Genomic DNA, 72089 nt, shown 5'->3' with positions numbered 1-72089 from the left:
TCTATGGAAACGACAGGATTTTCTTTTGGGATACGACAATCTCATTTCCGATCCACTAATCCTTCTTTACTGCATCCCTCACTCCCACACATTGACGAACTCACACGGAAATTGCGTCGCTATGAAATACTATGTGTTCTAAGACATTTCTTTCTAAATCGAGTAACGTTTCTATGGAAACGACAGGATTTTCTTTTGGGATACGACAATCTCATTTCCGATCCACTAATCCTTCTTTAGTGCATCCCTCACTCCCACACATTGACGAATTCACACGGAAATTGCGTCGCTATGAAATACGAGTACTATGTCTTCTAAGACATTTCCTTCTTAATCGAGTAACGTTTCTATGGAAACGACAGGATTTTCTTTTGGGATACGACAACCTCATTTCAGATCCACTAATCCTTATTTACTGCATCCCTCACTCCCACACATTGACGAATTCACACGGAAATTGCGTCGCTATGAAATACGAGTACTATGTGTTCTAAGACATTTCCTTGTAAATCGAGTAACGTTTCTATGGAAACGACAGGATTTTCTTTTGGGATACGACAATCTCAATTCAGATCCACTAATCCTTCTTTACTGCATCCATCACTCCCACACATTGACGAATTCACACGGAAATTGCGTCGCTATGAAATACTATGTGTTCTAAGACATTTCCCTCTGAATCGAGTAACGTTTCTATGGAAACGACAGGATTTTCTTTTGGGATACGACAATCTCATTTCCGATCCACTAATCCTTCTTTACTGCATCCCTCACTCCCACACATTGACGAATTCACACGGAAATTGCGTCGCTATGAAATTAGAGTACTATTTCTTCTAAGACATTTCCTTCTAAATCGAGTAACGTTTCTATGGAAACGACAGGATTTTCTTTTGGGATACGACAATCTCATCTCCGATCCACTAATCCTACTTTACTGCATCCCTCACTCCCACACATTGACGAATTCACACGGAAATTGCGTCGCTATGAAATACGAGTACTATGTGTTCTAAGACATTTCCTTCTAAATCGAGTAACGTTTCTATGGAAACGACAGGATTTTCTATTGGGATACGACAATTACATTTCCGACCCACTAATCCATCTTTACCCGCATCCTTCACTCCCAAACATTGACGAATTCACACGGAAATTACGTCGCTATAATATACTATGTGTTCTAAGACATTTCTTTCTAAATCGAGTAACGTTTCTATGGAAACGACAGGATTTTCTTTTGGGATACGACAATCTCATTTCCGATCCACTAATCCTTCTTTACTGCATCCCTCACTCCCACACATTGACGAATTCACACGGAAATTGCGTCGCTATGAAATACTATGTGTTCTAAGACATTTCCCTCTAAATCGAGTAACGTTTCTATGGAAACGACAGGATTTTCTTTTGGGATACGACAATCTCATTTCAGATCCACTAATCCATCTTTACTGCATCCCTCACTCCCACACATTGACGAATTCACACGGAAATTGCGTCTCTATGAAATACGAGTACTATGTGTTCTAAGACATTTCCTTGTAAATCGAGTAACGTTTCTATGGAAACGACAGGATTTTCTTTTGGGATACGACAATCTCAATTCAGATCCACTAATCCTTCTTTACTGCATCCATCACTCCCACACATTGACGAATTCACACGGAAATTGCGTCGCTATGAAATTTTATGTGTTCTAAGACATTTCCCACTAAATCGAGTAACGTTTCTATGGAAACGACAGGATTTTCTTTTGGGATACGACAATCTCATTTCCGATCCACTAATCCTTCTTTACTGCATCCCTCACTCCCACACATTGACGAATTCACACAGAAATTGCGTCGCTATGAAATGCGACCACTATGTCTTCTAAGACATGTCCTTCTAAATCGAGCAACGTTTCTATGGAAACGACAGGATTTTCTTTTGGGATACGACAATCTCATTTCCGATCCACTAATCCTTCTTTACTGCATCCCACACTCCCACACATTGACGAATTCACACGGAAATTGCGTCGCTATGAAATACGAGTACTATGTCTTCTAAGACATTTCCTTCTAAATCGAGTAACGTTTCTATGGAAACGACATGATTTTCTTGTGGGATACGACAATCTCATTTCAGAACCACTAATCCTTCTTTACTGCATCCCTCACTCCCACACATTGACGAATTCACACGGAAATTGCGTCGCTATGAAATACTATGTGTTCTAAGACATTTCCCTCTAAATCGAGTAACGTTTCTATGGAAACGACAGGATTTTCTTTTGGGATACGACAATCTCATTTCCGATCCACTAATCCTTCTTTACTGCATCCCTCACTCCCACACATTGACGAATTCACACGGAAATTGCGTCGCTATGAAATACGAGTACTATGTGTTTTAAGACATTTCCTTCTAAATCGAGTAACGTTTCTATGGAAACGACAGGATTTTCTTTTGGGATACGACAATTACATTTCCGATCCACTAATCCATCTTTACCCGCATCCCTCACTCCCAAACATTGACGAATTCACACAGAAATTGCGTCGCTATGAAATACTATGTGTTCTAAGACATTTCTTTCTAAATCGAGTAACGTTTCTATGGAAACGACAGGATTTTCTTTTGGGATACGACAATCTCATTTCCGATCCACTAATCCTTCTTTACTGCATCCCTCACTCCCACACATTGACGAATTCACACGGAAATTGCGTCGCTATGAAATACGAGTACTATGTCTTCTAAGACATTTCCTTCTAAATCGAGTAACGTTTCTATGGAAACGACAGGATTTTCTTTTGCGATACGACAATCTCATTTCCGATCCACTAATCCTTCTTTACTGCATCCCTCACTCCCACACATTGACGAATTCACACGGAAATTGCGTCGCTATGAAATACGAGTACTATGTGTTCTAAGACATTTCCTTCTAAATCGAGTAACGTTTCTATGGAAACGACAGGATTTTCTTTTGGGATACGACAATTACATTTCCGATCCACTAATCCATCTTTACGCGCATCCCTCACTCCCAAACATTGACGAATTCACACGGAAATTGCGTCGCTATGACATACTATGTGTTCTAAGACATTTCTCTCTAAATCGAGTAGCGTTTCTATGGAAACGACAGGATTTTCTTTTGGGATACGACAATCTCATTTCCGATCCACTAATCCTTCTTTACTGCATCCCTCACTCCCACACATTGACGAATTCACACGGAAATTGCGTCGCTATGAAATACGAGTACTATGTCTTCTAAGACATTTCCTTCTAAATCGAGTAACGTTTCTATGGAAACGACAGGATTTTCTTGTGGGATACGACAATCTCATTTCAGATCCACTAATCCTTCTTTACTGCATCCCTCACTCCCACACATTGACGAATTCACACGGAAATTGCGTCGCTATGAAATACTATGTGTTCTAAGACATTTCCCTCTAAATCGAGTAACGTTTCTATGGAAACGACAGGATTTTCTTTTGGGATACGACAACCTCATTTCAGATCCACTAATCCTTCTTTACTGCATCCCTCACTCCCACACATTGACGAATTCACACGGAAATTGCGTCGCTATGAAATACGAGTACTATGTGTTCTAAGACATTTCCTTGTAAATCGAGTAACGTTTCTATGGAAACGACAGGATTTTCTTTTGGGATACGACAATCTCAATTCAGATCCACTAATCCTTCTTTACTGCATCCATCACTCCCACACATTGACGAATTCACACGGAAATTGCGTCGCTATGAAATACTATGTGTTCTAAGACATTTCCCTCTAAATCGAGTAACGTTTCTATGGAAACGACAGGATTTTCTTTTGGGATACGACAATCTCATTTCAGATCTACTAATCCTTCTTTACTGCATCCCTCACTCCCACACATTGACGAATTCACACGGAAATTGCGTCTCTATGAAATACGAGTACTACGTGTTCTAAGACATTTCCTTGTAAATCGAGTAACGTTTCTATGGAAACGACAGGATTTTCTTTTGGGATACGACAATCTCAATTCAGATCCACTAATCCTTCTTTACTGCATCCATCACTCCCACACATTGACGAATTCACACGGAAATTGCGTCGCTATGAAATACTATGTGTTCTAAGACATTTCCCTCTAAATCGAGTAACGTTTCTATGGAAACGACAGGATTTTCTTTTGGGATACGACAATCTCATTTCCGATCCACTAATCCTTCTTTACTGCATCCCTCACTCCCACACATTGACGAATTCACACGGAAATTGCGTCGCTATGAAATAAGAGTACTATGTCTTCTAAGACATTTCCTTCTAAATCGAGTAACGTTTCTATGGAAACGACAGGATTTTCTTTTGGGATACGACAATCTCATTTCCGATCCACTAATCCTACTTTACTGCATCCCTCACTCCCAAACATTGACGAATTCACACGGAAATTGCGTCGCTATGAAATACGAGTACTATGTGTTCTAAGACATTTCCTTCTAAATCGAGTAACGTTTCTATGGAAACGACAGGATTTTCTTTTGGGATACGACAATTACATTTCCGACCCACTAATCCATCTTTACCCGCATCCCTCACTCCCAAACATTGACGAATTCACACGGAAATTGCGTCGCTATGATATACTATGTGTTCTAAGACATTTCTTTCTAAATCGAGTAACGTTTCTATGGAAACGACAGGATTTTCTTTTGGGATACGACAATCTCATTTCCGATCCACTAATCCTTCTTTACTGCATCCCTCACTCCCACACATTGACGAATTCACACGGAAATTGCGTCGCTATGATATACGAGTACTATGTCTTCTAAGACATTTCCTTCTAAATCGAGTAACGTTTCTATGGAAACGACAGGATTTTCTTGTGGGATACGACAATCTCATTTCAGATCCACTAATCCTTCTTTACTGCATCCCTCACTCCCACACATTGACGAATTCACACGGAAATTGCGTCGCTATGAAATACTATGTGTTCTAAGACATTTCCCTCTAAATCGAGTAACGTTTCTATGGAAACGACAGGATTTTCTTTTGGGATACGACAATCTCATTTCAGATCCACTAATCCTTCTTTACTGCATCCCTCACTCCCACACATTGACGAATTCACACGGAAATTGCGTCTCTATGAAATACGAGTACTATGTGTTCTAAGACATTTCCTTGTAAATCGAGTAACGTTTCTATGGAAACGACAGGATTTTCTTTTGGGATACGACAATCTCTATTCAGATCCACTAATCCTTCTTTACTGCATCCCTCACTCCCACACATTGACGAATTCACACGGAAATTGCGTCGCTATGAAATACTATGTGTTCTAAGACATTTCCCACTAAATCGAGTAACGTTTCTATGGAAACGACAGGATTTTCTTTTGGGATAAGACAATCTCATTTCCGATCCACTAATCCTTCTTTACTGCATCCCTCACTCCCACACATTGACGAATTCACACGGAAATTGCGTCGCTATGAAATGCGACCACTATGTCTTCTAAGACATTTCCTTCTAAATCGAGCAACGTGTCTATGGAAACGACAGGATTTTCTTTTGGGATACGACAATCTCATTTCCGATCCACTAATCCTTCTTTACTGCATCCCACACTCCCACACATTGACGAATTCACACGGAAATTGCGTCGCTATGAAATACGAGTACTATGTCTTCTAAGACATTTCCTTCTAAATCGAGTAACGTTTCTATGGAAACGACAGGATTTTCTTGTGGGATACGACAATCTCATTTCAGAACCACTAATCCTTCTTTACTGCATCCCTCACTCCCACACATTGACGAATTCACACGGAAATTGCGTCGCTATGAAATACTATGTGTTCTAAGACATTTCTCTCTAAATCGAGTAGCGTTTCTATGGAAACGACAGGATTTTCTTTTGGGATACGAAAATCTCATTTCAGATCCACTAATCCTTCTTTCCTGCATCCCTCACTCCCACACATTGACGAATTCACACGGAAATTGCGTCGCTATGAAATACGAGTACTATGTCTTCTAAGACATTTCCTTCTAAATCGAGTAACGTTTCTATGGAAACGACAGGATTTTCTTTTGGGATACGACAATCCCATTTCCGATCCACTAATCCATCTTTACCCGTATCCCTCACTCCCAAACATTGACGAATTCACACGGAAATTGCGTCGCTATGAAATACGAGTACTATGTCTTCTAAGACATTTCCTTCTAAATCGAGTAACGTTTCTATGGAAACGACAGGATTTTCTTTTGGGATACGACAATCTCATTTCAGATCCACTAATCCTTCTTTACTGCATCCCTCACTCCCACACATTGACGAATTCACACGGAAATTGCGTCGCTATGAAATACTATGTGTTCTAAGTCATTTCCTTCTAAATCGAGTAACGTTTCCATGGAAACGACAGGATTTTCTTTTGGGATACGACAATCTCATTTCCGATCCACTAATCCTTCTTTACTGCATCCCTCACTCCCACACATTGACGAATTCACACGGAAATTGCGTCGCTATGAAATACGAGTACTATGTGTTCTAAGACATTTCCTTCTAAATCGAGTAACGTTTCTATGGAAACGACAGGATTTTCTTTTGGGATACGACAATCTCAATTCAGATCCACTAATCCTTCTTTACTGCATCCCTCACTCCCACACATTGACGAATTCACACGGAAATTGCGTCGCTATGAAATAAGAGTACTATGTCTTCTAAGACATTTCCTTCTAAATCGAGTAACGTTTCTATGGAAACGACAGGATTTTCTTTTGGGATACGACAATCTCATTTCCGATCCACTAATCCTACTTTACTGCATCCCTCACTCCCAAACATTGACGAATTCACACGGAAATTGCGTCGCTATGAAATACGAGTACTATGTGTTCTAAGACATTTCCTTCTAAATCGAGTAACGTTTCTATGGAAACGACAGGATTTTCTTTTGGGATACGACAATTACATTTCCGACCCACTAATCCATCTTTACCCGCATCCCTCACTCCCAAACATTGACGAATTCACACGGAAATTGCGTCGCTATGATATACTATGTGTTCTAAGACATTTCCCTCTAAATCGAGTAACTTTTCTATGGAAACGACAGGATTTTCTTGTGGGATACGACAATCTCATTTCAGATCAACTAATCCTTCTTTACTGCATCCCTCACTCCCACACATTGACGAATTCACACGGAAATTGCGTCGCTATGAAATACGAGTACTATGTCTTCTAAGACATTTCCTTCTAAATCGAGTAACATTTCTATGGAAACGACAGGATTTTCTTTTGGGATACGACAATCTCATTTCAGATCCACTAATCCTTCTTTACTGCATCCCTCACTTCCACACATTGACGAATTCACACGGAAATTGCGTCGCTATGAAATACGAGTACTATGTCTTCTAAGACATTTCCTTCTAAATCGAGTGACGTTTCTATGGAAACGACAGGATTTTCTTTTGGGATACGACAATCTCATTTCCGATCCACTAATCCTTCTTTACTGCATCCCTCACTCCCACACATTGACGAATTCACACGGAAATTGCGTCGCTATGAAATACGAGTACTATGTCTTCTAAGACATTTCCTTCTAAATCGAGTAACGTTTCTATGGAAACGACAGGATTTTCTTTTGGGATACGACAATCTCATTTCAGATCCACTAATCCTTCTTTACTGCATCCCTCACTCCCAAACATTGACGAATTCACACGGAAATTCGGTCGCTATGAAATACGAGTACTATGTGTTCTAAGACATTTCCTTCTAAATCGAGTAACGTTTCTATGGAAACGACAGGATTTTCTTTTGGGATACAACAGTCACATTTCCGATCCACTAATCCATCTTTACCCGCATCCCTCACTCCCAAACATTGACGAATTCACACGGAAATTGCGTCGCTATGAAATACTATGTGTTCTAAGACATTTCTTTCTAAATCGAGTAACGTTTCTATGGAAACGACAGAATTTTCTTTTGGGATACGACAATCTCATTTCCGATCCACTAATCCTTCTTTACTGCATCCCTCACTCCCACACATTGACGAATTCACACGAAAATTGCGTCGCTATGAAATACGAGTACTATGTGTTCTAAGACATTTCCTTGTAAATCGAGTAACGTTTCTATGGAAACGACAGGATTTTCTTTTGGGATACGACAATCTCATTTCCGATCCACTAATCCTTCTTTACTGCATCCCTCACTCCCAAACATTGACGAATTCACACGGAAATTCCGTCGCTATGAAATACGAGTACTATGTGTTCTAAGACATTTCCTTCTAAATCGAGTAACGTTTCTATGGAAACGACAGGATTTTCTTTTGGGATACGACAATCTCATTTCAGATCCACTAATCCTTCTTTACTGCATCCCTCACTCCCACACATTGACGAATTCACACGGAAATTGCGTCGCTATGAAATACTATGTGTTCTAAGACATTTCCCTCTAAATCGAGTAACGTTTCTATGGAAACGACAGGATTTTCTTTTGGGATACGACAATCTCATTTCCGATCCACTAATCCCTCTTTACTGCATCCCTCACTTCCACACATTGACGAATTCACACGGAAATTGCGTCGCTATGAAATACGAGTACTATGTGTTCTAAGACAATTCCTTCTAAATCGAGTAACGTTTCTATGGAAACGACAGGATTTTCTTTTGGGATACGACAATTACATTTCCGATCCACTAATCCATCTTTACCCGCATCCCTCACTCCCAAACATTGACGAATTAACACGGAAATTGCGTCGCTATGAAATACTATGTGTTCTAAGACATTTCTTTCTAAATCGAGTAACGTTTCTATGGAAACGACAGGATTTTCTTTTGGGATACGACAATCTCATTTCCGATCCACTAATCCTACTTTACTGCATCCCTCACTCCCACACATTGACGAATTCACACGGGAATTGCGTCGCTATGAAATACGAGTACTATGTCTTCTAAGACATTTCCTTCTAAATCGAGTAACGTTTCTATGGAAACGACAGGATTTTCTTGTGGGATACGACAATCTCATTTCAGATCAACTAATCCTTCTTTACTGCATCCCTCACTCCCACACATTGACGAATTCACACGGAAATTGTGTCGCTATGAAATACTATGTGTTCTAAGACATTTCCCTCTAAATCGAGTAACGTTTCTATGGAAACGACAGGTATTTCTTTTGGGATACGACAATCTCATTTCAGATCCACTAATCCTTCTTTACTGCATCCCTCACTCCCACACATTGACGAATTCACACAGAAATAGCGTCGCTATGATATACGAGTACTATGTCTTCTAAGACATTTCCTTCTAAATCGAGTAATGTTTCTATGGAAACGACAGGAATTTCTTTTGGGATACGACAATCTCATTTCAGATCCACTAATCCTTCTTTACTGCATCCCTCACTCCCACACATTGACGAATTCACACGGAAATTGCGTCGCTATGAAATACTATGTGTTCTAAGACATTTCCCTCTAAATCGAGTAACGTTTCTATGGAAACGACAGGATTTTCTTTTGGGATACGACAATCTCATTTCAGATCCACTAATCCTTCTTTACTGCATCCCTCACTCCCACACATTGACGAATTCACACAGAAATTGCGTCGCTATGATATACGAGTACTATGTCTTCTAAGACATTTCCTTCTAAATCGAGTAATGTTTCTATGGAAACGACAGGATTTTCTTTTGGGATACGACAATCTCATTTCAGATCCACTAATCCTTCTTTACTGCATCCCTCACTCCCACACATTGACGAATTCACACGGAAATTGCGTCGCTATGAAATACTATGTGTTCTAAGACATTTCCTTCTAAATCGAGTAACGTTTCTATGGAAACGACAGGATTTTCTTTTGGCATACGACAATCTCATTTCCGATCCACTAATCCTTCTTTACTGCATCCCTCACTCCCACACATTGACGAATTCACACGGAAATTGCGTCGCTATGAAATACGAGTACTATGTCTTCTAAGACATTTCCTTCTAAATCGAGTAACGTTTCTATGGAAACGACAGGATTTTCTTTTGGGATACGACAATCTCATTTCAGATCCACTAATCCTTCTTTACTGCATCCCTCACTCCCACACATTGACGAATTCTCACGGAAATTGCGTCGCTATGAAATACGAGTACTATGTCTTCTAAGACATTTCCTTCTAAATCGAGTAACGTTTCTATGGAAACGACAGGATTTTCTTTTGGGATACGACAATCCAATTTCAGATCCACTAATCCTTCTTTACTGCATCCCTCACTCCCAAACATTGACGAATTCACACGGAAATTCGGTCGCTATGAAATACGAGTACTATGTGTTCTAAGACATTTCCTTCTAAATCGAGTAACGTTTCTATGGAAACGACAGGATTTTCTTTTGGGATACAACAGTCACATTTCCGATCCACTAATCCATCTTTACCCGCATCCCTCACTCCCAAACATTGACGAATTCACACGGAAATTGCGTCGCTATGAAATACTATGTGTTCTAAGACATTTCTTTCTAAATCGAGTAACGTTTCTTTGGAAACGACAGAATTTTCTTTTGGGATACGACAATCTCATTTCCGATCCACTAATCCTTCTTTACTGCATCCCTCACTCCCACACATTGACGAATTCACACGGAAATTGCGTCGCTATGAAATACGAGTACTATGTGTTCTAAGACATTTCCTTCTAAATCGAGTAACGTTTCTATGGAAACGACAGGATTTTCTTGTGGGATACGACAATCACATTTCCGATCCACTAATCCTTCTTTACTGCATCCCTCACTCCCACACATTGACAAATTCACACGGAAATTTCGTCGCTATGAAATACGAGTACTATGTCTTCTAAGACATTTCCTTCTAAATCGAGTAACGTTTCTATGGAAACGACAGGATTTTCTTGTAGGATACGACAATCACATTTCCGATCCACAAAGTCTTCTCTACTGCATCCCTCACTCCCACACATTGACGAATTCACACGGAAATTGCCTCGCTATGAAATACGAGTACTATGAGTTCTAAGACATTTCCTTCTAAATCGAGTAACGTTTCTATGGAAACGACTGGATTTTCTTTTGGGATACGACAATTACATTTCCGATCCACTAATCCATCTTTACCCGCATCCCTCACTCCCAAACATTGACGAATTCACACGGAAATTGCGTCGCTATGAAATACTATGTGTTCTAAGACATTTCTTTCTAAATCGAGTAACGTTTCTATGGAAACGACAGGATTTTCTTTTGGGATACGACAATCTCATTTCCGATCCACTAATCCTTCTTTACTGCATCCCTCACTCCCACACATTGACGAATTCACACGGAAATTGCGTCGCTATGAAATACGAGTACTATGTCTTCTAAGACATTTCCTTCTAAATCGAGTAACGTTTCTGTGGAAACGACAGGATTTTCTTTTGGGATACGACAATTACATTTCCGATCCACTAATCCATCTTTACCCGCATCCCTCACTCCCAAACATTGACGAATTCACACGGAAATTGCGTCGCAGTGAAATACTATGTGTTATAAGACATTTCTTTCTAAATCGAGTAACGTTTCTATCGAAACGACAGGATTTTCTTTTGGGATACGACAATCTCATTTCCGATCCACTAATCCTTCTTTACTGCATCCCTCACTCCCACACATTGACGAATTCACACGGAAATTGCGTCGCTGTGAAATACGAGTACTATGTCTTCTAAGACATTTCCTTCAAAATCGAGTAACGTTTCTATGGAAACGACAGGATTTTCTTTTGGGATACGACAATTACATTTCCGATCCACTAATCCATCTTTACCCGCATCCCTCACTCCCAAACATTGACGAATTCACACGGAAATTGCGTCGCTATGAAATACTATGTGTTCTAAGACATTTCTTTCTAAATCGAGTAACGTTTCTATGGAAACGACAGGATTTTCTTTTGGGATACGACAATCTCATTTCCGATCCACTAATCCTTCTTTACTGCATCCCTCACTCCCACACATTGACGAATTCACACGGAAATTGCGTCGCTATGAAATACGAGTACTATGTCTTCTAAGACATTTCCTTCTAAATCGAGTAACGTTTCTATGGAAACGACAGGATTTTCTTGTGGGATACGACAATCTCATTTCCGATCCACCAATCCTTCTTTACTGCATCCCTCACTCCCACACATTGACGAATTCACACGGAAATTGCGTCGCTATGAAATACTATGTGTTCTGAGACATTTCCCACTAAATCGAGTAACGTTTCTATGGAAACGACAGGATTTTCTTTTGGGATACGACAACCTCATTTCAGATCCTCTAATCCTTCTTTACTGCATCCCTCACTCCCACACATTGACGAATTCACACGGAAATTGCGTCGCTATGAAATACGAGTACTATGTCTTCTAAGACATTTCCTTCTAAATCGAGTAACGTTTCTATCGAAACGACAGGATTTTCTTTTGGGATACGACAATCTCATTTCAGATCCACTAATCCTTCTTTACTGCATCCCTCACTCCCACACATTGACGAATTCACACGGAAATTGCGTCGCTATGAAATACTATGTGTTCTAAGACATTTCCCTCTAAATCGAGTAACGTTTCTATGGAAACGACAGGATTTTCTTTTGGGATACGACATTCTCATTTCTGATCCACTAATCCTTCTTTACTGCATCCCTCACTCCCACACATTGACGAATTCACACGGAAATTGCGTCGCTATGAAATACGAGTACTGTGTGTTCTAAGACATTTCCTTCTAAATCGAGTAACGTTTCTATGGAAACGACAGGATTTTCTTTTGGGATACGACAATCTCATTTCCGATCCACTCATCCTTCTTTACTGCATCCCTCACTCCCACACATTGAAGAATTCACACGGAAATTGCGTCGCTATGAAATACGAGTACTATGTGTTCTAAGACATTTCCTTCTAAATCGAGTAACGTATCTATGGAAACGACAGGATTTTCTTTTGGGATACGACAATCACATTTCCGATCCACTAATCCTTTTTTACTGCATCCCTCACTCCCAAACATTGACGAATTCACACGGAAATTGCTTCGCTATGAAATACGAGTACTTTGTGTTCTAAGACATTTCCTTCTAAATCGAGTAACGTTTCTATGGAAACGACAGGATTTTCTTTTGGGATACGACAATCTCATTTCCGATACACTAATCCTTCTTTACTGCATCCCTCACTCCCAAACATTGACGAATTAACATGGAAATTCCGTCGCTATGAAATACGAGTACTATGTGTTCTAAGACATTTCCTTCTAAATCGAGTAACGTATCTATGGAAACGACAGGATTTTCTTTTGGGATACGACAATCACATTTCCTATCCACTAATCCTTCTTTACTGCATCCCTCACTCCCACACATTGACGAATTCACACGGAAATTGCGTCGCTATGAAATACTATGTGTTCTAAGACATTTCTTTCTAAATCGAGTAACGTTTCTATGGAAACGACAGGATTTTCTTTTGGGATACGACAATCTCATTTCCGATCCACTAATCCTTCTTTACTGCATCCCTCACTCCCACACATTGACGAATTCACACGGAAATTGCGTCGCTATGAAATACGAGTACTATGTCTTCTAAGACATTTCCTTCTAAATCGAGTAACGTTTCTATGGAAACGACAGGATTTTCTTTTGTGGATACGACAATCTCATTTCCGATATACTCATCCTTCTTTACTGCATCCCTCACTCCCACACATTGAAGAATTCACACGGAAATTCCGGCGCTATGAAATACGAGTACTATGTGTTCTAAGACATTTCCTTGTAAAACGAGTAATGTTTCCATGGAAACGACAGGATTTTCTTTTGGGATACGACAATCACATTTCCGATCCACTAATCCTTCTTTACTGCATCCCTCACTCCCACACAATGACGAATTCACACGGAAATTGCGTCGCTATGAAATACTATGTGTTCTAAGACATTTCCCTCTAAATCGAGTAACGTTTCTATGGAAACGACAGGATTTTCTTTTGGGATACGACAATCACATTTCCGATCCACTAATCCTTCTTTACTGCATCCCTCACTCCCACACATTGAAGAATTCACACGGAAATTGCGTCTCTATGAAATACGAGTACTATGTGTTCTAAGACATTTCCTTGTAAATCGAGTAACGTTTGTATGGAAACGACAGGATATTCTTTTGGGATACGACATTCTCATTTCTGATCCACTAATCCTTCTTTACTGCATCCCTCACTCCCACACATTGACGAATTCACACGGAAATTGCGTCGCTATGAAATACTATGTGTTCTAAGACATTTCCCTCTAAATCGAGTAACGTTTCTATGGAAACGACAGGATTTTCTTTTGGGATACGACATTCTCATTTCTGATCCACTAATCCTTCTTTACTGCATCCCTCACTCCCACACATTGACGAATTCACACGGAAATAGCGTCGCTATGAAATACGAGTACTATGTCTTCTAAGACATTTCCTTCTAAATCGAGTAACGTTTCTATGGAAACGACAGGATATTCTTTTGGGATACGACAATTACATTTCTGATCCACTAATCCTTCTTTATTGCATCCCTCACTAACACACATTGACGAATTCACACGGAAATTGCGTCGCTATGAAATACTATGTGTTCTGAGACATTTCCCTCTAAATCGAGTAACGTTTCTATGGAAACGACAGGATTTTCTTTTGGGATACGACAATCTCATTTCAGATCCTCTAATCCTTCTTTACTGCATCCCTCACTCCCACACATTGACGAATTCACACGGAAATTGCGTCGCTATGACATACGAGTACTATGTCTTCTAAGACATTTCCTTCTAAATCGAGTAACGTTTCTATCGAAACGACAGGATTTTCTTTTGGGATACGACAATCTCATTTCAGATCCACTAATCCTCCTTTACTGCATCCCTCACTCCCACACATTGACGAATTCACACGGAAATTGCGTCGCTATGAAATACTATGTGTTCTAAGACATTTCCCTCTAAATCGAGTAACGTTTCTATGGAAACGACAGGATTTTCTTTTGGGATACGACATTCTCATTTCTGATCCACTAATCCTTCTTTACTGCATCCCCTACTCCCACACATTGACGAATTCACACGGAAATAGCGTCGCTATGAAATACGAGTACTATGTGTTCTAAGACATTTCCTTCTAAATCGAGTAACGTTTCTATGGAAACGACAGGATTGTCTTTTGGGATACGACAATTACATTTCCGATCCACTAATCCATCTTTACCCGCATCCCTCACTCCCAAACATTGACGAATTCACACGGAAATTGCGTCGCTATGAAATACTATGTGTTCTAAGACATTTCCTTCTAAATCGAGTAACGTTTCTATGGAAACGACAGGATTTTCTTTTGGGATACGACAATCACATTTCCGATCCACTAATCCTTCTTTACTGCATCCCTCACTCCCAAACATTGACGAATTAACATGGAAATTCCGTCGCTATGAAATACGAGTACTATGTGTTCTAAGACATTTCCTTCTAAATCGAGTAACGTTTCCATGGAAACGACAGGATTTTCTTTTGGGATACGACAATCTCATTTCCGATAAACAAATCCTTTTTTACTGCTTCCCTCACTCCCACACATTGACGAATTCACACGGAAATTGCGTCGCTATGAAATACTATGTGTTCTAAGACATTTCTTTCTAAATCGAGTAACGTTTCTATGGAAACGACAGAATTTTCTTTTGGGATACGACAATCTCATTTCCGATCCACTAATCCTTCTTTACTGCATCCCTCACTCCCACACATTGACGAATTCACACGGAAATTGCGTCGCTATGAAATACGAGTACTACGTGTTCTAAGACATTTCCTTGTAAATCGAGTAACGTTTGTATGGAAACGACAGGATATTCTTTTGGGATACGACATTCTCATTTCTGATCCACTAATCCTTCTTTACTGCATCCCTCACTCCCACACATTGACGAATTCACACGGAAATTGCGTCGCTATGAAATACTATGTGTTCTAAGACATTTCCCTCTAAATCGAGTAACGTTTCTATGGAAACCACAGGATTTTCTTTTGGGATACGACATTCTCATTTCTGATCCACTAATCCTTCTTTACTGCATCCCTCACTCCCACACATTGACGAATTCACACGGAATTAGCGTCGCTATGAAATACGAGTACTATGTCTTCTAAGACATTTCCTTCTAAATCGAGTAACGTTTCTATGGAAACGACAGGATATTCTTTTGGGATACGACAATTACATTTCTGATCCACTAATCCTTCTTTATTGCATCCCTCACTAACACACATTGACGAATTCACACGGAAATTGCGTCGCTATGAAATACTATGTGTTCTGAGACATTTCCCTCTAAATCGAGTAACGTTTCTATGGAAACGACAGGATTTTCTTTTGGGATACGACAATCTCATTTCAGATCCTCTAATCCTTCTTTACTGCATCCCTCACTCCCACACATTGACGAATTCACACGGAAATTGCGTCGCTATGACATACGAGTACTATGTCTTCTAAGACATTTCCTTCTAAATCGAGGAACGTTTCTATCGAAACGACAGGATTTTCTTTTGGGATACGACAATCTCATTTCAGATCCACTAATCCTCCTTTACTGCATCCCTCACTCCCACACATTGACGAATTCACACGGAAATTGCGTCGCTATGAAATACTATGTGTTCTAAGACATTTCCCTCTAAATCGAGTAACGTTTCTATGGAAACGACAGGATTTTCTTTTGGGATACGACATTCTCATTTCTGATCCACTAATCCTTCTTTACTGCATCCCCTACTCCCACACATTGACGAATTCACACGGAAATAGCGTCGCTATGAAATACGAGTACTATGTGTTCTAAGACATTTCCTTCTAAATCGAGTAACGTTTCTATGGAAACGACAGGATTGTCTTTTGGGATACGACAATTACATTTCCGATCCACTAATCCATCTTTACCCGCATCCCTCACTCCCAAACATTGACGAATTCACACGGAAATTGCGTCGCTATGAAATACTATGTGTTCTAAGACATTTCCTTCTAAATCGAGTAACGTTTCTATAGAAACGACAGGATTTTCTTTTGGGATACGACAATCACATTTCCGATCCACTAATCCTTCTTTACTGCATCCCTCACTCCCAAACATTGACGAATTAACATGGAAATTCCGTCGCTATGAAATACGAGTACTATGTGTTCTAAGACATTTCCTTCTAAATCGAGTAACGTTTCCATGGAAACGACAGGATTTTCTTTTGGGATACGACAATCTCATTTCCGATCCACTAATCCTTTTTTACTGCTTCCCTCACTCCCACACATTGACGAATTCACACGGAAATTGCGTCGCTATGAAATACTATGTGTTCTAAGACATTTCTTTCTAAATCGAGTAACGTTTCTATGGAAACGACAGAATTTTCTTTTGGGATACGACAATCTCATTTCCGATCCACTAATCCTTCTTTACTGCATCCCTCACTCCCACACATTGACGAATTCACACGGAAATTGCGTCGCTATGAAATACGAGTACTACGTGTTCTAAGACATTTCCTTCTAAATCGAGTAACGTTTCTATGGAAACGACAGGAGTTTCTTTTGGGATACGACAATCCCATTTCCGATCCACTAATCCATCTTTACCCGCATCCCTCACTCCCAAACATTGACGAATTCACACGGAAATTGCGTCGCTATGAAATACTATGTGTTCTAAGACATTTCTTTCTAAATCGAGTAACGTTTCTATGGAAACGACAGGATTTTCTTTTGGGATACGACAATCTCATTTCCGATCCACTAATCCTTCTTTACTGCATCCCTCACTCCCACACATTGACGAATTCACACGGAAATTGCGTCGCTGTGAAATACGAGTACTATGTCTTCTAAGACATTTCCTTCAAAATCGAGTAACGTTTCTATGGAAACGACAGGATTTTCTTTTGGGATACGACAATTACATTTCCGATCCGCTAATCCATCTTTACCCGCATCCCTCACTTTCAAACATTGACGAATTCACACGGAAATAGCGTCGCTATGAAATACTATGTGTTCTAAGACATTTCTTTCTAAATCGAGTAACGTTTCTATGGAAACGACAGGATTTTCTTTTGGGATACGACAATCTCATTTCCGATCCACTAATCCTTCTTTACTGCATCCCTCACTCCCACACATTGACGAATTCACACGGAAATTGCGTCGCTATGAAATACGGGTACTATGTCTTCTAAGACATTTCCTACTAAATCGAGTAACGTTTCTATGGAAACGACAGGATTTTCTTGTGGGATACGACAATCTCATTTCCGATCCACCAATCCTTCTTTACTGCATCCCTCACTCCCACACATTGACGAATTCACACGGAAATTGCGTCGCTATGAAATACTATGTGTTCTGAGACATTTCCCTCTAAATCGAGTAACGTTTCTATGGAAACGACAGGATTTTCTTTTGGGATACGACAATCTCATTTCAGATCCTCTAATCCTTCTTTACTGCATCCCTCACTCCCCCACATTGACGAATTCACACGGAAATTGCGTCGCTATGAAATACGAGTACTATGTCTTCTAAGACATTTCCTTCTAAATCGAGTAACGTTTCTATCGAAACGACAGGATTTTCTTTTGGGATACGACAATCTCATTTCAGATCCACTAATCCTTCTTTACTGCATCCCTCACTCCCACACATTGACGAATTCACACGGAGATTGCGTCGCTATAAAATACTATGTGTTCTAAGACATTTCCCTCTAAATCGAGTAACGTTTCTATGGAAACGACAGGATTTTCTTTTGGGATACGACATTCTCATTTCTGATCCACTAATCCTTCTTTACTGCATCCCTCACTCCCACACATTGACGAATTCACACGGAAATAGCGTCGCTATGAAATACGAGTACTATGTCTTCTAAGACATTTCCTTCTAAATCGAGTAACGTTTCTATGGAAACGACAGGATTTTCTTTTGGGATACGACAATCTCATTTCCGATCCACTCATCCTTCTTTACTGCATCCCTCACTCCCACACATTGAAGAATTCACACGGAAATTGCGTCGCTATGAAATACGAGTACTATGTGTTCTAAGACATTTCCTTCTAAATCGAGTAACGTATCTATGGAAACGACAGGATTTTCTTTTGGGATACGACAATCACATTTCCGATCCACTAATCCTTCTTTACTGCATCCCTCACTCCCAAACATTGACGAATTCACACGGAAATTGCTTCGCTATGAAATACGAGTACTTTGTGTTCTAAGACATTTCCTTCTAAATCGAGTAACGTTTCTATCGAAACGACAGGATTTTCTTTTGGGATACGACAATCTCATTTCAGATCCACTAATCCTTCTTTACTGCATCCCTCACTCCCACACATTGACGAATTCACACGGAAATTGCGTCGCTATGAAATACTATGTGTTCTAAGACATTTCCCTCTAAATCGAGTAACGTTTCTATGGAAACGACAGGATTTTCTAATGGGATACGACATTCTCATTTCTGATCCACTAATCCTTCTTTACTGCATCCCCTACTCCCACACATTGACGAATTCACACGGAAATAGCGTCGCTATGAAATACGAGTACTATGTGTTCTAAGACATTTCCTTCTAAATCGAGTAACGTTTCTATGGAAACGACAGGATTGTCTTTTGGGATACGACAATTACATTTCCAATCCACTAATCCATCTTTACCCGCATCCCTCACTCCCAAACATTGACGAATTCACACGGAAATTGCGTCGCTATGAAATACTATGTGTTCTAAGACATTTCTTTCTAAATCGAGTAACGTTTATATGGAAACGACAGAATTTTCTTTTGGGATACGACAATCTCATTTCCGATCCACTAATCCTTCTTTACTGCATCCCTCACTCCCACACATTGACGAATTCACACGGAAATTGCGTCGCTATGAAATACGAGTACTACGTGTTCTAAGACATTTCCTTCTAAATCGAGTAACGTTTCTATGGAAACGACAGGATTTTCTTTTGGGATACGACAATCCCATTTCCGATTCCACTAATCCATCTTTACCCGCATCCCTCACTCCCAAACATTGACGAATTCACACGGAAATTGCGTCGCTATGAAATACTATGTGTTCTAAGACATTTCTTTCTAAATCGAGTAACGTTTCTATGGAAACGACAGGATTTTTTTTGGGATACGACAATCTCATTTCCGATCCACTAATCCTTCTTTACTGCATCCCTCACTCCCACACATTGACGAATTCACACGGAAATTGCGTCGCTGTGAAATACGAGTACTATGTCTTCTAAGACATTTCCCTCTAAATCGAGTAACGTTTCTATGGAAACGACAGGATTTTCTTTTGGGATACGACATTCTCATTTCTGATCCACTAATCCTTCTTTACTGCATCCCTCACTAACACACATTGACGAATTCACACGGAAATAGCGTCGCTATCAAATACGAGTACTATCTCTTCTAAGACATTTCCTTCTAAATCGAGTAACGTTTCTATGGAAACGACAGGATATTCTTTTGGGATACGACAATTACATTTCTGATCCACTAATCCTTCTTTATTGCATTCCTCACTCCCACACATTGACGAATTCACACGGAAATTGCGTCGCTATGAAATACTATGTGTTCTAAGACATTTCCTTCTTAATCGAGTAACGTTTCTATGGAAACGACAGGATTTTCTTTTGGGATACGACAATCTCATTTCCGATCCACTAATCCTTCTTTACTGCATCCCTCACTCCCACACATTGACGAATTCACACGGAAATTGCGTCGCTATGAAATACGAGTACTATGTCTTCTAAGACATTTCCTACTAAATCGAGTATTGTTTCTATGGAAACGACAGGATTTTCTTGTGGGATACGACAATCTCATTTCCGATCCACCAATCCTTCTTTACTGCATCCCTCACTCCCACACATTGACGAATTCACACGGAAATTGCGTCGCTATGAAATACTATGTGTTCTGAGACATTTCCCTCTAAATCGAGTAACGTTTCTATGGAAACGACAGGATTTTCTTTTGGGATACGACAATCTCATTTCAGATCCTCTAATCCTTCTTTACTGCATCCCTCACTCCCACACATTGACGAATTCACACGGAAATTGCGTCGCTATGAAATACGAGTACTATGCCTTCTAAGACATTTCCTTCTAAATCGAGTAACGTTTCTATCGAAACGACAGGATTTTCTTTTGGGATACGACAATCTCATTTCAGATCCACTAATCCTTCTTTACTGCATCCCTCACTCCCACACATTGACGAATTCACACGGAGATTGCGTCGCTATGAAATACTATGTGTTCTAAGACATTTCCCTCTAAATCGAGTAACGTTTCTATGGAAACGACAGGATTTTCTTTTGGGATACGACATTCTCATTTCTGATCCACTAATCCTTCTTTACTGCATCCCTCACTCCCACACAATGACGAATTCACACGGAAATAGCGTCGCTATGAAATACGAGTACTATGTCTTCTAAGACATTTCCTTCTAAATCGAGTAACGTTTCTATGGAAACGACAGGATTTTCTTTTGGGATACGACAATCTCATTTCCGATCCACTCATCCTTCTTTACTGCATCCCTCACTCCCACACATTGAAGAATTCACACGGAAATTGCGTCGCTATGAAATACGAGTACTATGTGTTCTAAGACATTTCCTTCTAAATCGAGTAACGTATCTATGGAAACGACAGGATTTTCTTTTGGGATACGACAATCACATTTCCGATCCACTAATCCTTCTTTACTGCATCCCTCACTCCCAAACATTGACGAATTCACACGGAAATTGCTTCGCTATGAAATACGAGTACTCTGTGTTCTAAGACATTTCCTTCTAAATCGAGTAACGTTTCTATCGAAACGACAGGATTTTCTTTTGGGATACGACAATCTCATTTCAGATCCACTAATCCTTCTTTACTGCATCCCTCACTCCCACACATTGACGAATTCACACGGAAATTGCGTCGCTATGAAATACTATGTGTTCTAAGACATTTCCCTCTAAATCGAGTAACGTTTCTATGGAAACGACAGGATTTTCTTTTGGGATACGACAATTACATTTCCGATCCACTAATCCATCTTTACCCGCATCCCTCACTCCCAAACATTGACGAATTCACACGGAAATTGCGTCGCTATGAAATACTATGTGTTCTAAGACATTTCCTTCTACATCGAGTAACTTTTCTATGGAAACGACAGGATTTTCTTTTGGGATACGACAATCACATTTCCGATCCACTAATCTTCTTTACTGCATCCCTCACTCCCAAACATTGACGAATTATCATGGAAATTCCGTCGCTAAGAAATACGAGTACTATGTGTTCTAAGACATTTCCTTCTAAATCGAGTAACGTTTCCATGGAAACGACAGGATTTTCTTTTGGGATACGACAATCTCATTTCCGATCCACTAATCCTTTTTTACTGCTTCCCTCACTCCCACACATTGACGAATTCACACGGAAATTGCGTCGCTATGAAATACTATGTGTTCTAAGACATTTCTTTCTAAATCGAGTAACGTTTCTATGGAAACGACAGAATTTTCTTTTGGGATACGACAATCTCATTTCCGATCCACTAATCCTTCTTTACTGCATCCCTCACTCCCAAACATTGACGAATTATCATGGAAATTCCGTCGCTAAGAAATACGAGTACTATGTGTTCTAAGACATTTCCTTCTAAATCGAGTAACGTTTCCATGGAAACGACAGGATTTTCTTTTGGGATACGACAATCCCATTTCCGATCCACTAATCCATCTTTACCAGCATCCCTCACTCCCAAACATTGACGAATTCACACGGATATTGCGTCGCTATGAAATACTATGTGTTCTAAGACATTTCTTTCTGAATCGAGTAACGTTTCTATGGAAACGACAGGATTTTCTTTTGGGATGCGACAATCTCATTTCCGATCCACTAATCCGTCTTTACTGCATCCCTCACTCCCACACATTGACGAATTCACACGGAAATTGCGTCGCTATGAAATAAGAGTACTATGTGTTCTAAGACATTTCCTTCAAAATCGAGTAACGTTACTATGGAAACGACAGGATTTTCTTTTGGGATACGACAATTACATTTCCGATCCACTAATCCATCTTTACCCGCATCCCCCACTCCCAAACATTGACGAATTCACACGGAAATTGCGTCGCTATGAAATACTATGTGTTCTAAGATGGTTCAAATGGCTCTGAGCACTATGGGACTTAACAGCTGTGGTCATCAGTCCCCTAGAACTTAGAAATACTTAAACCTAACTAACCTAAGGACATCACACACATCCATGCCCGAGGCAGGATTCGAACCTGCGACCGTAGCAGTCGCACGGTTCCGGACTGCGCGCCTAGAACCGCGAGACCATTGCGGCCGGCTGTGTTTTAAGACATTTCTTTCTAAATCGAGTAACGTTTCTATGGAAACGACAGGATTTTCTTTTGGGATACGACAATCTCATTTCCGAGCCACTAATCCTTCTTTACTGCATCCCTCACTCCCACATATTGACGAATTCACACGGAAATTGCGTCGCTATGAAATACGAGTACTATGTCTTCTAAGACATTTCCTTCTAAATCGAGTAACGTTTCTATGGAAACGACAGGATTTTCTTGTGGGATACGACAATCTCATTTCAGATCCACTAATCCTTCTTTACTGCATCCCTCACTCCCACACATTGACGAATTCACACGGAAATTGCGTCGCTATGAAATACTATGTGTTCTAAGACATTTCCCTCTAAATCGAGTAACGTTTCTATGGAAACGACAGGTTTTTCTTTTGGGATACGACAATCTCATTTCAGATCCACTAATCCTTCTTTACTGCATCCCTCACTCCCACACATTGACGAATTCACACGGAAATTGCGTCGCTATGAAATACGAGTAGTATGTCTTCTAAGACATTTCCTTCTAAATCGAGTAACGTTTCTTTGGAGACGACAGGATTTTCTTTTGGGATACGACAATCTCATTTCCGATCCACTAATCCTTCTTTACTGCATCCCTCACTCCCACACATTGACGAATTCACACGGAAATTGCGTCGCTATGAAATACGAGTACTATGTGTTCTAAGACATTTCCTTCAAAATCGAGTAACGTTACTATGGAAACGACAGGATTTTCTTTTGTTATACGACAATTACATTTCCGATCCACTAATCCATCTTTACCCGCATCCCCCACTCCCAAACATTGACGAATTCACACGGAAATTGCGTCGCTATGAAATACTATGTGTTCTATGACATTTCTTTCTAAATCGAGTAACGTTTCTATGGAAACGACAGGATTTTCTTTTGGGATACGACAATCTCATTTCCGAGCCACTAATCCTTCTTTACTGCATCCCTCACTCCCACACATTGACGAATTCACACGGAAATTGCGTCGCTATGAAATACGAGTACTATGTCTTCTAAGACATTTCCTTCTAAATCGAGTAACGTTTCTATGGAAACGACAGGATTTTCTTGTGGGATACGACAATCTCATTTCAGATCCACTAATCCTTCTTTACTGCATCCCTCACTCCCACACATTGACGAATTCACACGGAAATTGCGTCCCTATGAAATACTATGTGTTCTAAGACATTTCCCTCTAAATCGAGTAACGTTTCTATGGAAACGACAGGTTTTTCTTTTGGGATACGACAATCTCATTTCAGATCCACTAATCCTTCTTTACTGCATCCCTCACTCCCACACATTGATGAATTCACACGGAAATTGCGTCGCTATGAAATACGAGTACTATGTCTTCTAAGACATTTCCTTCTAAATCGAGTAGCGTTTCTTAGGAGACGACAGGATTTTCTTTTGGGATACGACAATCTCATTTCAGATACACTAATCCTTCTTTACTGCATCCCTCACTCCCACACATTGACGAATTCACACGGAAATTGCGTCGCTATGAAATACTATGTGTTCTAAGACATTTCCCTCTAAATCGAGTAACGTTTCTATGGAAACGACAGCATTTTCTTTTGGGATACGACATTCTCATTTCCGATCCACTAATCCTTCTTTACTGCATCCCTCACTCCCACACATTGACGAATTCACACGGAAATTGCGTCGCTATGAAATACGAGTACTATGTCTTCTAAGACATTTCCTTCTAAATCGAGTAACGTTTCTATGGAAACGACAGGATTTTCTTTTGGGATACGACAATTACATTTCCGATCCACTAATCCATCTTTACCCGCATCCCTCACTCCCAAACATTGACGAATTCACACGGAAATTGCGTCGCTATGAAATACTATGTGTTCTAAGACATTTCCTTCTAAATCGAGTAACGTTTCTATGGAAACGACAGGATTTTCTTTTGGGATACGACAATCACATTTCCCATCCACTAATCCTTCTTTACTGCATCCCCCACTCCCAAACAATGACGAATTCACACGGAAATTTGCGTCGCTATGAATTACTATGGGTTCTATGACTTCTCCTTCTAAATCGAGTAACGTTTCTATGGAAACGACAGGATTTTCTTTTGGGATACGACAATCTCGTTTCCGATCCACTAATCCGTCTTTACTGCATCCCTCACTCCCACACACTGACGAATTCACACGGAAATTGCGTCGCTATGAAATACGAGTACTATGTCTTCTAAGACATTTCCTTCTAAATCGAGTAACGTTTCTATGGAAACGACAGGATATTCTTTTGGGATACGACAATCTCATTTCCGAGCCACTAATATTTCTTTACTGCATCCCTCACTCCCACACATTGACGAATTCACACGGAAATTGCGTCGCTATGAAACACGAGTACTATGTCTTCTAAGACATTTCCTTCTAAATCGAGTAACGTTTCTATGGAAACGACAGGATTTTCTTGTGGGATACGACAATCTCATTTCAGATCCACTAATCCTTCTTTACTGCATCCCTCACTCCCACACATTGACGAATTCACACGGAAATTGCGTCGCTATGAAATACTATGTGTTCTAAGACATTTCCCTCTAAATCGAGTAACGTTTCTGTGGAAACGACAGGTTTTTCTTTTGGGATACGACAATCTCATTTCAAATCCAATAATCCTTCTTTACTGCATCCCTCACTCCCACACATTGACGAATTCACACGGAAATTGCGTCGCTATGAAATACGAGTACTATGTCTTCTAAGACATTTCCTTCTAAATCGAGTAACGTTTCTTTGGAGACGACAGGATTTTCTTTTGGGATACGACAATCTCATTTCAGATCCACTAATCCTTCTTTACTGCATCCCTCACTCCCACACATTGACGAATTCACACGGAAATTGGATCGCTATGAAATACTATGTGTTCTAAGACATTTCCCTCTAAATCGAGTAACGTTTCTATGGAAACAACAGGATTTTCTTTTGGGATACGACATTCTCATTTCCGATCCACTAATCCTTCATTACTGCATCCCTCACTCCCACACATTGACGAATTCACACGGAAATTGCGTCGCTATGAAATACGGGTACTATGTCTTCTAAGACATTTCCTTCTAAATCGAGTAACGTTTCTATGGAAACGACAGGATTTTCTTTTGGGATACGACAATTACATTTCCGATCCACTAATCCATCTTTACCCGCATCCCTCACTCCCAAACATTGACGAATTCACACGGAAATTGCGTCGCTATGAAATACTATGTGTTCTAAGACATTTTCTTCTAAATCGAGTAACGTTTCTATAGAAACGACAGGATTTTCTTTTGGGATATGACAATCACATTTCCCATCCACTAATCCTTCTTTACTGCATCCCCCACTCCCAAACATTGACGAATTCACACGGAAATTTGCGTCGCTATGAATTACTATGGGTTCTATGACTTCTCCTTCTAAATCGAGTAACGTTTCTATGGAAACGACAGGATTTTCTTTTGGGATACGACAATCTCGTTTCCGATCCACTAATCCGTCTTTACTGCATCCCTCACTCCCACACATTGACGAATTCACACGGAAATTGCGTCGCTATGAAATACGCGTACTATGTCTTCTAAGACATTTCCTTCTAAATCGAGTAACGTTTCTATGGAAACGACAGGATTTTCTTTTGGGATACGACAATCACATTTCCGATCCACTAATCCTTCTTTACTGCATCCCTCACTCCCAAACATTGACGAATTAACATGGAAATTCCGTCGCTATGAAATACGAGTACTATGTGTTCTAAGACATTTCCTTCTAAATCGAGTAACGTTTCTATGGAAACGACAGGATTTTTTTTTGGGATACGACAATCTCATTTCCGATCCACTAATCCTTTTTTACTGCATCCCTCACTCCCACACATTGACGAATTCACACGGAAATTGCGTCGCTATGAAATACTATGTGTTCTAAGACATTTTCTTCTAAATCGAGTAACGTTTCTATGGAAACGACAGGATTTTCTTTTGGGATACGACAATCACATCTCCGATCCACTAATCCTTCTTTACTGCAACCCTCACTCCCACACATTGACGAATTCACACGGAAATTGCGTCGCTATGAAATACTATGTGTTCTAAGACATTTCCCTCTAAATCGAGTAACGTTTCTATGGAAACGACAGCATTTTCTTTTGGGATACGACATTCTCATTTCCGATCCACTAATCCTTCTTTACTGCATCCCTCACTCCCACACATTGACGAATTCACACGGAAAATGCGTCGCTATGAAATACGAGTACTATGTCTTCTAAGACATTTCCTTCTAAATCGAGTAACGTTTCTATGGAAACGACAGGATTTTCTTTTGGGATACGACAATTACATTTCCGATCCACTAATCCATCTTTACCCGCATCCCTCACTCCCAAACATTGACGAATTCACACGGAAATTGCGTCGCTATGAAATACTATGTGTTCTAAGACATTTCCTTCTAAATCGAGTAACGTTTCTATGGAAACGACAGGATTTTCTTTTGGGATACGACAATCACATTTCCCATCCACTAATCCTTCTTTACTGCAACCCCCACTCCCAAACATTGACGAATTCACACGGAAATTTGCGTCGCTATGAATTACTATGGGTTCTATGACTTCTCCTTCTAAATCGAGTAACGTTTCAATGGAAACGACAGGATTTTCTTTTGGGATACGACAATCTCATTTCCGATCCACTAATCCGTCTTAACTGCATCCGTCACTCCCACACATTGACGAATTCACACGGAAATTGCGTCGCTATGAAATACGAGTACTATGTGTTCTAAGACATTTCCTTCTAAATCGAGTAACGTTTCTATGGAAACGACAGGATTTTCTTTTGGGATACGGCAATCCTATTTCCGATCCACTAATCCTTCTTTACTGCATCCCTCACTCCCAAACATTGACGAATTAACATGGAAATTCCGTCGCTATAAAACACGAGTACTATGTGTTCTAAGACATTTCCTTCTAAATCGAGTAACGTTTCTATGGAAACGACAGGATTTTCTTTTGGGATACGACAATTACATTTCCGATCCACTAATCCATCTTTACCCGCATCCCCCACTCCCAAACATTGACGAATTCACACGGAAATTGCGTCGCTATGAAATACTATGTGTTCTAAGACATTTCCTTCTAAATCGAGTAACGTTTCTATGGAAACGACAGGATTTTCTTTTGGGATACGACAATCACATTTCCCATCCACTAATCCTTCTTTACTGCAACCCCCACTCCCAAACATTGACGAATTCACACGGAAATTTGCGTCGCTATGAATTACTATGGGTTCTATGACTTCTCCTTCTAAATCGAGTAACGTTTCTATGGAAACGACAGAATTTTCTTTTGGGATACGACAATCTGATTTCCGATCCACTAATCCTTCTTTACTGCATCCCTCACTCCCACACATTGACGAATTCACACGGAAATTGCGTCGCTATGAAATACGAGTACTACGTGTTCTAAGACATTTCCTTCTAAATCGAGTAACGTTTCTATGGAAACGACAGGATTTTCTTTTGGGATACGACAATCACATTTCCGATCCACTAATCCATCTTTACCCGCATCCCTCACTCCCAAACATTGACGAATTCACACGGAAAAACTCGTCGCTATGAAATACTATGTGTTCTAAGACACTTCTTTCTAAATCGAGTAACGTTTCTATGGAAACGACAGGATTTTCTTGTGGGATACGACAATCACATTTCCGATCCACTAATCCTTCTTTACTGCATCCCACACTCCCACACATTGACAAATTCACACGGAAATTGCGTCGCTATGAAATACGAGTACTATGTCTTCTAAGACATTTCCTTCTAAATCGAGTAACGTTTCTATGGAAACGACAGGATTTTCTTGTCGGATACGACAATCACATTTCCGATCCACTAATCCTTCTTTACTGCATCCCTCACTCCCACACATTGACGAATTCACACTGAAATTGCGTCGCTATGAAATACGAGTACTGTGTGTTCTAAGACATTTCCTTCTAAATCGAGTAACGTTTCTATGGACGCGACAGGATTTTCTTTTGGGATACGACAATTACATTTCCGATCCACTAATCCATCTTTAACCGCATCCCTCACTCCCAAACAATGACGAATTCACACGGAAATTGCGTCGCTATGAAATACTATGTGTTCTAAGACATTTCTTTCTAAATCGAGTAACGTTTCTATGGAAACGGCAGGATTTTCTTTTGGGATACGACAATCTCATTTCCGATCCACTAATCCTTCTTTACTGCATCCCTCACTCCCACACATTGCCGAATTCACACGGAAATTGCGTCGCTATGAAATACGAGTACTTTGTCTTCTAAGACATTTCCTTCTAAATCGAGTAACGTTTCTATGGAAACGACAGGATTTTCTTTTGGGATACGACACTTACATTTCCGATCCACTAATCCATCTTTACCCGCATCCCTCACTCCCAAACATTGACGAATTCACACGGAAATTGCGTCGCTATGAAATACTATGTGTTCTAAGACATTTCTTTCTAAATCGAGTAACGTTTCTATGGAAACGACAGGATTTTCTTTTGGGATACGACAATCTCATTTCCGATCCACTAATCCTTCTTTACTGCATCCCTCACTCCCACACATTGACGTATTCACACGGAAATTGCGTCGCTATGAAATACGAGTACTATGTGTTCTAAGACATTTCCTTCAAAATCGAGTAACGTTACTATGGAAACGACAGGATTTTCTTTTGGGATACGACAATTACATTTCCGATCCACTAATCCATCTTTACCCGCATCCCTCACTCCCAAACATTGACGAATTCACACGGAAATTGCGTCGCTATGAAATACTATGTGTTCTAAGACATTTCCCTCTAAATCGAGTAACGTTTCTATGGAAACGACAGGATTTTCTTTTGGGATACGGCAATCTCATTTCCGATCCACTAATCCTTCTTTACTGCATCCCTCACTCCCACACATTGACGAATTCACACGGAAATTACGTCGCTATGAAATACTATGTGTTCTAAGACATTTCCCTCTAAATCGAGTAACGTTTCTATGGAAACGACAGGATTTTCTTTTGGGATACGACAATCTCATTTCAGATCCACTAATCCTTCTTTACTGCATCCCTCACTCCCACACATTGACGAATTCACACGGAAATTGCGTCGCTATGAAATACGAGTACTATGTCTTCTAAGACATTTCCTTCTAAATCGAGTAACGTTTCTATGGAAACGACAGGATTTTCTTTTGGGATACGACAATTACATTTCCGATCCACTAATCCATCTTTACCCGCATCCCTCACTCCCAAACATTGACGAATTCACACGGAAATTGCGTCGCTATGAAATACTATGTGTTCTAAGACATTTCCTTCTAAATCGAGTAACGTTTCTATGGAAACGACAGGATTTTCTTTTTTGATACGACAATCACATTTCCCATCCACTAATCCTTCTTTACTGCATCCCCCACTCCCAAACATTGACGAATTCACACGGAAATTTGCGTCGCTATGAATTACTATGGGTTCTATGACTTCTCCTTCTAAATCGAGTAACGTTTCTATGGAAACGACAGGATTTTCTTTTGGGATACGACAATCTCATTTCCGATCCACTAATCCGTCTTTACTGCATCCCTCACTCCCACACATTGACAAATTCACACGGAAATTGCGTCGCTATGAAATACGAGTACTATGTCTTCTAAGACATTTCCTTCTAAATCGAGTAGCGTTTCTATGGAAACGACAGTATTTTCTTTTGGGATACGTCAATCACATTTCCGATCCACTTATCCTTCTTTACTGCATCCCTCACTCCCAAACATTGACGAATTAACATTGAAATTCCGTCGCTATGAAATACGAGTACTATGTGTTCTAAGACATTTCCTTCTAAATCGACTAACGTTTCTATGGAAACGACAGGATTTTCTTTTGGGATACGACAATCTCATTTCCGATCCACTAATCCTTTTTTACTGCATACCTCACTCGCACACATTGACGAATTCACACGGAAATTGCGTCGCTATGAAATACTGTGTGTTCTAAGACATTTCCTTCTAAATCGAGTAACGTTTCTATGGAAACGACAGGATTTTCTTTTGGGATACGACAATCACATTTCCGATCCACTAATCCTTCTTTACTGCATCCCTCACTCCCACACATTGACGAATTCACACGGAAATTGCGTCGCTATGAAACACTATGTGTTCTAAGACATTTCTTTCTAAATCGAGTAACGTTTCTATGGAAACGACAGGATTTTCTTTTGGGATACGACAATCACATTTCCGATCCACTAATCCTTCTTTACTGCATCCCTCACTCCCACACATTGACGAATTCACACGGAAATTGCGTCGCTATGAAATACTATGTGTTCTAAGACATTTCTTTCTAAATCGAGTAACGTTTCTATGGAAACGACAGGATTTTCTTTTGGGATACGGCAATCTCATTTCCGATCCACTAATCCTTCTTTACTGCATCCCTCACTCCCACACATTGACGAATTCACACGGAAATTGCGTCGCTATGAAATACGAGTACTATGTCTTCTAAGACATTTCCTTCTTAATCGAGTAACGTTTCTATGGAATCGACAGGATTTTCTTTTGGGATACGACAATCTCATTTCCGATCCACTAATCCTTCTTTACTGCATCCCTCACTCCCACACATTGACGAATTCACACGGAAATTGCGTCGCTATGAAATACGAGTACTATGTCTGCTAAGACATTTTCTTCTTAATCGAGTAACGTTTCTATGGAAACGACAGGTATTTCTTTTGGGATACGACAATCTCATTTCCGATCCACTAATCCTTCTTTACTGCATCCCTCACTCCCACACATTGACGAATTCACACGGAAATTGCGTCGCTATGAAATACGAGTACTATGTCTTCTAAGACATTTCCTTCTAAATCGAGTAACGTTTCTATGGAATCGACAGGATTTTCTTTTGGGATACGACAATCTCATTTCCGGTCCACTAATCCTTCTTTACTGCATCCCTCACTCCCACACATTGACGAATTCACACGGAAATTGCGTCGCTATGAAATACGAGTACTATGTCTTCTAAGACATTTCTTTCTTAATCGAGTAACGTTTCTATGGAATCGACAGGATTTTCTTTTGGGATACGACAATCACATTTCCGATCCACTAATCCTTTTTTACTGCATACCTCACTCGCACACATTGACGAATTCACACGGAAATTGCGTCGCTATGAAATACTGTGTGTTCTAAGACATTTCCTTCTAAATCGAGTAACGTTTCTATGGAAACGACAGGATTTTCTTTTGGGATACGACAATCACATTTCCGATCCACTAATCCTTCTTTACTGCATCCCTCACTCCCACACATTGACGAATTCACACGGAAATTGCGTCGCTATGAAACACTATGTGTTCTAAGACATTTCTTTCTAAATCGAGTAACGTTTCTATGGAAACGACAGGATTTTCTTTTGGGATACGACAATCACATTTCCGATCCACTAATCCTTCTTTACTGCATCCCTCACTCCCACACATTGACGAATTCACACGGAAATTGCGTCGCTATGAAATACTATGTGTTCTAAGACATTTCTTTCTAAATCGAGTAACGTTTCTATGGAAACGACAGGATTTTCTTTTGGGATACGGCAATCTCATTTCCGATCCACTAATCCTTCTTTACTGCATCCCTCACTCCCACACATTGACGAATTCACACGGAAATTGCGTCGCTATGAAATACGAGTACTATGTCTTCTAAGACATTTCCTTCTTAATCGAGTAACGTTTCTATGGAATCGACAGGATTTTCTTTTGGGATACGACAATCTCATTTCCGATCCACTAATCCTTCTTTACTGCATCCCTCACTCCCACACATTGACGAATTCACACGGAAATTGCGTCGCTATGAAATACGAGTACTATGTCTGCTAAGACATTTTCTTCTTAATCGAGTAACGTTTCTATGGAAACGACAGGTATTTCTTTTGGGATACGACAATCTCATTTCCGATCCACTAATCCTTCTTTACTGCATCCCTCACTCCCACACATTGACGAATTCACACGGAAATTGCGTCGCTATGAAATACGAGTACTATGTCTTCTAAGACATTTCCTTCTAAATCGAGTAACGTTTCTATGGAATCGACAGGATTTTCTTTTGGGATACGACAATCTCATTTCCGGTCCACTAATCCTTCTTTACTGCATCCCTCACTCCCACACATTGACGAATTCACACGGAAATTGCGTCGCTATGAAATACGAGTACTATGTCTTCTAAGACATTTCTTTCTTAATCGAGTAACGTTTCTATGGAATCGACAGGATTTTCTTTTGGGATACGACAATCACATTTCCGATCCACTAATCCTTCTTTACTGCATCCCTCACTCCCACACATTGACGAATTCACACGGAAATTGCGTCGCTATGAATTACTCTGGGTTCTATGACCTCTCCTTCTAAATCAAGTAACGTTTCTATGGAAACTACAGGACTTTTTTTTGGGATACGACAATCTCATTTCCGATCCACTAATCCTTCTTTACTGCATCCCTCACTCCCAAACATTGACGAATTCACACGGAAATTGCGTCCCTATGAAATACTATGTGTTCTAAAACATTTCCTTCTTAATCGAGTAACGTTTCTATGGAAACGACAGGATTTTCTTTTGGGATACGACAATCTCATTTCAGATCCACTAATCCTTCTTTACTGCATCCCTCACTTCCACACATTGACGAATTCACACGGAAATTGCGTCGCTATGAAATACTATGTGTTGTAGCGGGGCTTTGAATTTCGCCGCGCTACACTCGTTCCCTCAGATAAAAAATATCTCGTCGCAGCGGTATGAGCGCTCGACGGCAGAGAAACTACCAAAATTGTTAACTTTTTTTGTTTTTTTATTCCGTTTTCAATTGTCTCTTGATAGCCGTAGCTTAAGGCAGGCGTGATCGGATGCTGACGTAAAAACTTAATGGCTAATCTTGATCTGATTGTAATGTGTAGACATTGTGGAAATTATTAAGAAATTCGGTGGATGGAAGTAGCAAAGTGAATTAAATTGCATACAGTATCAAGATGATTTTAATTGGTATAAATTAGTGATCCCTGGACTATTGCAAGATTTCGGAGCAGATTTTTTCACGCTGAAATGAATGAGATTTTTGAAGACGTGGACGCCGCCCTAAAGAAGATAAGTTAATCTGGTAAAGGATGATCTCTCGTCTACGCCACTTCCTTCTGTCCGTTACATTCTGTTATTCTCTGTTTCTTTTCAATAACTTTTGTAGTGAAAATTGGTTTAACTTTTGCTCAAAAACGCCACAAGGACCACCCCAACAATAGCTTTTCCGAATAACGAAGTCCGATAGCTTTTCTGTAATACGAAGTCCGATTTGCTTTTCATTCTTTCCCTTTTCCACGGTCTCTCTTCTCCCATTATTTTTATTAACCACTACAACTGGCTCCCGCGACTGGACGCAATTTTCGGATGTGTCGTTTTTGAGCAAATTTGAAACTTTAATTTGTATTTTTCCCAACAGAGAATAAAATCCTGAAGTTTAAAGGGTAACGAAAACACCAACTTTATTGTACCTAAGCAAATGATAGCACAATATTGTATAGAATTTTTGTAACTAATTCAATCTGTTTTTCTTTTCATGGCATATATTGATGCAAAACTGTTATTTTGAGACCTTTTGGTGATTATCCGATGGAGATGTATTAAGAAAATCCATATTTTGACGAATACGATTTACGCAGAAGTGATTGACCAGCCGTTGCAGGACAGAAAATTTAATGGTGAGTCACACAATTATGTTTCATTCAAACATTCAATAGCCAACTGCAGAATCCATTTTTCCTTTTCCACACATCCTGTAGTTTTCTTCTAGATTTTTATAAAATTATCTATCTCTATTGTAGTTTGTGGTAATTATAGTATTGTTGTAGCATATGAAGATCGTGAATTTGACAGCCAAACAGTAATTTGTTACGAAAAATTTTGTCCGCCCTGCTGCATCTTTCTCAACCATTGTTTGCAATAGAGCAATCATTTACATTGACGAGAAAATATTTCAACCTAAATTTGAGTCAAATCTTTATTAATCAGACTTATATTATTCCCTTTTTGACTTACTATTATACATCCTATTACAATGGAACGTGGTAAGGTAGAGATAGTTTCGGCAGATGAGTTAAGTGAAGTAGATTCATCTTTCAACCAACAAGAAAGTCCGCGTTTCCCTCCATGGACGAGTTCACAGATCAATGCAATGATTTTGCCTCAAACTCGCAACATTTGTGATAATACACAGATGGCGACTTTAAATGACGAAATGTGGAATGGACGCGAGGCTAGACCGTCAGCACCATTGTTAACATCAATGTCAGAACCGAATATGAGACAAATTCAGCAATGTGACACAAATCGGACACAGGAAACTGACAAACTGGACCGACTATTAGAGTTATTTGCAGACATGAAACGAGACGTTAGTCAGAAAATTGACATATTAAACCATACTATGACCGAAAATTTTGAACGGACGACAAAACAGATGACAGAATTAAATAACACCACTCAACAGCTCAGCCAGCGATTTGAGACATTGTCCGACCGAGTCACTAAACAGGAAGAAACTTTGGTTACATTCACACACGAAACAAAAAACAATATCACCCGATGTGAGAATCAGTTAACTCAAATAGTTAATGTGCAGCAGGAAGTGAACACCCGTGTGGAAGAGTTAGCTCAGGCCCACACTTCAGCTAGCTCCACCCAAGAAAAGCTGACTGAAGAAGTGGGAAATATTACCCAACAACTTACAATGGTAGTTCTTGAACAGACCCACCTCAAAGAAAAGATAGAAAAGTTAGAAGATCGAGCGGACCTCGCGTCACTAAACGACGAAACCAACATGGCCGAAAGAATTGTACATGAATGTAAATTGTGTGACGACTATCTGGACAAAAAACTTGAAACAATTACACAGGACATACTTTCAAAAACAAAGACACATGTTAAAGACGAGACAAAACACATAGAAGACGAAGTGACAAAATTACGAGACAATGTTGTGCCGTGTTTGGCGATAGGTGCAAACGCATCGTCAGGAAACGACAAAACAGCTAAAACCATGGCTAATGACACAGACAGAACACCACCTATTGTGGAATCACCTATTTCAAATCAAAATTACAATGTGCCGCTTTCTTTTCCACCGAACGAGCAATATTACGTTACCGGCATGGCCGATGACACGTTTGTAAGACATGGGTATTTCCAGACATTTTCCAGTGAGGACAAGCACAAAGTCCACCCTATTGTGTTTATTAGATCATTTGACGGTGTTTTTCCACGTAGTTGGTCAGAAGTCGATAAAATCAGATAAGTCACCAATCTCATGAGAGGACGAGCAGCTAAGTGGGGTGCCGCTATGAAGCGGCGGTGCCTTACGTTTGAACAGTTCGAACAAGCCTTCTTGGACGAATTCTGGTCCTAGAATGAGCAACAGAGTCTAAGGAGAGAAGTGTGCAACCCCGAGACCTATGACCCTAAAAAAGAGACATTAAGACAATACTTTGAGAGGTACTTAGACAAGACACTGTACTGGTCCAAACCAGCCGACTTGTCAGCGATAATTGACACTTTAAAGAGCCACTTACCCTTTCCATACCGAGACAGATTAATAGGAGTACTGGAGAATGACGTTAAGACTTTCTTAAACTTCTTAGATCAAATGGACGTAGTTTACAGAGGCGATTCACGCCATTCAAATTTTACTCATATTAGTAACCAAAATCAGCACCCACCCCAAAGGAACCGTAGTGACGGTGGTTGGTGAAACCATCCGTCCGCGCCGCGACACAATACGATGCCTGCGCGCGAAACATACTCAAATGGAAACGTGTATGACAGTAGGAACAACCGCAGAAATTCGTGGAATAATAACAATAATTATCACCCATATCAAAATGGTAACTACAAGCAAAATGAAAATTACAGACAGTACAACAACAACAATAGGAGACGTGAGAATAACCGGTACAACCCGGGCTACTTTGACAGGAACATGACATATAACAGACATAATTACCACCAAAACAATACCAATCCCAACAATCACCGACAGAATATGTGGAACACACAAAATTCACGCATGACAAATCATAACCCTCCACGGAAACCGCCGCCGTTCCCCGCTACAGTGTTCTAAGACATTTCCCTCTAAATCGAGTAACGTTTCTATGGAAACGACAGGATTTTCTTTTGGGATACGACAATCTCATTTCCGATCCACTAATCCTTCTTTACTGCATCCCTCACTCCCACACATTGACGAATTCACACGGAAATTGCGTCGCTATGAAATACGAGTACTATGTCTTCTAAGACATTTCCTTCTAAATCGAGTAGCGTTTCTATGGAAACGACAGGATCTTCTTTTGGGATACGACAATTACATTTCCGATCCACTAATCCATCTTTACCCGCATCCCTCACTCCCAAACATTGACGAATTCACACGGAAATTGCGTCGCTATGAAATACTATGTGTTCTAAGACATTTCCTTCTGAATCGAGTAACGTTTCTATGGAAACGACAGGATTTTCTTTTGGGATACGACAATCACATTTCCCATCCACTAATCCGTCTTTACTGCATCCCTCACTCCCACACATTGACGAATTCACACGGAAAATGCGTCGCTATGAAATACGAGTACTATGTGTTCTAAGACATTTCCTTCTAAATCGAGTAACGTTTCTATGGAAACGACAGGATTTTCTTTTGGGATACGACAATCACATTTCCGATCCACTAATCCTTCTTTACTGCTTCCCTCACTCCCAAACATTGACGAATTAACATGGAAATTCCGTCGCTATGAAATACGAGTACTATGTGTTCTAAGACATTTCCTTCTAAATTAAGTAACGTTTCTATGGAAACGACAGGATTTTCTTTTGGGATACGACAATCTCATTTCCGATCCACTAATCCTTTTTTACTGCATCCCTCACTCCCACACATTGACGAATTCACACGGAAATTGCGTCGCTATGAAATACTATGTGTTCTAAGACATTTCCTTCTAAATCGAGTAACGTTTCTATGGAAACGACAGGATTTTCTTTTGGGATACGACAATCACATTTCCGATCCACTAATCCTTCTTTACTGCATCCCTCACTCCCACACATTGACGAATTCACACGGAAATTGCGTCGCTATGAAATACTATGTGTTCTAAGACATTTCTTTCTAAATCGAGTAACGTTTCTATGGAAACGACAGGTTTTTCTTTTGGGATACGACAATCTCATTTCCGATCCACTAATCCTTCTTTACTGCATCCCTCACTCCCACACATTGACGAATTCACACGGAAATTGCGTCGCTATGAAATACGAGTACTATGTCTTCTAAGACATTTCCTTCTTAATCGAGTAACGTTTCTATGGAAACGACAGGATTTTCATTTGGGATACGACAATCTCATTTCCGATCCACTAATCCTTCTTTACTGCATCCCTCACTCCCACACATTGACGAATTCACACGGAAATTGCGGCGCTATGAAATACTATGTGTTCTAAGACATTTCCTTCTAAATCGAGTAACGTTTCTATGGAAACGACAGGATTTTCTTTTGGGTTACGACAATCACATTTCCGATCCACTAATCCTTCTTTACTGCATCCCTCACTCCCACACATTGACGAACTCACACGGAAATTGCGTCGCTGTGAAATGCTATGTGTTCTAAGACATTTATTTCTAAATCGAGTAACGTTTCTATGGAAACGACAGGATTTTCTTTTGTTATACGGCAATCTCATTTCCGATCCACTAATCCTTCTTTACTGCATCCCTCACTCCCACACATTGACGAATTCACACGGAAATTGCGTCGCTATGAAATACGAGTACTATGTCTTCTAAGACATTTCCTTCTTAATCGAGTAACGTTTCTATGGAAACGACAGGATTTTCTTTTGCGATACGACAATCTCATTTCCGATCCACTAATCCTTCTTTACTGCATCCCTCACTCCCACACATTGACGAATTCACACGGAAATTGCGTCGCTATGAAATACGAGTACTATGTCTGCTAAGACATTTCCTTCTTAATCGAGTAACGTTTCTTTGGAAACGACAGGATTTTCTTTTGGGATACGACAATCTCATTTCCGATCCACTAATCCTTCTTTACTGCATCCCTCACTCCCACACATTGACGAATTCACACGGAAATTGCGTCGCTATGAAATACGAGTACTATGTCTTCTAAGACATTTCCTTCTAAATCGAGTTACGTTTCTATGGAAACGACAGGATTTTCTTTTGGGATACGACAATCACATTTCCGAATCACTAATCCTTCTTTACTGCATCCCTCACTCCCACACATTGACGAATTCACACGGAAATTGCGTCGCTATGAATTACTCTGGGTTCTATGACCTCTCCTTCTAAATCAAGTAACGTTTCTATGGAAACGACAGGACTTTTTTTTTGGGATACGACAATCTCATTTCCGATCCACTAATCCTTCTTTACTGCATCCCTCACTCCCAAACATTGACGAATTCACACGGAAATTGCGTCCCTATGAAATACTATGTGTTCTAAAACATTTCCTTTTAATCGAGTAACGTTTCTATGGAAACGACAGGATTTTCTTTTGGGATACGACAATCTCTTTTCGGATCCACTAATCCTTCTTTACTGCATCCCTCGCTCCCACACATTGACGAATTCACACGGAAATTGCGTCGCTATGAAATACTATGTGTTCTAAGACATTTCCCTCTAAATCGGGTAACGTTTCTATGGAAACGACAGGATTTTCTTTTGGGATATGACAATCTCATTTCCGATCCACTAATCCTTCTTTACTGCATCCCTCACTCCCACACATTCACGAATTCACACGGAAATTGCGTCGCTATGAAATACGAGTACTATGTCTTCTAAAACATTTCCTTCTAAATCGAGTAACGTTTCTATGGAAACGACAGGATTTTCTTTTGTGATACGACAATTACGTTTCCGATCCACTAATCCATCTTTACCCGGATCCCTCACTCCCAAACATTGACGAATTCACACGGAAATTGCGTCGCTATGAAATACTATGTGTTCTAAGACATTTCCCTCTAAATCGAGTAACGTTTCTATGGAAACGACAGGATTTTCTTTTGGGATACGACATTCTCATTTCCGATCCACTAATCCTTCTTTACTGCATCCCTCACTCCCACACATTGACGAATTCACACGGAAATTGCGTCGCTATGAAATACGAGTACTATGTCTTCTAAGACATTTCCTTTTAAATCGAGTAACGTTTCTATGGAAACGACAGGATTTTCTTTTGGGATACGACAATTACATTTCCGATCCACTAATCCATCTTTACCCGCATCCCTCACTCCCAAACATTGACGAATTCACACGGAAATTGCGTCGCTATGAAATACTATTTGTTCTAAGACATTTCCTTCTAAATCGAGTAACGTTTCTATGCAAACGACAGGATTTTCTTTTGGGATACGACAATCACATATCCCATCCACTAATCCTTCCTTACTGGATCCCCCACTCCCAAACATTGACGAATTCACACGGAAATTTGCGTCGCTATGAATTACTATGGGTTCTATGACTTCTCCTTCTAAATCGAGTAACGTTTCTATGGAAACGACAGGATTTTCTTTTGGGATACGACAATCTCATTTCAGATCCACTAATCCTTCTTTACTGCATCCCTCACTCCCACACATTGACGAATTCACACGGAAATTGCGTCGCTATGAAAAACTATGTGTTCTAAGACATTTCCTTCTAAATCGAGTAACGTTTCTATGGAAACGACAGGATATTCTTTTGGGATACGACAATCTCATTTCAGATCCACTAATACTTCTTTACTGCATCCCTCACTCCCACACATTGACGAATTCACACGGAAATTGCGTCGCTATGAAATACGAGTACTATGTCTTCTGAGACATTTCCTTCTAAATCGAGTAACGTTTCTATGGAAACGACAGGATTTTCTTTTGGGATACGACAATCTCATTTCAGATCCACTAATCCTTCTTTACTGCATCCCTCACTCCCACACATTGACGAATTCACGCGGAAATTGCGTCGCTATGTAATACGAGTACTTTGTCTTCTAAGACATTTCTTTCTAAATCGAGTAACGTTTCTATGGAAACGACAGGATTTTCTTGTGGGATACGACAATCTCATTTCCGATCCACTAATCCTTCTTAACTGCATCCCTCACTCCCACACATTGACGAATTCACACGGAAATTGCGTCGCTATGAAATACGAGTACTATGTCTTCTAAGACATTACCTTCTAAATCGAGTAACGTTTCTATGGAAACGACAGGATTTTCTTGTGGGATACGACAATCTCATTTCAGATCCACTAATCCTTCTTTACTGCATCCCTCACTCCCACACATTGACGAATTCACACGGAAATTGCGTCGCTATGAAATACTATGTGTTCTAAGACATTTCCCTCTAAATCGAGTAACGTTTCTATGCAAACGACAGGATTTTCTTCTGGGATACGACAATCTCATATCAGATCCACTAATCCTTCTTTACTGCATCTCTCACTCCCACACATTGACGAATTCACACGGAAATTGCGTCGCTATGAAATACGAGTACTATGTCTTCTAAGACATTTCCTTCTAAATCGAGTAACGTTTCTATGGAAACGACAGGATTTTCTTTTGGGATACGACAATCTCATTTCAGATCCACTAATCCTTCTTTACTGAATCCCTCACTCCCACACATTGACGAATTCACACGGAAATTGCGTCGCTATGAAATACGAGTACTATGTCTTCTAAGACATTTCCTTCTAAATCGAGTAACGTTTCTATGGAAACGACAGGATTTTCTTTTGGGATACGACAATTACATTTCCGATCCACTAATCCATCTTTACCCGCATCCCTCACTCCCAAACATTGAAGAATTCACACGGAAATTGCGTCGCTATGAAATACTATGTGTTCTAAGACATTTCCTTCTAAATCGAGTAACGTTTCTATGGAAACGACAGGATTTTCTTTTGGGATGCGACAATCACATTTCCGATCCACTAATCCTTCTTTACTGCATCCCTCACTCCCAAACATTGACGAATTAACATGGAAATTCCGTCGGTATGAAATACGAGTACTATGTGTTCTAAGACATTTCCTTCTAAATCGAGTAACGTTTCTATGGAAACGACAGGATTTTCTTTTGGGATACGACAATCTCATTTCCGATCCACTAATCCTTTTTTACTGCATCCCTCACTATCACACATTGACGAATTCACACGGAAATTGCGTCGCTATGAAATACTATGTGTTCTAAGACATTTCCTTCTAAATCGAGTAACGTTTCTATGGAAACGACAGGATCTTCTTTTGGCATACGACAATCACATTTCCGATCCACTAATCCTTCTCTACTGCATCCCTCACTCCCACACATTGACGAATTCACACGGAAATTGCGTCGCTATGAAATACGAGTATTATGTCTTCTAAGACATTTCCTTCTTAATCGAGTAACGTTTCTATGGAAACGATAGGATTTTCTTGTGGGATACGACAATCTCATTTCCGATCCACTATTCCTTCTTTACAGCATCCCTCACTCCCACACATTGACGAATTCATACGGAAATTGCGTCGCTATGAAATACTATGTGTTCTAAGACATTTCCTTCTAAATCGAGTAATGTTTCTATGGAAACGACAGGATTTTCTTTTGGGATACGACAATCACATTTCCGATCCACTAATCCTTCTTTACTGCATCCCTCACTCCCACACATTGACGAATTCACACGGAAATTGCGTCGCTGTGAAATGCTATGTGTTCTAAGACATTTATTTCTAAATCGAGTAACGTTTCTATGGAAACGACAGGATTTTCTTTTGTTATACGGCAATCTCATTTCCGATCCACTAATCCTTCTTTACTGCATCCCTCACTCCCACACATTGACGAATTCACACGGAAATTGCGTCGCTATGAAATACGAGTACTATGTCTTCTAAGACATTTCCTTCTTAATCGAGTAACGTTTCTATGGAAACGACAGGATTTTCTTTTGCGATACGACAATCTCATTTCCGATCCACTAATCCTTCTTTACTGCATCCCTCACTCCCACACATTGACGAATTCACACGGAAATTGCGTCGCTATGAAATACGAGTACTATGTCTGCTAAGACATTTCCTTCTTAATCGAGTAACGTTTCTTTGGAAACGACAGGATTTTCTTTTGGGATACGACAATCTCATTTCCGATCCACTAATCCTTCATTACTGCATCCCTCACTCCCACACATTGACGAATTCACACGGAAATTGCGTCGCTATGAAATACGAGTACTATGTCTTCTAAGACATTTCCTTCTAAATCGAGTTACGTTTCTATGGAAACGACAGGATTTTCTTTTGGGATACGACAATCACATTTCCGAATCACTAATCCTTCTTTACTGCATCCCTCACTCCCACACATTGACGAATTCACACGGAAATTGCGTCGCTATGAATTACTCTGGGTTCTATGACCTCTCCTTCTAAATCAAGTAACGTTTCTATGGAAACGACAGGACTTTTTTTTTGGGATACGACAATCTCATTTCCGATCCACTAATCCTTCTTTACTGCATCCCTCACTCCCAAACATTGACGAATTCACACGGAAATTGCGTAGCTATGAAATACTATGTGTTCTAAAACATTTCCTTTTAATCGAGTAACGTTTCTATGGAAACGACAGGATTTTCTTTTGGGATACGACAATCTCTTTTCAGATCCACTAATCCTTCTTTACTGCATCCCTCGCTCCCACACATTGACGAATTCACACGGAAATTGCGTCGCTATGAAATACTATGTGTTCTAAGACATTTCCCTCTAAATCGGGTAACGTTTCTATGGAAACGACAGGATTTTCTTTTGGGATATGACAATCTCATTTCCGATCCACTAATCCTTCTTTACTGCATCCCTCACTCCCACACATTCACGAATTCACACGGAAATTGCGTCGCTATGAAATACGAGTACTATGTCTTCTAAAACATTTCCTTCTAAATCGAGTAACGTTTCTATGGAAACGACAGGATTTTCTTTTGTGATACGACAATTACGTTTCCGATCCACTAATCCATCTTTACCCGGATCCCTCACTCCCAAACATTGACGAATTCACACGGAAATTGCGTCGCTATGAAATACTATGTGTTCTAAGACATTTCCCTCTAAATCGAGTAACGTTTCTATGGAAACGACAGGATTTTCTTTTGGGATACGACATTCTCATTTCCGATCCACTAATCCTTCTTTACTGCATCCCTCACTCCCACACATTGACGAATTCACACGGAAATTGCGTCGCTATGAAATACGAGTACTATGTCTTCTAAGACATTTCCTTTTAAATCGAGTAACGTTTCTATGGAAACGACAGGATTTTCTTTTGGGATACGACAATTACATTTCCGATCCACTAATCCATCTTTACCCGCATCCCTCACTCCCAAACATTGACGAATTCACACGGAAATTGCGTCGCTATGAAATACTATTTGTTCTAAGACATTTCCTTCTAAATCGAGTAACGTTTCTATGGAAACGACAGGATTTTCTTTTGGGATACGACAATCACATATCCCATCCACTAATCCTTCCTTACTGGATCCCCCACTCCCAAACATTGACGAATTCACACGGAAATTTGCGTCGCTATGAATTACTATGGGTTCTATGACTTCTCCTTCTAAATCGAGTAACGTTTCTATGGAAACGACAGGATTTTCTTTTGGGATACGACAATCTCATTTCAGATCCACTAATCCTTCTTTACTGCATCCCTCACTCCCACACATTGACGAATTCACACGGAAATTGCGTCGCTATGAAATACTATGTGTTCTAAGACATTTCCTTCTAAATCGAGTAACGTTTCTATGGAAACGACAGGATATTCTTTTGGGATACGACAATCTCATTTCAGATCCACTAATACTTCTTTACTGCATCCCTCACTCCCACACATTGACGAATTCACACGGAAATTGCGTCGCTATGAAATACGAGTACTATGTCTTCTGAGACATTTCCTTCTAAATCGAGTAACGTTTCTATGGAAACGACAGGATTTTCTTTTGGGATACGACAATCTCATTTCAGATCCACTAATCCTTCTTTACTGCATCCCTCACTCCCACACATTGACGAATTCACGCGGAAATTGCGTCGCTATGTAATACGAGTACTTTGTCTTCTAAGACATTTCTTTCTAAATCGAGTAACGTTTCCATGGAAACGACAGGATTTTCTTGTGGGATACGACAATCTCATTTCCGATCCACTAATCCTTCTTAACTGCATCCCTCACTCCCACACATTGACGAATTCACACGGAAATTGCGTCGCTATGAAATACGAGTACTATGTCTTCTAAGACATTACCTTCTAAATCGAGTAACGTTTCTATGGAAACGACAGGATTTTCTTGTGGGATACGACAATCTCATTTCAGATCCACTAATCCTTCTTTACTGCATCCCTCACTCCCACACATTGACGAATTCACACGGAAATTGCGTCGCTATGAAATACTATGTGTTCTAAGACATTTCCCTCTAAATCGAGTAACGTTTCTATGCAAACGACAGGATTTTCTTCTGGGATACGACAATCTCATATCAGATCCACTAATCCTTCTTTACTGCATCTCTCACTCCCACACATTGACGAATTCACACGGAAATTGCGTCGCTATGAAATACGAGTACTATGTCTTCTAAGACATTTCCTTCTAAATCGAGTAACGTTTCTATGGAAACGACAGGATTTTCTTTTGGGATACGACAATCTCATTTCAGATCCACTAATCCTTCTTTACTGAATCCCTCACTCCCACACATTGACGAATTCACACGGAAATTGCGTCGCTATGAAATACGAGTACTATGTCTTCTAAGACATTTCCTTCTAAATCGAGTAACGTTTCTATGGAAACGACAGGATTTTCTTTTGGGATACGACAATTACATTTCCGATCCACTAATCCATCTTTACCCGCATCCCTCACTCCCAAACATTGAAGAATTCACACGGAAATTGCGTCGCTATGAAATACTATGTGTTCTAAGACATTTCCTTCTAAATCGAGCAACGTTTCTATGGAAACGACAGGATTTTCTTTTGGGATGCGACAATCACATTTCCGATCCACTAATCCTTCTTTACTGCATCCCTCACTCCCAAACATTGACGAATTAACATGGAAATTCCGTCGGTATGAAATACGAGTACTATGTGTTCTAAGACATTTCCTTCTAAATCGAGTAACGTTTCTATGGAAACGACAGGATTTTCTTTTGGGATACGACAATCTCATTTCCGATCCACTAATCCTTTTTTACTGCATCCCTCACTATCACACATTGACGAATTCACACGGAAATTGCGTCGCTATGAAATACTATGTGTTCTAAGACATTTCCTTCTAAATCGAGTAACGTTTCTATGGAAACGACAGGATCTTCTTTTGGCATACGACAATCACATCTCCGATCCACTAATCCTTCTCTACTGCATCCCTCACTCCCACACTTTGACGAATTCACACGGAAATTGCGTCGCTATGAAATACTATGTGTTTTAAGACATTTCTTTCTAAATCGAGTAACGTTTCTATGGAAACGACAGGATTTTCTTTTGGGATACGACAATCTCATTTCCGATCCACTAATCCTTCTCTACTGCATCCCTCACTCCCACACATTGACGAATTCACAAGGAAATTGCGTCGCTATGAAATACGAGTATTATGTCTTCTAAGACATTTCCTTCTTAATCGAGTAACGTTTCTATGGAAACGATAGGATTTTCTTGTGGGATACGACAATCTCATTTCCGATCCACTATTCCTTCTTTACAGCATCCCTCACTCCCACACATTGACGAATTCATACGGAAATTGCGTCGCTATGAAATACTATGTGTTCTAAGACATTTCCTTCTAAATCGAGTAATGTTTCTATGGAAACGACAGGATTTTCTTTTGGAATACGACAATCACATTTCCGATCCACTAATCCTTCTTTACTGCATCCCTCACTCCCACACATTGACGAATTCACACGGAAATTGCGTCGCTATGAAATACTATGTGTTCTAAGACATTTCTTTCTAAATCGAGTAACGTTTCTATGGAAACGACAGGATTTTCTTTTGGGATACGACAATCTCATTTCCGATCCACTAATCCTTCTTTACTGCATCCCTCACTCCCACACAATGACGAATTCACACGGAAATTGCGTCGCTATGAAATACGAGTACTATGTCTTCTAAGACATTTCCTTCTTAATCCAGTAACGTTTCTATGGAAACGACAGGATTTTCTTTTGGGATACGACAATCTCATTTCCGATCCACTAATCCTTCTTTACTGCATCCCTCTCTCCCACACATTGACGAATTCACACGGAAATTGCGTCGCTATGAAATACGAGTACTATGTCTGCTAAGACATTTCCTTCTTAATCGAGTAACGTTTCTATGGAAACGACAGGATTTTCTTTTGGGATACGACAATCTCATTTCCGATCCACTAATCCTTCTTTACTGCATCCCTCACTCCCACACATTGACGAATTCACACGGAAGTTGCGTCGCTATGAAATACGAGTACTATGTCTTCTAAGACATTTCCTTCTAAATCGAGTAACGTTTCTATGGAAACGACAGGATTTTCTTTTGGGATACGACAATCTCATTTCAGATCCACTAATCCTTCTTTACTGCATCCCTCACTCCCACACATTGACGAATTCACACGGAAATTGCGTCGCTATGAAATACTATGTGTTCTAAGACATTTCTTTCTAAATCGAGTAACGTTTCTATGGAAACGAGAGGATTTTCTTTTGGGATACGACAATCTCATTTCCGATCCACTAATCCTTCTTTACTGCATCCCTCACTCCCACACATTGACGAATTCACACGGAAATTGCGTCGCTATGAAATACGAGTACTATGTCTTCTAAGACATTTCCTTCTTAATCGAGTAACGTTTCTATGGAAACGACAGGATTTTCTTTTGGGATACGACAATCTCATTTCCGATCCACTAATCCTTCTTTACTGCATCCCTCACTCCCACACATTGACGAATTCACACGGAAATTGCGTCGCTATGAAATACGAGTACTATGTCTGCTAAGACATTTCCTTCTTAATCGAGTAACGTTTCTATGGAAACGACAGGATTTTCTTTTGGGATACGACAATCTCATTTCCGATCCACTAATCCTTCTTTACTGCATCCCTCACTCCCACACATTGACGAATTCACACGGAAATTGCGTCGCTATGAAATACGAGTACTATGTCTTCTAAGACATTTCCTTCTAAATCGAGTAACGTTTCTATGGAAACGACAGGATTTTCTTTTGGGATACGATAATCTCATTTCAGATCCACTAATCCTTCTTTACTGCATCCCTCATTCCCACACATTGACGAATTCACACGGAAATTGCGTCGCTATGAAATACTATGTGTTCTAAGACATTTCCCTCTAAATCGAGTAACGTTTCTATGGAAACGACAGGATTTTTTTTTGGGATACGACAATCTCATTTCCGATCCACTAATCCTTCTTTACTGCATCCCTCACTCCCACACATTGACGAATTCACACGGAAATTGCGTCGCTATGAAATACGAGTACTATGTGTTCTAAGACATTTCCTTCTAAATCGAGTAACGTTTCTATGGAAACGACAGGTTTTTCTTTTGGTATACGACAATTACATTTCCGATCCACTAATCCATCTTTACCCGCATCCCTCACTCCCAAACATTGACGAATTCACACGGAAATTGCGTCGCTATGAAATACTATGTGTTCTAAGACATTTCTTTCTAAATCGAGTAACGTTTCTATGGAAACGACAGGATTTTCTTTTGAGATACGACAATCTCATTTCCGATCCACTAATCCTTCTTTACTGCATCCCTCACTCCCACACATTGATGAATTCACACGGAAATTGCGTCGCTATGAAATACGAGTACTACGTCTTCTAAGACATTTCCTTCTAAATCGAGTAACGTTTCTATGGAAACGACAGGATTTTCTTGTGGGATACGACAATCTCATTACAGATCCACTAATCCATCTTTACTGCATCCCTCACTCCCACACATTGACGAATTCACACGGAAATTGCGTCGCTATGAAATACGAGTACTATGTCTCCTAAGACATTTCCTTCTAAATCGAGTAACGTTTCTATGGAAACGACAGGATTTTCTTTTGGGATACGACAATTACATTTCCGATCCACTAATCCATCTTTACCCGCATCCCTCACTCCCAAACATTGACGAATTCACACGGAAATTGCGTCGCTATGAAATACTATGTGTTCTATGACATTTCCTTCTAAATCGAGTAACGTTTCTATGGAAACGACAGGATTTTCTTTTGGGATACGACAATCACATTTCCCATCCACTAATCCTTCTTTACTGCATCCCCCACTCCCAAACATTGACGAGTTCACACGGAAATTTGCGTCGCTATGAATTACTATGGGTTCTATGACTTCTCCTTCTAAATCGAGTAACGTTTCTATGGAAACGACAGGATTTTTTTTTGGGATACGACAATCTCATTTCCGATCCACTAATCCTTCTTTACTGCATCCCTCACTCCCACACATTGACGAATTCACACGGAAATTGCGTCGCTATGAAATACGAGTACTATGTGTTCTAAGACATTTCCTTCTAAATCGAGTAACGTTTCTATGGAAACGACAGGATTTTCTTTTGGGATACGACAATCTCATTTCCGATCCACTAATCCTTCTTTACTGCATCCCTCACTCCCACACATTGACGAATTCACACGGAAATTGCGTCGCTATGAAATACGAGTACTATGTCTTCTAAGATATTTCCTTCTAAATCGAGTAACGTTTCTATGGAAACGACAGGATTTTCTTTTGGGATACGACAATCTCATGTCAGATCCACTAATCCTTCTTTACTGCATCCCTCACTCCCACACATTGACGAATTCACACGGAAATTGCGTCGCTATGAAATACTATGTGTTCTAAGACATTTCCCTCTAAATCGAGTAACGTTTCTATGGAAACGACAGGATTTTCTTTTGGGATACGACAATCTCATTTCCGATCCACTAATCCTTCTTTACTGCATCCCTCACTCCCACACATTGACGAATTCACACGGAAATTGCGTCGCTATGAAATACGAGTACTATGTGTTCTAAGACATTTCCTTCTAAATCGAGTAACGTTTCTATGGAAACGACAGAATTTTCTTGTGGGATACGACAATTTCATTTCAGATCCACTAATCCTTCTTTACTGCATCCCTCACTCCCACACATTGACGAATTCACACGGAAATTGCGTCGCTATGAAATACTATGTGTTCTAAGACATTTCCCTCTAAATCGAGTAACGTTTCTATGGAAACGACAGGATTTTCTTTTGGGATACGACAATCTCATTTCAGATCCACTAATCCTTCTTTACTGCATCCCTCACTCCCAACCATTGACGAATTCACACGGAAATTGCGTCGCTATGAAATACGAGTACTATGTCTTCTAAGACATTTCCTTCTAAATCGAGTAACGTTTCTATGGAAACGACAGGATTTTCTTTTGGGATACGACAATCTCATTTCAGATCCACTAATCCTTCTTTACTGCATCCCTCACTCCCACACATTGACGAATTCACACGGAAATTGCGTCGCTATGAAATACGAGTACTATGTCTTCTAAGACATTTCCTTCTAAATCGAGTAACGTTTCTATGGAAACGACAGGATTTTCTTTTGGGATACGACAATTACATTTCCGATCCACTAATCCATCTTTACCCGCATCCCTCACTCCCAAACATTGACGAATTCACACGGAAATTGCGTCGCTATGAAATACTATGTGTTCTCAGACATTTCCTTCTAAATCGAGTAACGTTTCTATGGAAACGACAGGATTTTCTTTTGGGATACGACAATCACATTTCCGATCCACTAATCCTTCTTTACTGCATCCCTCACTCCCAAACATTGACGAATTAACATGGAAATTCCGTCGCTATGAAATACGAGTACTATGTGTTCTAAGACATTTCCTTCTAAATCGAGTAACGTTTCTATGGAAACGACAGGATTTTCTTTTGGGATACGACAATCTCATTTCCGATCCACTAATCCTTTTTTACTGCATCCCTCACTCCCACACATTGACGAATTCACACGGAAATTGCGTCGCTATGAAATACTATGTGTTCTAAGACATTTCCTTCTAAATCGAGTAACGTTTCTATGGAAACGACAGGATTTTCTTTTGGGATACGACAATCACATTTCCGATCCACTAATCCTTCTTTACTGCATCCCTCACTCCCACACATTGACGAATTCACACGGAAATTGCGTCGCCATGAAATACTATGTGTTTTAAGACATTTCTTTCTAAATCGAGTAACGTTTCTATGGAAACGACAGGATTTTCTTTTGGGATACGACAATCTCATTTCCGATCCACTAATCCTTCTTTACTGCATCCCTCACTCCCACACATTGAAGAATTCACACGGAAATTGCGTCGCTATGAAATACGAGTATTATGTCTTCTAAGACATTTCCTTCTTAATCGAGTAACGTTTCTATGGAAACGACAGGATTTTCTTGTGGGATACGACAATCTCATTTCCGATCCACTAATCCTTCTTTACTGCATCACTCACTCCCACACATTGACGAATTCATACGGAAATTGCGTCGCTATGAAATACTATGTGTTCTAAGACATTTCCTTCTAAATCGAGTAATGTTTCTATGGAAACGACAGGATTTTCTTTTGGGATACGACAATCACATTTCCGATCCACTAATCCTTCTTTACTGCATCTCTCACTCCCACACATTGACGAATTCACACGGAAATTGCGTCGCTATGAAATACTATGTGTTCTAAGACATTTCTTTCTAAATCGAGTAACGTTTCTATGGAAACGACAGGATTTTCTTTTCGGATACGACAATCTCATTTCCGATCCACTAATCCTTCTTTACTGCATCCCTCACTCCCACACATTGACGAATTCACACGGAAATTGCGTCGCTATGAAATACGAGTACTATGTCTCCTAAGACATTTCCTTCTTAATCGAGTAACGTTTCTATGGAAACGACAGGATTTTCTTTTGGGATACGACAATCTCATTTCCGATCCACTAATCCTTCTTTACTGCATCCCTCACTCCCACACATTGACGAATTCACAAGGAAATTGCGTCGCTATGAAATACGAGTACTATGTCTGCTAAGACATTTCCTTCTTAATCGAGTAACGTTTCTATGGAAACGACAGGATTTTCCTTTGGGATACGACAATCTCATTTCCGATCCACTAATCCTTCTTTACTGCATCCCTCACTCCCACACATTGACGAATTCACACGGAAATTGCGTCGCTATGAAATACGAGTACTATGTCTTCTAAGACATTTCCTTCTAAATCGAGTAACGTTTCTATGGAAGCGACAGAATTTTCTTTTGGGATACGACAATCTCATTTCAGATCCATTAATCCTTCTTTACTGCATCCCTCACTCCCACACATTGTAGAATTCACACGGAAATTGCGTCGCTATGAAATACTATGTGTTCTAAGACATTTCCCTCTAAATCGAGTAACGTTTCTATGGAAACGACAGGATTTTTTTTTTTGGAATACGACAATCTCTGTTCCGATCCACTAATCCCTCTTTACTGCATCCCTCACTCCCACACATTGACGAATTCACACGGAAATAGCGTCGCTATGAAATACGAGTACTATGTGTTCTAAGACATTTCCTTCTAAATCGAGTAACGTTTCTATGGAAACGACAGGATTTTCTTTTGGGATACGACAATTACATTTCCGATCCACTAATCCATCTTTACCCGCATCCCTCACTCCCAAACATTGACGAATTCACACGGAAATTGCGTCGCTATGAAATACTATGTGTTCTAAGACATTTCTTTCTAAATCGAGTAACGTTTCTATGGAAACGACAGGATTTTCTTTTGAGATACGACAATCTCATTTCCGATCCACTAATCCTTCATAACTGCATCCCTCACTCCCACACATTGACGAATTCACACGGAAATTGCGTCGCTATGAAATACGAGTACTATGTGTTCTAAGACATTTCCTTCTAAATCGAGTAACGTTTCTATGGAAACGACAGGATTTTCTTGTGGGATACGACAATTACATTTCCGATCCACTAATCCATCTTAACCCGCATCCCTCACTCCCAAACATTGACGAATTCACACGGAAATTGCGTCGCTATGAAATACTATGTGTTCTAAGACATTTCCCTCAAAATCGAGTAACGTTTCTATGGAAACGACAGGATTTTCTTTTGGGATACGACAATCTCATTTCAGATCCACTAATCCTTCTTTACTGCATCCCTCACTCCCACACATTGACGAATTCACACGGAAATTGCGTCGCTATGAAATACGAGTACTATGTGTTCTAAGACATTTCCTTCTAAATCGAGTAACGTTTCTATGGAAACGACAGGATTTTCTTGTGGGATACGACAATTACATTTCCGATCCACTAATCCATCTTAACCCGCATCCCTCACTCCCAAACATTGACGAATTCACACGGAAATAGCGTCGCTATGAAATACGAGTACTATGTCTTCTAAGACATTTCCTTCTAAATCGAGTAACGTTTCTATGGAAAGGACAGGATTTTCTTTTGGGGTACGACAATTACATTTCCGATCCACTAATCCTTCTTTACTGCATCCCTCACTCCCACACATTGACGAATTCACACGGAAATTGCGTCGCTATGAAATACGAGTACTATGTCTTCTAAGACATTTCCTTCTAAATCGAGTAACGTTTCTGTGGAAACGACAGGATTTTCTTTTGGGATACGACAATTACATTTCCGATCCACTAATCCATCTTAACCCGCATCCCTCACTCCCAAACATTGACGAATTCACACGGAAATTGCGTCTCTATGAAATACTATGTGTTCTAAGACATTTCCTTCTAAATCGAGTAACGTTTCTATGGAAACGACAGGATTTTCTTTTGGGATACGACAATCACATTTCCCACCCACTAATCCTTCTTTACTGCATCCCCCACTCCCAAACATTGACGAATTCACACGGAAATTTGCGTCGCTATGAATTACTATGGGTTCTATGACTTCTCCTTCTAAATCGAGTAACGTTTTTATGGAAACGACAGGATTTTCTTTTGGGATACGACAATCTCATTTCTGATTCACTAATCCGTCTTTACTGCATCCCTCACTCCCACACATTGACGAATTCACACGGAAATTGCGTCGCTATGAAAGACGAGTACTATGTGTTCTAAGACATTTCCTTCTAAATCGAGTAACGTTTCTATGGAAACGACAGGATTTTCTTTTGGGATACGACAATCACATTTCCGATCCACTAATCCTTTACTGCATCCCTCACTCCCAAACATTGACGAATTAACATGGAAATTCCGTCGCTATGAAATAAGAGTACTATGTCTTCTAAGACATTTCCTTCTAAATCGAGTAACGTTTCTATGGAAACGACAGGATTTTCTTTTGGGATACGACAATCTCATTTCCGATCCACTAATCCTTTTTTACTGCATCCCTCACTCCCACACATTGACGAATTCACACGGAAACTGTGTCGCTATGAAATACGAGTACTATGTCTTCTAAGACATTTCCTTCTTAATCGAGTAACGTTTCTATGGAAGTGACAGGATTTTCTTTTGGGATACGACAATCTCATTTCCGATCCACTAATCCTTCTTTACTGCATCACTCACTCCCACACATTGACGAATTCACACGGAAATTGCGTCGCTATGAAATACGAGTACTATGTCTTCTAAAACATTTCCTTCTAAATCGAGTAACGTCTCTATGGAAACGACAGGATTTTCTTTTGGGATACGACAATCTCATTTCAGATCCACTAATCCTTCTTTACTGCATCCCTCACTCCCACACATTGACGAATTCACACGGAAATTGCGTCGCTATGAAATACTATGTGTTCTAAGACATTTGCCTCTAAATCGAGTAACGTTTCTATGGAAACGACAGGATTTTCTTTTGGGATACGACAATCTCATTTCCGATCCACTAATCCTTCTTTACTGCATCCCTCACTCCCACACATTGACGAATTCACACGGAAATTGCGTCGCTATGAAATACGAGTACTATGTGTTCTAAGACATTTCCTTCTAAATCGAGTAACGTTTCTATGGAAACGACAGGATTTTCTTTTGGGATACGACAATTACATTTCCGATCCACTAATCCATCTTTACCCGCATCCCTCACTCCCAAACATTGACGAATTCACACGGAAATTGCGTCGCTATGAAATACTATGTGTTCTAAGACATTTCTTTCTAAATCGAGTTACGTTTCTATGGAAACGACAGGATTTTCTTTTGGGATACGACAATCTCATTTCCGATCCACTAATCCTTCTTTACTGCATCCCTCACTCCCAGACGTTGACGAATTCACACGGAAATTGCGTCGCTATGAAATACGAGTACTATGTCTTCTAAGACATTTCCTTCTAAATCGAGTAATGTTTCTATGGAAACGACAGGATTTTCTTTTGGGATACGACAATCTCATTTCAGATCCACTAATCCTTCTTTACTGCATCCCTCACTTCCACACATAGACGAATTCACACGGAAATTGCTTCGCTATGAAATACTATGTGTTCTAAGACATTTCCCTCTAAATCGAGTAACGTTTCTATGGAAACGACAGGATTTTCTTTTGGGATACGACAATCTCATTTCCGATCCACTAATCCTTCTTTACTGCATCCCTCACTCCCACACATTGACGAATTCACACGGAAATTGCGTCGCTATGAAATACGAGTACTATGTGTTCTAAGACATTTCCTTCTAAATCGAGTAACGTTTCTATGGAAACGACAGGATTTTCTTTTGGGATACGACAATTACATTTCCGATCCACTAATCCATCTTTACCCGCATCCCTCACTCCCAAACATTGACGAATTCACACGGAAATTGCGTCGCTATGAAATACTATGTGTTCTAAGACATTTCTTTCTAAATCGAGTAACGTTTCTATGGAAACGACAGGATTTTCTTTTGGGATACGACAATCTCATTTCCGATCCACTAATCCTTCTTTACTGCATCCCTCACTCCCACACATTGACGAATTCACACGGAAATTGCGTCGCTATGAAATACGAGTACTATGTGTTCTAAGACATTTCCTTCTAAATCGAGTAACGTTTCTATGGAAACGACAGGATTTTCTTGTGGGATACGACAATCTCATTTCAGATCCCCTAATCCTTCTTTACTGCATCCCTCACTCCCACACATTGACGATTTCACACGGAAATTGCGTCGCTATGAAATACTATGTGTTCTAAGACATTTCCCTCTAAATCGAGTAACGTTTCTATGGAAACGACAGGATTTTCTTTTGGGATACGACAATCTCATTTCAGATCCACTAATCCTTCTTTACTGCATCCCTCACTCCCACACATTGACGAATTCACACGGAAATTGCGTCGCTATTAAATACGAGTACTATGTCTTCTAAGACATTTCCTTCTAAATCGAGTAACGTTTCTATGGAAACGACAGGATTTTCTTTTGGGATACGACAATCTCATTTCAGATCCACTAATCCTTCTTTACTGCATCCCTCACTCCCACACATTGACGAATTCACACGGAAATTGCGTCGCTATGAAATACGAGTACTATGTCTTCTAAGACATTTAGTTCTAAATCGAGTAACGTTTCTATGGAAACGACAGGATTTTCTTTTGGGATACGACAATTACATTTCCGATCCACTAATCCATCTTTACCCGCATCCCTCACTCCCAAACATTGACGAATTCACACGGAAATTTGCGTCGCTATGAAATACGAGTACTATGTGTTCTAAGACATTTCCTTCTAAATCGAGTAACGTTTCTATGGAAACGACAGGATTTTCTTGTGGGATACGACAATCTCATTTCCGATTCACTAATCCTTTTTTACTGCATCCCTCACTCCCACACATTGACGAATTCACACGGAAATTGCATCGCTATGAAATACGAATACTATGTCTTCTAAGACATTTCCTTCTAAATCGAGTAACGTTTCTTTGGAAACGACAGGATTTTCTTTTGGGATACGACAATCTCATTTCAGATCCACTAATCCTTCTTTACTGCATCCCTCATTCCCACACATTGACGAATTCACACGGAAATTGCGTCGCTATGAATTACTCTGGGTTCTATGACCTCTCCTTCTAAATCAAGTAACGTTTCTATGGAAACGGCAGGACTTTTTTTTGGGATACGACAATCTCATTTCCGATCCACTAATCCTTCTTTACTGCATCCCTCACTCCCACACATTGACGAATTCACACGGAAATTGCGTCGCTATGAAATACTATGTGTTCTAAGACATTTGCCTCTAAATCGAGTAACGTTTCTATGGAAACGACAGGATTTTCTTTTGGGATACGACAATCTCATTTCCGATCCACTAATCCTTCTTTACTGCATCCCTCACTCCCACACATTGACGAATTCACACGGAAATTGCGTCGCTATGAAATACGAGTACTATGTGTTCTAAGACATTTCCTTCTAAATCGAGTAACGTTTCTATGGAAACGACAGGATTTTCTTTTGGGATACGACAATTACATTTCCGATCCACTAATCCATCTTTACCCGCATCCCTCACTCCCAAACATTGACGAATTCACACGGAAATTGCGTCGCTATGAAATACTATGTGTTCTAAGACATTTCTTTCTAAATCGAGTAACGTTTCTATGGAAACGACAGGATTTTCTTTTGGGATACGACAATCTCTTTTCCGATCCACTAATCCTTCTTTACTGCATCCCTCACTCCCACACATTGACGAATTCACACGGAAATTGCGTCGCTATGAAATACGAGTACTATGTCTTCTAAGACATTTCCTTCTAAATCGAGTAACGTTTCTATGGAAACGACAGGATTTTCTTTTGGGATACCACAATCTCATTTCAGATCCACTAATCCTTCTTTACTGCATCCCTCACTTCCACACATTGACGAATTCACACGGAAATTGCTTCGCTATGAAATACTATGTGTTCTAAGACATTTCCCTCTAAATCGAGTAACGTTTCTATGGAAACGACAGGATTTTCTTTTGGGATACGACAATCTCATTTCAGATCCACTAATCCTTCTTTACTGCATCCCTCACTCCCACACATTGACGAATTCACACGGAAATTGCGTCGCTATGAAATACGAGTACTATGTCTTCTAAGACATTTCCTTCTAAATCGAGTAACGTTTCTATGGAAACGACAGGATTTTCTTTTGGGATACGACAATTACATTTCCGATCCACTAATCCATCTTTACCAGCATCCCTCACTCCCAAACATTGACGAATTCACACGGAAATTGCGTCGCTATGAAATACTATGTGTTCTAAGACATTTCCTTCTAAATCGAGTAACGTTTCTATGGAAACGACAGGATTTTCTTTTGGGATACGACAATCACATTTCCCATCCACTAATCCTTCTTTACTGCATCCCCCACTCCCAAACATTGACGAATTCACACGGAAATTTGCGGCGCTATGAATTACTATGGGTTCTATGACTTCTCCTTCTAAATCGAGTAACGTTGCTATGGAAACGACAGGATTTTCTTTTGGGATACGACAATCTCATTTCCGATCCACTAATCCGTCTTTACTGCATCCCTCACTCCCACACATTGACGATTTCACACGGAAATAACGTCGCTATGAAATACGAGTACTATGTGTTCTAAGACATTTCCTTCTAAATCGAGTAACGTTTCTATGGAAACGACAGGATTTTCTTTTGGGATACGACAATCACATTTCCGATCCACTAATCCTTTACTGCATCCCTCACTCCCAAACATTGACGAATTAACATGGAAATTCCGTCGCTATGAAATAAGAGTACTATGTCTTCTAAGACATTTCCTTCTAAATCGAGTAACGTTTCTATGGAAACGACAGGATTTTCTTTTGGGATACGACAATCTCATTTCCGATCCACTAATCCTTTTTTACTGCATCCCTCACTCCCACACATTGACGAATTCACACGGAAACTGCGTCGCTATGAAATACTATGTGTTCTAAGACATTTCCTTCTAAATCGAGTAACGTTTCTATGAAAACGACAGGATTTTCTTTTGGGATACGACAATCACATTTCCGATCCACTAATCCTTCTTTACTGCATCCCTCACTCCCACACATTGACGAATTCACACGGAAATTGCGTCGCTATGAAATACAAGTACTATGTCTTCTAAGACATTTCCTTCTTAATCGAGTAACGTTTCTATGGAAACGATACGAATTTCTTTTAGGATACGACAATCTCATTTCCGATCCACTAATCCTTCTTTACTGCATCCCTCACTCCCACACATTGACGAATTCACACGGAAATTGCGTCGCTATGAAATACGAGTACTATGTCTTCTAAGACATTTCCTTCTTAATCGAGTAACGTTTCTATGGAAACGACAGGCCTTTCTTTTGGGATACGACAATCTCATTTCCGATCCACTAATCCTTCTTTACTGCATCCCTCACTCCCACACATTGACGAATTCACACGGAAATTGCGTCGCTATGAAATACGAGTACTATGTCTTCTAAAACATTTCCTTCTAAATCGAGTAACGTCTCTATGGAAACGACAGGATATTCTTTTGGGATACGACAATCTCATTTCAGATCCACTAATCCTTCTTTACTGCATCCCCCACTCCCACACATTGACGAATTCACACGGAAATTGCGTCGCTATGAAATACTATGTGTTCTAAGACATTTGCCTCTAAATCGAGTAACGTTTCTATGGAAACGACAGGATTTTCTTTTGGGATACGACAATCTCATTTCCGATCCACTAATCCTTCTTTACTGCATCCCTCACTCCCACACATTGACGAATTCACACGGAAATTGCGTCGCTATGAATTACGAGTACTATGTGTTCTAAGCCATTTCCTTCTAAATCGAGTAACGTTTCTATGGAAACGACAGGATTTTCTTTTGGGATACGACAATTACATTTCCGATCCACTAATCCATCTTTACCCGCATCCCTCACTCCCAAACATTGACGAATTCACACGGAAATTGCGTCGCTATGAAATACTATGTGTTCTAAGACATTTCTTTCTAAATCGAGTAACGTTTCTATGGAAACGACAGGATTTTCTTTTGGGATACGACAATCTCATTTCCGATCCACTAATCCTTCTTTACTGCATCCCTCACTCCCAGACATTGACGAATTCACACGGAAATTGCGTCGCTATGAAATACGAGTACTATGTCTTCTAAGTCATTTCCTTCTAAATCGAGTAACGTTTCTATGGAAACGACAGGATTTTCTTTTGGGATACGACAATCTCATTTCAGATCCACTAATCCTTCTTTACTGCATCCCTCACTTCCACACATTGACGAATTCACACGGAAATTGCTTCGCTATGAAATACTATGTGTTCTAAGACATTTCCCTCTAAATCGAGTAACGTTTCTATGGGAACGACAGGATTGTCTTTTGGGATACGACAATCTCATTTCCGATCCACTAATCCTTCTTTACTGCATCCCTCACTCCCACACATTGACGAATTCACACGGAAATTGCGTCGCTATGAAATACGAGTACTATGTGTTCTAAGACATTTCCTTCTAAATCGAGTAACGTTTCTATGGAAACGACAGGATTTTCTTTTGGGATACGACAATTACATTTCCGATCCACTAATCCATCTTTACCCGCATCCCTCACTCCCAAACATTGACGAATTCACACGGAAATTGCGTCGCTATGAAATACTATGTGTTCTAAGACATTTCTTTCTAAATCGAGTAACGTTTCTATGGAAACGACAGGATTTTCTTTTGGGATACGACAATCTCATTTCCGATCCACTAATCCTTCTTTACTGCATCCCTCACTCCCACACATTGACAAATTCACACGGAAATTGCGTCGCTATGAAATACGAGTACTATGTGTTCTAAGACATTTCCTTCTAAATCGAGTAACGTTTCTATGGAAACGACAGGATTTTCTTGTGGGATACGACAATCTCATTTCAGATCCCCTAATCCTTCTTTACTGCATCCCTCACTCCCACACATTGACGAATTCACACGGAAATTGCGTCGCTATGAAATACTATGTGTTCTAAGACATTTTCCTCTAAATCGAGTAACGTTTCTATGGAAACGACAGGATTTTCTTTTGGGATACGACAATCTCATTTCAGATCCACTAATCCTTCTTTACTGCATCCCTCACTCCCACACATTGACGAATTCACACGGAAATTGCGTCGCTATTAAATACGAGTACTATGTCTTCTAAGACATTTCCTTCTAAATCGAGTAACGTTTCTATGGAAACGACAGGATTTTCTTTTGGGATACGACAATCTCATTTCAGATCCACTAATCCTTCTTTACTGCATCCCTCACTCCCACATATTGACGAATTCACACGGAAATTGCGTCGCTATGAAATACTATGTGTTCTAAGACATTTCTTTCTAAATCGAGTAACGTTTCTGTGGAAACGACAGGATTTTCTTTTGGGATACGACAATCTCATTTCCGATCCACTAATCCTTCTTTACTGCATCCCTCACTCCCACACATTGACGAATTCACACGGAAATTGCGTCGCTATGAAATACGAGTACTATGTGTTCTAAGACATTTCCTTCTAAATCGAGTAACGTTTCTATGGAAACGACAGGATTTTCTTTTGGGATACGACAATTACATTTCCGATCCACTAATCCATCTTTACCCGCATCCCTCACTCCCAAACATTGACGAATTCACACGGAAATTGCGTCGCTATGAAATACTATGTGTTCTAAGACATTTCTTTCTAAATCGAGTAACGTTTCTAAGGAAACGACAGGATTTTCTTTTGGGATACGACAATCTCTTTTCCGATCCACTAATCCTTCTTTACTGCATCCCTCACTCCCACACATTGACGAATTCACACGGAAATTGCGTCGCTATGAAATACGAGTACTATGTCTTCTAAGACATTTCCTTCTAAATCGAGTAACGTTTCTATGGAAACGACAGGATTTTCTTTTGGGATACGACAATCTCATTTCAGATCCACTAATCCTTCTTTACTGCATCCCTCACTTCCACACATTGACGAATTCACACGGAAATTGCTTCGCTATGAAATACTATGTGTTCTAAGACATTTCCCTCTAAATCGAGTAACGTTTCTATGGAAACGACAGGATTTTCTTTTGGGATACGACAATCTCATTTCAGATCCACTAATCCTTCTTTACTGCATCCCTCACTCCCACACATTGACGAATTCACACGGAAATTGCGTCGCTATGAAATACGAGTACTATGTCTTCTAAGACATTTCCTTCTAAATCGAGTAACGTTTCTATGGAAACGACAGGATTTTCTTTTGGGATACGACAATTACATTTCCGATCCACTAATCCATCTTTACCCGCATCCCTCACTCCCAAACATTGACGAATTCACACGGAAATTGCGTCGCTATGAAATACTATGTGTTCTAAGACATTTCCTTCTAAATCGAGTAACGTTTCTATGGAAACGACAGGATTTTCTTTTGGGATACGACAATCACATTTCCCATCCACTAATCCTTCTTTACTGCATCCCCCACTCCCAAACATTGACGAATTCACACGGAAATTTGCGTCGCTATGAATTACTATGGGTTCTATGACGTCTCCTTCTAAATCGAGTAACGTTTCTATGGAAACGACAGGATTTTCTTTTGGGATACGACAATCTCATTTCCGATCCACTAATCCGTCTTTACTGCATCCCTCACTCCCACACATTGACGATTTCACACGGAAATAACGTCGCTATGAAATACGAGTACTATGAGTTCTAAGACATTTCCTTCTAAATCGAGTAACGTTTCTATGGAAACGACAGGATTTTCTTTTGGGATACGACAATCACATTTCCGATCCACTAATCCTTTTTTACTGCATCCCTCACTCCCACACATTGACGAATTCACACGGAAACTGCGTCGCTATGAAATACTATGTGTTCTAAGACATTTCCTTCTAAATCGAGTAACGTTTCTATGGAAACGACATGATTTTCTTTTGGGATACGACAATCACATTTCCGATCCACTAATCCTTCTTTACTGCATCCCTCACTCCCACACATTGACGAATTCACACGGAAATTGCGACGCTATGAAATACAAGTACTATGTCTTCTAAGACATTTCCTTCTTAATCGAGTAACGTTTCTATGGAAACGATACGATTTTCTTTTAGGATACGACAATCTCATTTCCGATCCACTAATCCTTCTTTACTGCATCCCTCACTCCCACACATTGACGAATTCACACGGAAATTGCGTCGCTATGAAATACGAGTACTATGTCTTCTAAGACATTTCCTTCTTAATCGAGTAACGTTTCTATGGAAACGACAGGATTTTCTTTTGGGATACGACAATCTCATTTCCGATCCACTAATCCTTCTTTACTGCATCCCTCACTCCCACACATTGACGAATTCACACGGAAATTGCGTCGCTATGAAATACTATGTGTTCTAAGACATTTGCCTCTAAATCGAGTAACGTTTCTATGGAAACGACAGGATTTTCTTTTGGGATACGACAATCTCATTTCCGATCCACTAATCCTTCTTTACTGCATCCCTCACTCCCACACATTGACGAATTCACACGGAAATTGCGTCGCTATGAAATACGAGTACTATGTGTTCTAAGACATTTCCTTCTAAATCGAGTAACGTTTCTATGGAAACGACAGGATTTTCTTTTGGGATACGACAATTACATTTCCGATCCACTAATCCATCTTTACCCGCATCCCTCACTCCCAAACATTGACGAATTCACACGGAAATTGCGTCGCTATGAAATACTATGTGTTCTAAGACATTTCTTTCTAAATCGAGTAACGTTTCTATGGAAACGACAGGATTTTCTTTTGGGATACGACAATCTCATTTCCGATCCACTAATCCTTCTTTACTGCATCCCTCACTCCCAGACATTGACGAATTCACACGGAAATTGCGTCGCTATGAAATACGAGTACTATGTCTTCTAAGGCATTTCCTTCTAAATCGAGTAACGTTTCTATGGAAACGACAGGATTTTCTTTTGGGATACGACAATCTCATTTCAGATCCACTAATCCTTCTTTACTGCATCCCTCACTCCCACACATTGACGAATTCACACGGAAATTGCTTCGCTATGAAATACTATGTGTTCTAAGACATTTCCCTCTAAATCGAGTAACGTTTCTATGGGAACGACAGGATTGTCTTTTGGGATACGACAATCTCATTTCCGATCCACTAATCCTTCTTTACTGCATCCCTCACTCCCACACATTGACGAATTCACACGGAAATTGCGTCGCTATGAAATACGAGTACTATGTGTTCTAAGACATTTCCTTCTAAATCGAGTAACGTTTCTATGGAAACGACAGGATTTTCTTTTGGGATACGACAATTACATTTCCGATCCACTAATCCATCTTTACCCGCATCCCTCACTCCCAAACATTGACGAATTCACACGGAAATTGCGTCGCTATGAAATACTATGTGTTCTAAGACATTTCTTTCTAAATCGAGTAACGTTTCTATGGAAACGACAGGATTTTCTTTTGGGATACGACAATCTCATTTCCGATCCACTAATCCTTCTTTACTGCATCCCTCACTCCCACACATTGACGAATTCACACGGAAATTGCGTCGCTATGAAATACGAGTACTATGTGTTCTAAGACATTTCCTTCTAAATCGAGTAACGTTTCTATGGAAACGACAGGATTTTCTTGTGGGATACGACAATCTCATTTCAGATCCCCTAATCCTTCTTTACTGCATCCCTCACTCCCACACATTGACGAATTCACACGGAAATTGCGTCGCTATGAAATACTATGTGTTCTAAGACATTTTCCTCTAAATCGAGTAACGTTTCTATGGAAACGACAGGATTTTCTTTTGGGATACGACAATCTCATTTCAGATCCACTAATCCTTCTTTACTGCATCCCTCACTCCCACACATTGACGAATTCACACGGAAATTGCGTCGCTATTAAATACGAGTACTATGTCTTCTAAGACATTTCCTTCTAAATCGAGTAACGTTTCTATGGAAACGACAGGATTTTCTTTTGGGATACGACAATCTCATTTCAGATCCACTAATCCTTCTTTACTGCATCCCTCACTCCCACACATTGACGAATTCACACGGAAATTGCGTCGCTATGAAATACGAGTACTATGTCTTCTAAGACATTTAGTTCTAAATCGAGTAACATTTCTATGGAAACGACAGGATTTTCTTTTGGGATACGACAATTACATTTCCGATCCACTAATCCATCTTTACCCGCATCCCTCACTCCCAAACATTGACGAATTCACACGGAAATTGCGTCGCTATGAAATACTATGTGTTCTAAGACATTTCCTTCTAAATCGAGTAACGTTTCTATGGAAACGACAGGATTTTCTTTTGGGATACGACAATCACATTTCCCATCCACTAATCCTTCTTTACTGCATCCCCCACTCCCAAACATTGACGAATTCACACGGAAATTTGCGTCGCTATGAATTACTATGGGTTCTATGACTTCTCCTTCTAAATCGAGTAACGTTTCTATGGAAACGACAGGATTTTCTTTTGGGATACGACAATCTCATTTCCGATCCACTATTCCGTCTTTACTGCATCCCTCACTCCCACACATTGACGATTTCACACGGAAATAACGTCGCTATGAAATACGAGTACTATGTGTTCTAAGACATTTCTTTCTAAATCGAGTAACGTTTCTATGGAAACGACAGGATTTTCTTTTGGGATACGACAATCACATTTCCGATCCACTAATCCTATACTGCATCCCTCACTCCCAAACATTGACGAATTAACATGGAAATTCCGTCGCTATGAAATACGAGTACTATGTGTTCTAAGACATTTCCTTCTAAATCGAGTAACGTTTCTATGGAAACGACAGGATTTTCTTTTGGGATACGACAATCTCATTTCCGATTCACTAATCCTTTTTTACTGCATCCCTCACTCCCACACATTGACGAATTCACACGGAAATTGCATCGCTATGAAATACGAATACTATGTCTTCTAAGACATTTCCTTATAATCGAGTAACGTTTCTATGGAAACGACAGGATTTTCTTTTGGGATACGACAATCTCATTTCAGATCCACTAATCCTTCTTTACTGCATCCCTCATTCCCACACATTGACGAATTCACACGGAAATTGCGTCGCTATGAATTACTCTGGGTTCTATGACCTCTCCTTCTAAATCAAGTAACGTTTCTATGGAAACGGCAGGACTTTTTTTTGGGATACGACAATCTCATTTCCGATCCACTAATCCTTCTTTACTGCATCCCTCACTCCCACACATTGACGAATTCACACGGAAATTGCGTCGCTATGAAATACTATGTGTTCTAAGACATTTGCCTCTAAATCGAGTAACGTTTCTATGGAAACGACAGGATTTTCTTTTGGGATACGACAATCTGATTTCCGATCCACTAATCCTTCTTTACTGCATCCCTCACTCCCACACATTGACGAATTCACACGGAAATTGCGTCGCTATGAAATACGAGTACTATGTGTTCTAAGACATTTCCTTCTAAATCGAGTAACGTTTCTATGGAAACGACAGGATTTTCTTTTGGGATACGACAATTACATTCCGATCCACTAATCCATCTTTACCCGCATCCCTCACTCCCAAACATTGACGAATTCACACGGAAATTGCGTCGCTATGAAATACTATGTGTTCTAAGACATTTCTTTCTAAATCGAGTAACGTTTCTATGGAAACGACAGGATTTTCTTTTGGGATACGACAATCTCATTTCCGATCCACTAATCCTTCTTTACTGCATCCATCACTCCCACACATTGACGAATTCACACGGAAATTGCGTCGCTATGAAATACGAGTACTATGTCTTCTAAGACATTTCCTTCTAAATCGAGTAACGTTTCTATGGAAACGACAGGATTTTCTTTTGGGATACGAAAATCTCATTTCAGATCCACTAATCCTTCTTTACTGCATCCCTCACTTCCACACATTGACGAATTCACACGGAAATTGCTTCGCTATGAAATACTATGTGTTCTAAGACATTTCCCTCTAAATCGAGTAACGTTTCTATGGAAACGACAGGATTTTCTTTTGGGATACGACAATCTCATTTCCGATCCACTAATCCTTCTTTACTGCATCCCTCACTCCCACACATTGACGAATTCACACGGAAATTGCGTCGCTATTAAATACGAGTACTATGTCTTCTAAGACATTTCCTTCTAAATCGAGTAACGTTTCTATGGAAACGACAGGATTTTCTTTTGGGATACGACAATCTCATTTCAGATCCACTAATCCTTCTTTACTGCATCCCTCACTCCCACACATTGACGAATTCACACGGAAATTGCGTCGCTATGAAATACGAGTACTATGTCTTCTAAGACATTTCCTTCTAAATCGAGTAACGTTTCTATGGAAACGACAGGATTTTCTTTTGGGATACGACAATTACATTTCCGATCCACTAATCCATCTTTACCCGCATCCCTCACTCCCAAACATTGACGAATTCACACGGAAATTGCGTCGCTATGAAATACTATGTGTTCTAAGACATTTCCTTCTAAATCGAGTAACGTTTCTATGGAAACGACAGGATTTTCTTTTGGGATACGACAATCACATTTCCTATCCACTAATCCTTCTTTACTGCATCCCCCACTCCCACAGATTGACGAATTCACACGGAAATTCCGCCGCTATGAATTACTATGGGTTCTATGACTTCTCCTTCTAAATCGAGTAACGTTTCTATGGAAACGACAGGATTTTCTTTTGGGATACGACAATCTCATTTCCGATCCACTAATCCGTCTTTACTGCATCCCTCACTCCCACACATTGACGATTTCACACGGAAATAACGTCGCTATGAAATACGAGTACTATGTGTTCTAAGACATTTCCTTCTAAATCGAGTAACGTTTCTATGGAAACGACAGGATTTTCTTTTGGGATACGACAATCACATTTCCGATCCACTAATCCTTTACTGCATCCCTCACTCCCAAACATTGACGAATTAACATGGAAATTCCGTCGCTATGAAATACGAGTACTATGTGTTCTAAGACATTTCCTTCTAAATCGAGTTACGTTTCTATGGAAACGACAGGATTTTCTTTTGGGATACGACAATCTCATTTCCGATTCACTAATCCTTTTTTACTGCATCCCTCACTCCCACACATTGACGAATTCACACGGAAATTGCGTCACTATGAAATACTATGTGTTCTAAGACATTTCCTTCTAAATCGAGTAACGTTTCTATGGAAACGACAGGATTTTCTTTTGGGATACGACAATCACATTTCCGATCCACTAATCCTTCTTTACTGCATCCCTCACTCCCTCACATTGACGAATTCACACGGAAATTGCGTCGCTATGAAATACGAGTACTATGTGTTCTAAGACATTTCCTTCTTAATCGAGTAACGTTTCTATGGAAACGACAGGATTTTCTTTTGGGATACGACAATCTCATTTCCGATCCACAAATCCTTCTTTACTGCAACCCTCACTCCGACACATTGACGAATTCACACGGAAATTGCGTCGCTATGAAATACGAGTACTATGTCTGCTAAGACATTTCCTTCTTAATCGAGTAACGTTTCTATGGAAACGACAGGATTTGCTTTTGGGATACGACAATCTCATTTCCGATCCACTAATCCTTCTTTACTGCATCCCTCACTATCACACATTGACGAATTCACACGGAAATTGCGTCGCTATGAAATACGAGTACTATGTCTTCTAAGACATTTCCTTCTAAATCGAGTAACGTTTCTATGGAAACGACAGGATTTTCTTTTGGGATACGACAATCTCATTTCAGATCCACTAATCCTTCTTTACTGCATCCCTCACTCCCACACATTGACGAATTCACACGGAAATTGCGTCGCTATGAAATACTATGTGTTCTAAGACATTTCCCTCTAAATCGAGTAACGTTTCTATGGAAACGACAGGATTTTCTTTTGGGATACGACAATCTTATTTCCGATCCACTAATCCTTCTTTACTGCATCCCTCACTCCCACACATTGACGAATTCACACGGAAATTGGGTCGCTATGAAATACGAGTACTATGTCTTCTAAGACATTTCCTTCTAAATCGAGCAACGCTTCTATGGAAACGACAGGATTTTCTTTTGGGATACGACAATCACATTTCAGATCCACTAATCCTTCTTTACTGCATCCCTCACTCCCACACATTGACGAATACACACGGAAATTGCGTCGCTATGAAATACGAGTACTATGCCTTCTAAGACATTTCCTTCTAAATCGAGTAACGTTTCTATGGAAACGACAGGATTTTCTTTTGGGATACGACAATTACATTTCCGATCCACTAATCCATCTTTACCCGCATCCCTCACTCCCAAACATTGACGAATTCACACGGAAATTGCGTCGCTATGAAATACTATGTGTTCTAAGACATTTCCTTCTAAATCGAGTAACGTTTCTATGGAAACGACAGGATTTTCTTTTGGGATGCGACAATCACATTTCCCATCCACTAATCCTTCTTTACTGCATCCCTCACTCCCACACATTGACGAATTCACACGGAAATTGCGTCGCTATGAAATACTATGTGTTCTAAGACATTTCCCTCTAAATCGAGTAACGTTTCTATGGAAACGACAGGATTTTCTTTTGGGATACGACAATCTCATTTCCGATCCACTAATCCTTCTTTACTGCATCCCTCACTCCCACACATTGACGAATTCACACGGAAATTGCGTCGCTATGAAATACGAGTACTATGTCTTCTAAGACATTTCCTTCTAAATCGAGTAACGTTTCTATGGAAACGACAGGATTTTGTTTTGGGATACGACAATTACATTTCCGATCCACTAATCCATCTTTACCCGCATCCCTCACTCCCAAACATTGACGAATTCACACGGAAATTGCGTCGCTATGAAATACTATGTGTTCTAAGACATTTCATTCTAAATCGAGTAACGTTTGTATGGAAACGACAGGATTTTCTTTTGGGATACGACAATCTCATTTCCGATCCACTAATCCTTCTTTAGTGCATCCCTCACTCCCACACATTGACGAATTCACACGGAAATTGCGTCGCTATGAAATACGAGTACTATGTCTTCTAAGACATTTCCTTCTAAATCGAGTAACGTTTGTATGGAACGACAGGATTTTCTTTTGGGATACGACAATCACATTTCAGATCCACTAATCCTTCTTTACTGCATCCCTCACTCCCACACATTGACGAATTCACACGGAAATTGCGTCGCTATGAAATACGAGTACTATGTCTTCTAAGACATTTCCTTTTAAATCGAGTAACGTTTCTATGGAAACGACAGGATTTTCTTTTGGGATACGACAATTACATTTCCGATCCACTAATCCATCTTTACCCGCATCCCTCACTCCCAAACATTGACGAATTCACACGGAAATTGCGTCGCTATGAAATACTATGTGTTCTAAGACATTTCCTTCTAAATCGAGTAACGTTTCTATGGAAACGACAGGATTTTCTTTTGGGATACGACAATCACATTTCCGATCCACTAATCCTTCTTTACTGCATCCCTCACTCCCACACATTGACGAATTCACACGGAAATTGCGTCGCTATGAAATACGAGTACTATGTCTGCTAAGACATTTCCTTCTTAATCGAGTAACGTTTCTATGGAAACGACAGGATTTGCTTTTGGGATACGACAATCTCATTTCCGATCCACTAATCCTTCTTTACTGCATCCCTCACTATCACACATTGACGAATT

The sequence above is a fragment of the Schistocerca serialis genome, chromosome 6, assembly GCF_023864345.2.
Source record: "Schistocerca serialis cubense isolate TAMUIC-IGC-003099 chromosome 6, iqSchSeri2.2, whole genome shotgun sequence".
Lineage (NCBI taxonomy): Eukaryota > Metazoa > Arthropoda > Insecta > Orthoptera > Acrididae > Schistocerca > Schistocerca serialis.
Note: the sequence above shows the minus strand (reverse complement) of the source record.